The sequence below is a fragment of the Manis pentadactyla genome, chromosome 4, assembly GCF_030020395.1.
Source record: "Manis pentadactyla isolate mManPen7 chromosome 4, mManPen7.hap1, whole genome shotgun sequence".
Classification (NCBI taxonomy): Eukaryota; Metazoa; Chordata; class Mammalia; order Pholidota; family Manidae; genus Manis; species Manis pentadactyla.
The window spans coordinates 137629668-137700565 of NC_080022.1; the positions used below are offsets into that span (position 1 = coordinate 137629668).

Sequence of the window (70898 nt, forward strand, 5' to 3'; positions counted from 1 at the left end):
TCTTGGATGCAGGGCCCTGTGCGCCTGTGCAGGTCACGTGCCCATGAAAGTGGTCTGGAGTCCAGGCAACCACCACTGTTTCCTGCCTGGGGTTCGAAGAGTGCATGGTGGGTATTGTGGTCCCAGTGAGGGCAGGGTGGGCCTTTTGTACAAGACTAGAGGATTTGGACTTACTGCTGCAAGGATTGGGAGCCAATGAAACATTCTGAGAAACCAGTGGTTCTACATTTGGCTTATACCCAGCAGATCAGTGTAAGCTCTGAGAGGAGAGACTGGAGGTCATCATTTCTATAGGTAATTACAGCAGGGGTTTCCTAACAACCTTTCTGGGACCTCTTGACTTCTTGAAAGGATCCGGCCAAGAAAGGTCAGGGACCGAGGTAGAAAAATACTCATTTAGGGAATGTTGAATCCATTAACACAGTTTTTTTTTTTTTAAGTCTCAGCTGGAGGAAAATATTTAAATAGAAGTCATTAGTGAGCATATTTCTGAAGCCAACAGTGCCTAATAAGTCAAAATTGCTTTCCCGAAAAATGAAACCTATTGAAGGTTTTCAACCCCCCTTTCTGAAGTGCTCGATAAGAGTAGAAAAAATCCATAGCTCTCCCTGGATTGAAATTGCTGAAAACGGGAGTGCTTTCTGGTTAGGCATTGTCCAACCACAGTGATACAAATCAGCCCTTTAAGATAATTTATATCTAGGCGAGGAGTTCGGAAATGGGTCCACTTGGAGTTAAAAGCATCGTAAATAAGCTGAGTTGGGTGGCTGCGCTGGCCTCACCAGCTGCTGCGGGGAATTATAGACTGGCCTCCCAGCTTCCCCACATGGGCGCCGCTCCCACCTGGGCCCCGTGGGCCACGTCCCAGCCACTCCACTGCCATTGCCCTCCCTGGAGGCTGAGCCTCAGGCTGGGGCCGGGACCCATCCACAGTCCTACAGAAGGGCAGGGGCAGAGCCAGTCCCCCAGCCGTACCTCTCAACAGTTTGGTGAGCTCATTCATCTCTCCCTGGGGGCTTGGGACTGTTCACAGCCGGCGGGCCAGGAGCTAACAGTGTGGAAGAGGGACAGGCCAGTACGAGAGGACCCAAAGACACTGTGGTGAGACCAAGTCCCCATTTTACAATTAAAGCCAACACACAAACAAAAACCACTGGTGTGCATGTGTGTGTTGTGCATATATGTGTGCACGTGTGTGTGTATGCATGCCTGCATGTGTGTCTGGGATTGGGGGCACCTAATCCAGCCTGGGGAAGTCAGAGATTTTAATCCAGAGGCTGAAGGTCAAGTCATCAGCAGGGCTGACAAAATGTGGATGGCAGGTTTCACTTGGCCAGGCCTGATTGATAAAGGAGTTCCTGCTTTATCTTGTAAGATCTTAAAAGGTCATAAGTAACTTGGCCAGATCTGCTTTTTAGAGACTGTAAATGTCCACATAATAAGATGAGTATTTTTCTCCAATTTCTCCCTCAGAAAAGATACCTTCCCACACAACAAACAAATAGGACGCTGTCTAGATTGTTTTGAAAAGCAGGACTGTTTGGGGAAGACGTAGTAGCTTGAAACCCCTCAATCTATCAGTAAAAATAAAACAAGACAGAGCGACTGAACACAGATGGACTAATTAATTATTCCTGGGAGGCTGGCCCAAGAATTGTGGGGTGTTATTGTAAGCCAACCTTTAAGTTTATCTTTAAAAAGCACTGAGGGAAGTTGTTTCTTTTAAGGAGCCAGTCTTGCTGATGGGTACAAAAGTGCCCATGCTGGGTATGGAGAAGCCAGGTCTGTCTTTATAAAAGATGGTTCTGGGGTGCAGAGTGGGGCTGCAGGTGGACACAGGGATCCAGGGCCCAGGAAACACCAGCCAAGCCTGATCTGAGGGAAAGGAGGCAGGGCCAGGGGACGGATGGGGGTGTCAAGGGGCCTTAGAGGTAGAGGGGAGACTTGGGGCGAGGCCTCAGCTTGTCTCAGGTGGCTCCTGTGGGGACAGGGGAGCTCTGAGGCACCGCATTCACCAGAGCCAGCCTCATCTGCCTGGAAATCGAGGTGACAGAAACTTAGTGCCTCTTGGCACTTGCTGTCGCTTCCCATTTCCCTGCTCCCTTTTCCCTGGAGTTTGGTCAGAACCGAGGAGAGGTTGGTCAGAGAGCCTGACACACACCTGAGCCCTGTCATCCCACAGGGAGGTGGGTGGGGGTGCAGCAGGAGGTGCACTGGGCCCGCAAGCCAGGCTTCCCCTTGCTGGGATAGTGCTGAACATGCTGACCCCCCTGGGGACCCTAAAGGGAGTAGTTGGCTACAGCTATTTGTCTTAAACTCAGCCCCAGATTCTGAGGGTCAAATTCATACATATAGAAACAAAAAGCTCCCTCTTCATTCTCCCCACTGCTGGTAGCCATGGTAACAGGCAGGCCAGGTCTGTGGCCATGGTCAGGACCCGCCAGTCCTCTCCCCCGTACTGTTGGTTCCACCCACTGGTGAAAAACTTTCAGTGGCTCCAGGATAAAGGCCAAATCCTTAGATATTCCTCATGTGCTTCCAGCCTTCCACCCACCCACTTGCCGACCTCCCCCTGAGCATTTCAGGTGTGTTTGCTGCCCCAGACTTACGCCATCCCCCCCTCACCCCAGCATAGACCTCTCTCCTACCCCCAGCACTCCTCTTCAAGTGTTCTGCTCACCCTCTACTCCCTTTCCTCCGGAACATATTCCTTGATTGTCCTAGTGGCCAAAACCGTGAAAGCAGAACCAGCAGGGCTTCCCTGAAGTATGCAGACACCCTCTGTGTCCCCAGGTGCCCTCTGGCTCCCAGTCCTCACCCACTACCCTCCAGGTCCTCCCAGACACTGGACACATGCCCCTGCCTCATACCATCCCCGGGGTGCTGGACTCCCCGAGAGGGGGCCAGGTCACCACTCACTGAGAGTATCTTTACTGAGGACCCCTTCCCCACGGCAGGCACTCTCCTAGGTTCTGGGGAACCAATGTTCATGAATTTTATTTACCATGGCCCCTGTCTATGTGTTTCAGAGTCTAGTGTTAAAGGCACACATTGACCCAATCAATACCCAAACGGAAACTAACTGCAAATTGTAGTCGCACATCGAAGAAAAAGAAGAGAAAACATGTATGCAGGGGTGAGGCAAAGGGTTGAGGACCTGCAGGCCTTACCTCCTTTCATTCTCGTTACCCCATCTTTCAGATTAGAAAACTGAGACTCCGAGAGGTGGAGGGCCTTGCCCAAGGACACACAGTGCCATGATTAGCAAGTGACAGCCAGGCTGCTGTGCTGAGCTCCCAGAGACTGGCGAGTTCCTTGATCCACTACCTTTCCTCTCCTCCTTATCACCTCTCCCTGCTGCGATTCCCCATGGGGAACAGAAGGGACCGAAAGAAACAAGGATGAACACGTTGCTCATCCACATTACTTTGCCCTTCACTCCTCTGCATGTCCTATTACAGAACAGCTTTCTCCCAAGCGTGGCCCACATGCTGGGCATCTGGCGCTGAGGCACATGCCAGACAGGGCTGGACATTCCTTTCTCCAGCAGCTCCTTTCTCTCCCTCTTCCCAGGGGACCCCTCCATCCAGCTCGAGGACCTCCCAGAGAGTAGCAGCTCTCCCTCTCTGATTCCCTCGGCTCTGGCAGTGACATTGGCCACATCCTCTGTTAGTGACCATTCAGCAGCAGCCTGTCCATGACAGTCCTTCATAACCTGAGAAGGAAGACAAGCACACACGTGTTGTCCGTGAGACAACCTTGCAGAGGAAGGAGACCAGAGCTTCTCTGGATAGAGAAGGAGCAGCTGTCTGCGTGTGCCCCCTCAGGTGGGTGACAAGGTTAGAGCCCATAGGCATGGGGCCCTCTGAACCAAACAGACCTGAGCTCCACCCGCTTTCTCACTTTCTAGCTGTGTCTTTTGAGCTTAGTCACTTCACTCCTCTGAGCCTCAGTTTTCTCATCTGTAAAGTGGGACTAAAACAGTACATATTACAAAGGGTTGTGGGGAGGATTACATAAAACAACATATGTAAAATTCCTAGCATAGAACCAGGCAAACCATGGACTCTTCCTATGTGACAGCACCTTCTGCCATGCTCAGCCGGGGGCAGCTGGGTGATGACATAAGTACTTATGGGGCAGTAAAGCTCTAAACAGTTCTACACCACACACATGCACACACATGCGTGCACATACACACACACTCTCTCTCTCTCACTCACTGTCTCTGTCTCTCTTTCTCTCTGTTTTCCTTCTACACTGGCCCTTGTATGTCTCCACTCTGGCTTTTAGCCCTAGCACATGACTGTGAGAGCACCGTGGCAGGTGGAGAGATTAGATTCAGATGTGGAACCTGGGAAAACTTCAGGCAGGAGTCCCGGCACCTGAAAAATGGAAGCCTTTGGTGGCAGGTAGCAAAGAGAGGTATGTTCCAGGCAGAAGGAACAGAGCATGCAAAGTGCAGAGACTGACTGGGGAGATGACAAAGCTGCGGGGGAACTAGCCAAAGATGGGATAGGTAGTGAAAGACTGTGGACGCTGGCCCCTGAGTCTGAGCTGACCCTGTAGGCAGTGGGAACATGGGCCATGATCACAGCCATGGTCATTCGGGCCAGGGGTTGGGCGGGATGGGTAGGGCTGTGCAGTGGGTCTGGCCAAGCAAGCACAGGAGAGCCACTCAGATGGAATTTAAGAATGTGGAATAGGCAAAAGATGGCAATGAGAACAGAGTAGGGCGAGAGAGACAGAAATCCTGAGCTGATGCCCAGGTTTCTAGTTCAACTCCCTGGGTAGATGGCAGTACGATTAACCAAGGGAGGGAGACCAGGGGCGGAAGAAGCTCTGGAGGTGGGCAAGGGGGATGGTGCCTGGTGGGGGGCGACTGTGCTCGGCTGCCAGTGGGCCATCCACGCGGAGATGTAGGGCAGCATGCTGGGACTGAGGATGGATGTCTCAGGGAACAACGGTGGGCTCTAGGGGAGGAGAAGGAACAAAGAGGTCTGAGGACAGAACTTTCAGGACAACCTTTGTTGAAGGTGTGAGCAGGAGAAGAGGAGCCTATGGAGAAGAGGGAGAATGAGCTGGAGAGGACCGAGGGGAGACAAAGGGGGAACGGCAGCTTCGCTGGACTGCACCATCAGGGAACAGCACCATCAGAGGGGCGAGTGCAGCAATGGAGAGGCACCCCAGACTTGGCAGTCAGGAGGGTGTTGCTGGAATTTGGGGGAGCTCCTCTGGTGAGTGGTTGGAGTAGGTGAGAGCCCGGCTGCTAGGATCAGCAGGATGTGGCAGATATGGAGGCAATGGGAGCACTTGGAAAGAAGGATGGAGAGGGGTGGGTGGCAACCTGGGCAGGGCAGGGTCGGGAAGGGCTTCCCTGGCAATGCAGGGCAGGGGGAGAGGAGGGAGAGCCTGAGACAGAAGTGACTGGGCAGAAGAGGTGGGGGAGTTGGGTCTCTCCAAGGAATGGGAGGGAGCAGGAGAACCCCGGGATTCTCCTGGGAGAGGGGTTGGGCCCAGGAAGGTGGAGGAGTCAGACTCCATCTAGGAGGAGGGCAGAGGGAAGCTGTGGGTATCTTGGCATTTTCCATAAAGCTGGAGGGGTCTTCTCCTACGGGCAAGGCTGGGAAGGACAGGCAGACGGAGGAGGCAGGGTGGAGAGGTGCTTGGCCTGCGGGTGGACTGGCATGTGAACACACTCAGGCAGAATCGCTATAGAGCCCAGTGCGGCTGGATGGAGCATGGGGGCACCAGGAAGGCTGTGCTTGGGGCTGACTCCAGATGCCTGGCGGAGCAGCTGATGGCATTCTGGGCAGGCTAGACACTCAGTGCTGCTTGGGGCTCAAAGGTGAGGCAGGCTGAAGTGTGGGGACATGCCTCCTGTCACCTTCTTGGGTATGGTGACATCCTTATATGTTCTGCTCACACCTGTGAAGTAGGCGCCCAAGATGTGCAAGTGGGAACACCACTGCCTTGAGCTGCACTCCAGAAGCAGGTGGGCTCCAGACCCTAATGTCGCTGGCAGTGTCAGGCTAGCATTTCTTCAAAGCCTGGTGTGGACCTTTAAACCCTTTGTCTTACACACCCAAAGGTGGCCCCGAATGAGTTCATCTGTCTGTGATCCCTGCCCTAACCTTGGGTTCCAGTAGAACCCGTGACTGCTTCCAACCAACAGAATCTGGCAAAGATGATGGGATGTCACTACTGTGATAATTACATTACATAAGACTGTCTTAGCCAACTGGAGAGAGATTCTCCTGTGGCCTTGGAGAAGCAAGCTGCCCTGTTACAGGGAGCTGTGGTGAGCTCTAGGAACTGAAGGCATCCCCCAGTCAGCAGCTGGTAAGAAACTGGGGCCCTCAATCATTCAGCTGCAAGGAAACAAATTCTGCCAACAATCCAAATGAACGTGGAAGCAGATTCTTCCCCAGTGGAGCCTCCAGATGAGAACACAGCCCAGCTGACACCCTGATTATAGCCTGATGAGACCCTGAGCAGAAAACCCAGCCAAGCTGTGCTCAGAATTCTGATGTACAGAAACATCAGCTGTTTCTGCTGCTAAGATGGTAGTCATTTCTTATACAGTAACAAAGAACTAATATTCACCCCTTCATTCACTCACCAATCCACCAATCCATGACTATTTACCTCCTAATCCACCCACCCATTCACACTGCCCCCTTCTTAATTATCAACCCAAACAGTCATTAATTCAATCAACAGGCATTTAATGGCTACTGCATGCCAGAGTCTCTTCTAGGTGATGGGGTAACAACAATAAACATGCTTTCATGGTGCTTACAGTCTATGCATTCAAACCTTTCTGCTCATCACCTCCCACCTGTTTATCCACATCCCTTATGCCCATCTGCACCACCCCAGCACTGTCACCCCCTTCCCACTCCTTGGCTTGCTGGTACAACCAACCTACCAGTGGGCAGAAGACTCAAAAATATGGAAGCATGACTTTTAAAGTGTTCCACTCACCTGGCAGCAGACATTTATTAGGATTTTGCTGATCCTGTACTGAATATGTGGGCCTCACACTTTGGAAGAGAGAAACCACATAGTATGTATATATAAACCACATGAAATATATACATATGAAAATGTATATATAATCTTATATTTCTGACATGTGTCCAGACGGAAGATGTCCTCCATTGGCACCACAGCTCACCAGTACCACTGAGGCCCCAGGCTTCTCCTCTCTTCTGCTCTGTCCTCCTTAGAAGGTTGGCTTGTCACCTCATGGTCTCCAGATGGCCACTTCACTCCTAGGTGCAAAAGAGCCACCCAGCTGTGTTTAAGGTGCTGCAGTTGAAACCCTCAGAGGGGAGGGAGAGAAAAGAGATTGAAAAGAACAAAAGTGCTTCTCTTTCTTAAAAAATTTTCCATATCAAGATGTTTATGGAGGCTTGATTGTGCCCACTGCCATTGGTGTGGTCTTTTCTATCGGGTTGAGGTGAGGGGACGTGGCAGGCTGTGTACATGGATGAACCTGGGAACCACACCGGGAGGCAGAAGGAGCAGGGATGGACGTGAGGGCGGGGAGGGTGCCCTTCCTCCCCAGCAATCCTTCCTGTGAGCCCAGGACACCTGGGATGAGGAGGGTCCGAGAAATGGGCAGCCCTGCTTCCGCCCTGCATGGAGGTGTGCTTCCAGGAGTCGGCAGTGGTGTATTTGAAACTTGACACCATGTTTTCTCTAGAGTTTTATTTCAGCCACTAGCCATCTGCCAGCCCCTATTCTGCTGGAATTTCTTTCATGGCAGCCTCTCGTTTTCTTCTCCTTTTCTCAGGACACTGACTAGTTTTCTTGGAATGGAGCTTGGCCAATGACCCTCATGTGCTGAGAGATGGCATCAATAGTCACACTGCGCCAAGCTTCAAAAAACCCTTGTCTGAGACAACTAGTTTGAAATGAGCCCCCTGGACATCCTACAGCATATCTGGCCAGTACTTCTCAAGGCTGTCACGGTCACAAAAGGTAAAGAAAGAATGGAAACTGTCAACAGACCAGAAAAGACTGGGAGACACTGCAGCTAGATGCCATGTGTGCCCTAGGCTGGATCCTGGAACAGAAAGAGGACATAAATGGGAAAACTGGTGAAATTTAAATAAAGTCTGCAATGCACCTATGTGGGTGTCTCGGTTTTGACAAAGGTGCCCTGACAGTGTGAGGTGTTAGTAGTGGGAAAGCAGAGAGAAGGGGTGGGGGGCTGAGCACTCTCTGCTATCTTTGCAACCTTTCTGTAAACCTAAAATTATTTCAAAATAAGAAGTTTATTAAAATGAACCCACCTCTTCTTTGATCAGTGGTATGAGCTGGAGGTGCACTTAACTAAGAAGGTGACTTTCAAGTTCAAGGCCTTTGATGAGTGACTTAACAGGGAAGTTCATAAAAATGGAACAAAGAAGTGGTGCTCCCTCTGCTAAGCACATAAGTGTGCTCACTGGTGCACACTAGGCCAGCAGGAGCAACTGGGGGTGAGGCCACTCTGCCAGCCTCTTGCACCAGGGCCTCCTTGCCACCCAACACCCTTACACCTCCCAGCAAACGACTGATCCCTAAGTTCTGCATCTAACCCAACCATCTTCTGCACCTGGCAAGGGTCCTTCGAGGCTTTTTGTTCCTCAGCTCCCCACCTAGGTACCACCCTTTGCTGGGAGGAGGTGTTGGGGTCAGGCTGTTATAAAACCAATCTAACAAACCTCATTCTAGCACCTGCTACATGAGACCCCCTATGCCAGGGCCAGCTAGAGTTATCATCATAACTACCACCAGTTGGAAAACTCACCACTGTGTGTTATTGAATATATATATATACCCTTGCCAAGAACCATGCACTGGAATACTTTCCCCATTTTGCAGATTGAGAAGCTACATCTGAGAGAAGTGATGGAATTTGCCCAACTAGAGAAGCAGAACGGATCCCTAAAGACCCTCATTCATTTTCCCACCTCCCTTAAAGAAAGATCCTTCACTAGCAACTAGACAACCTGCCCATTTTACAGAAAGGCAAACCAGGGCACAGAAAGGCAAGTTTTGCATGAAGCCACACAGCCTATTCAGGTTTAACTGGGAAAGGGACTCAGGCTTCCTCCTCATTCTAAGCCCAGTGCTCTCTCTGCTGCCTCTACATCCCTGAAACTTTCAGGGCACTCTGGCCCATGCCCGGAAGTCCAGCTGCTCCCAGACCAGACCAGTCCTCAGGAAACTCCTCCCTTCTTGGGCAGGTACAGATTCCTGCCATCCCCCGCTCATCCTCCCTCTGGTGTCTGCAGGCACAGCTCGGCAGGGGGTATGATTACCATCTGTGTCTCTGGCATCTTTACAGAGGCATATTTGAGTTGCTGCGGCACTCACCGGAGAGACATGTGAATAAGCAGCCCAGCAAAGTGCTGAACCCAGCCTCCAGTCTGAGTGCACGGAGGGGGCACCAAACAGCTCGCAGCACTGCAGAAAAATGCAAAGGGAGAAGGAAGAGACTGCGTGCCCCTCCTCCTGAAATGTTGCCACCGTTCTCTGAATGATGTTCTCTCCAAGGATGATGCCCTGCTCTGCAGGAGCAAAGGGCAACCTTCAAGGCTACTCTGGGATGGGCAAGCCAGGTCCTCCTGTGGTCCAGGGTATTAATGGGGCAGCAGTCATGAGTTATATGTCAAAGGAGGAGGACTCTGGGTGCAGGTGCCCTGGGTGTTGGCAGTGTCTTGCCTGAGGGTTTCAGCCCTGGGCAAATTCACTATGGATTCGGTGAGACTGAAAAATGACAATGGACCATTCTTGGGGTAAAAGGGTTTATTGCCCGGCTTTATTCTCCCAGTGCAGGTTGAGCACTAGAGTCACATCTGCACCCAGCAGTCTGCAGGTCCGTAATTGTCCTCTGTCTGTGCTTCCACCCAGAGCACTGGACGGAGCTCTTTATATAGTGACTCAGTCAATAATACCTCATTGCTAATGGGTGTGGAAGCATTAGCCTCACAGTAGACCAATTACATCATAGTTTAGGGTCAGGTAAGGATCCTGGCCATAGGAACTTCCATTTTCCCCACCATGGTCACCACACAGGTCTGTGGCAGGGGGACACAGTGCAGGGAGCCATCCACACTCCTCCTCCGTGCCTCCCTGGTGGCCAGTAGAATCCAATGGACAGTTGGAAGATGGCGGGGCATAAAAAAGGATCAACTGTGACCTGAGCAAGAGGGAGCAGCCTCTCAGTTCTTGGGAAGAAACATGTTGACCACCAGGAACCCACTTGGGTTCATTAGAAATGTGTCAAGCTGGACACACTGCATTTTTAAAAATCAATGAATTATTTAATAAATATTTTGTGAACATGCCTATGTGCCAAGAATTAAGCTGGACACTAAAGATACAGATCTGAATGAGAAAGAAAGTTCCCTGGCTTTGGGGGTGCTGAAATTCTACATTGGGGGATGGCCGTGGGAGTAAGAGAGGAGCACAGAGACAATAAACAAACACACAAGGTCATGTTGGAGTAATGCATTTTATGCAGCCTGGGAACCAGACGGCTAGGTGGGTGCTTAGCTGGGACATTGGGGCAGGCCTCTTTGGGGATGTGGCATTTGGGGGATGAAAAAGTGCTACAAGCCTGGTAGGTCAAGAGAGCATTGCACATGCAGCATTTCTGGATTGCTCTGGCAGGAAGTTCTTCATGTAGTATTTACTAAAATGCATTCTATAACTTTTCTGTAGCAGAGAGGGTGCTAGGTACTCGTTAGGTATTTTCTTTGATCTTCACAAGAGCCCAATAACGGGTGCATTTCCGCTAATTTGCAGAAGATGTTGAGGCTCAGAGAGATTATGACTTGCTCAAGGTGAGAGGGGAATGAAGCTGGGATTGGACTCCCTGCCTGGGCTCGTCATCCTGATGCCTGTGACTACTCAGCTTCCTTTGTCAACACGATGCAGAAATGTGGGATGGATGATTCATACCTTATTGAATGACTATTTCCAAAGGCTGGTGACTAGGTGGCTAGCCAGTGGAGGGAGAATGCCGTGGGGTGGCTCAGGTTTGGTCTGTATCCCTGTCATGTCTATTGGTTTCAATGATCCAAGTGAGGGCTCAGGTGGTCAGTCACAGTCCACCCTACTCTCCAACCACCCCTGACCTTGCAGCAATTATGTCAAGTTCCTGACAACTATGTTTCCCATGTGTTTCTTGTTTCCTTGCCACCCCCCAGGATGCCTCCCTTGTCTGGAATGGCCCCTGACAACTCTCCACCTTACAACTCTCATTGCTCACAGGCACTTGCATACTATCTCCGTCCATATCCTGGAAGATATCCTAATATCACGGGCTTCTATGCAGGTCACATGCCAGTTACTGCTGAGTAAAGCACTTGCTCCTATCTCCTCTGCAAGGCAGAGAGTAGGACTGGGTTGGGAGTGGCTCTGTTATCAAGCCAAAGTCAAGATGGGCTCATACTCTCTTATCTGTCACTGTGGTTACAGAGGAGGGCCCTGTCCCAACTTGGAAATAGTCCTGCCACTTGAACACCCTAAAGGTGGCCTGAGCTGCACATCCCAAGCCCTTCTCAACTATGTCCAGGATTCTTTTACCTGCCTCCTCTCTCAACATCTCCACCCAGAGTCAGCAGGTGCCGCCTGTCTCCACCACAGAGGCTGTGTGTGTCTTTCCCAGAGGGCTTTGCAAATAGGTGCAGTGTGGCATCAGGCACAGAGATGGCACAGATGCCCAACAGCCTTTTCTTCTCTTTACTTGAAGCATCTCTTCTTCCTGATGGCAGCCACCACTGACCTTCCAGAGGAGCTGGGCATAAGTTCTCCTGGGTTCTACTTGCAGCGAGCCTTGGACATTCATCCACCTTTGGGTCTTGGAGCTTCATCTGTAAAGTGCTCACATGAAGGCACCCACAGACTCATTGTGAGTTTTAGGTGAGAAAATGGGCATGAGAGAGCCAAGGCCAGCTTCAGTGGCATGAGACCTGTGCAGGAGAGGGCCCAGCACTCAGAAGGGCTCCGTGCTTGGTTTAATGTTCTGCTCTTGTCTCTTAAAATTCTTAATAATTCTTGAATAAGGGACCACATTGTCATTTTGCATTGGGCCCTCCAAATCATGTAGTTGTCCAGGGGAGGGCTTGGAAAATCGGTGTGCCCTGTGAAATTGTACAGTGAGTTATTTTTGTTGATATTAGTAACAACACAAACAACCACATTCTATAGGAGGCTTTGCTGTGGGCCAGGAATGCCTGCTGCAGCACAGGAAGTGTCTCTCATTTCCCCCGAGGACTCCAGAACCCCTAATTCTGGGGCTTTGCTTGACTAGCTGTGAGAACTTTTTCCCTCCCGGAGCCACTGGGCTGACCCAAAGTGGGGATCCGACTGGTTCCCAGGCTAATTCTTTCCTTGCCGGTCCTGCACCTGTTGAAACCGGCTCATCTGATCCTTGCCAAACAGCTCTGCCCCTAGCGGGAGTGGGAGGCATGAAACTCCCTTTCAGGAAGACAGGGTTAGAGCCACACCGCACAGCCTTCTGCTCCTGCAGCCTCTGCTGGTACTCAGATTCCTGGAGCTTATCAGCAGCTAGCCCTCGGTGAGCACAGGGCCCACTGATGCACTGACACGCCTGGCGGGGCAGGGATAGCACTGCGGTTTGGAGACTTTTGAGTAGCAGGGACAGTGGTAGTGGGGGGAATCCTTAAGGTTGAATCCAGCCCTTATTTAAAGAGGGGGATTGTGGACAGCAGCGTGTTTGTGTACCTATGTCTCTGTATCAGCACCTGTCCGCCTTTGTGTGTGTGTGCGCGCGCATACGTGTATGCCTGAGGGTCAACACCCAGTGTGACTCTCTATACAAGAGTGTGCCTGTTAGTGGACTCCGGGATGTGGCACTGCTTCTGTGAGTGACTGTATCAAGCATGGGTCTGTCACTGTGTGTCAGTGTGGGGCAGTGTCGTAGCTGACGCCAGAGCCCTGAGTGTGTAGGCGTGAAAGATGGTGTCAATGTATTTCTCTGTGGGGTGGTAATTCTGTGTGTGACTGTCTCAGCAGTGTGTGTGTGTGTGTGCGCGTAAGCATGTGGATGTCAGTGTCTAGCTCTGCATGGGACAATGGTCCAGTGTGCATCTGACTGTGTGTTGCTATCATAGTGCTACAAACTGTGTGTGTGCCTGTCACACTGTCCCAGGTTGTTTTTGAGTGAGTAGGACAGAGCCCTGTGTGTGTGTGTGTGTGAGAGAGAGCGGGTGTCAGTGTGTCTGTGAAGCAATGAGTCAGTGTGTTGTATCCGACAGTGTGCGTCTGATCCTGTGTGTTTGTGTCTGAGTGAGTGCGGTGGCCAGATCCTCTGCGTGACAGTGCCCAGTGTGTTTCTGTATACGTGTGTCAGGGTGTGAGCTCCAAAGCATTCGTCCGGGGTATGTATTTAGCGAGGTGATGGTCGTGCGTGTGTATGTGTGCGTGCGTGTGTGTGTGTGTGTGTGTGAGAGAGAGAGAGAGAGAGAGAGAGAGAGCGCGAGCGGGTGCCGGCGTCTGTGTTCGGGGTGGGCTTGTGAGGCCGCCCGGGGCAGGGTGTGGGCCCCCACGCACCCCCCGCCGCGACCCCTCCCCCCGCCACGCCGGGCGGCCGGCATTGTGAGCGGACGCCTCTAGGACCCGGCGGCGGCCGGCCGCTGTCCCCGGGCCGCGCGAGTGAGCATGTGCAGAGCCGGGCGCCGGCTAGCCCGCCGCCCGCCCGCCCGCCGCCCCGCTCGGCGCCCGCTTGCTCTGCTGCTGCGCTCAGCCCGACGTCCGCAGCCCCAGGGAGCCAGGCGGCGGCGCCCTTTGCCCGGCCGCTTTGGGCCGCTGGCCGCGGGCGCCGAGTCGTGCGGGTGCCGGGGGCGCTCGGGCTCCAGGCACTGCAGGGCTGCGGACTCTGCGCCCGGGAGAGGCGGGCGGGTGGTCCCCGGAGCGGGCGCCCCAGCCGGCCGTGACCGCCGGGTAAGTCCTGTCTCCCCGGTGCCTCAGTCGGGACCCACGCGCGGGCGGCAGGCGGTGGGCAGGCTTTTCCCCGGCCGCCTGCAAACAAGTTTGTGCAGACGCCGCCGGGAGCGAGGAGGGGCTACACCTGCTCCGGCTTCGGGGCGGGCTTGCGGGGGCGCCCAGCGGGGCCAGGGAAGCGGCAGGGTGCGCGCCTGTGGGGAGCGCGTCGGTACGAGCGGGATGCGGCGGCGGTGCGCAAGGCAGTTTCCGAATTCGCGTTCCCCTCCTGGAATCCTGAGAGACCGTCCGTTTCTCCGGACGAAGTCGCGGATCTGGGCTCTGGAAGGGGCGAGGCCGGGATTTGGGGTGCGCACCGCCTCTCCCAGGAGGAGACGTTTACCCAGAAGCAGCTCCCTCTCGTTCTGCAACCAACCCAGGCTTCCGGTCAGCGGAGGATTTTCTCCGTCTCTTGGTGAACTTGAACAGAGGCAGAGGCAAAAGCGAAACGTACGTATTTTGTCCGGAAAATTATCCCAAGTAGAGCTTTGCATTTTCCTAGGTGTGGATGGAGACTTAAGACTGGAGACTGCTAATTGCGTTTTTCTTTTACCCCGAGAAGCCTCCGTGGGTCCCCTCCTCAGGGTAACCTCACCAGTAGTCTTGTTTTGCTGAGCATCTATGCCCGCGAATGATGCCTGTTCGGTGCTTGCTCTCCCTTGGGGCGGCAGGGGCGGAGAGTGGACCTCTGTCTCTTCTCTGAGCAGTGCGAAAGCTGGATGTAAGGTTTCCAGCCCCCACATCCCTGCTCTGGAATCCAGCTGCTTCCCACACTCACCCTTCCCCAGCTGTTCCCAAGATGGACAGACTCAGAACTCCACTGTACTTTTCTAACATTAGATGTCATCATCCTTTTTGTTGCTGGAACAAAGTACTTCAGGTTATGGGAGCACTTGAGCTGTCTGTCCCAGGTTGGGACCCCATAGTTTGTGGATACAGTTGGGGGCTTTTCTTTTCTCTGATCGGGTACATGGAGTGAGAGAGAGAAGGGGACAGGGGGCTTGTCCTGCTCTGTCTGCAGCAAGCCTCAGCCTGATTGTTCCAAGTGCTGGAGAGAGGAAAAGGGGGAGGCTTCCCTCAGGTGTGCCCCTCTCCCCCTCTCCCCCACCCATACACTTTGCTCTGGCCACAGATGTCCCTTGGAGAAGGTGCCTCATTGGGTTCCCCAATGAGGAACCCCAAGGGTTCTGGCAGGAGGATCAGCTGTGTTGGTCTGTGAGTGGGTGTGTCAATTTCCCAAGCACACTCACTAAGGAAAGCTTGGAGGGTAGTTGGGCTGGTGGGCTGAGCCTGGTAGCCTCATCTTCCCTAGGAGAAGACCCCCAGCCCTGTGGTTTCATCCTCCTGTCTCTAGCAGGACCGTTTGTGCAGCTTTTCCAGAAGAATGCCTTCTTTTGAGGTAAAGGGTTCCCTCTTTTCAGTGAGTGATGTAGCCCTGTGGGGTGCTGTCCTGTGCCCTGCAGCTTGTCTGGCTGAAAGTAAAGAGAAGCCTGGATTAGGCAGAAGGCCAGACCCCTGTCCCTTCCTCCTGTCTGCCTAATCAGGCAGAAGTGAATATTCTGGGCCACCAGTTGGTCTTCTGCTAATGTCTGAGTCTCCAGCCAGGTCAGTCAAGGCCTAGTCCTGGGGAGTGCGTCTCAGAGCTAGTCCCCTGTAGGGGCGGCCTGAATAGGTGGCACAGAGCCTCCAGGTCAGTATCAAATAGTGGGGCCTCCTGGGAAGGCATGTTTCTGTTTTAGACAATCCGGGCAGGCTTGTGCTCTCATCTGGCTCAGACCCCAGTCAGCCTTGGAGAGACCAGCTCCCCCAGCCCTCCCTCTGGGGCTGCACTGAGGTCAGAGCCAAGGACTTTGGGGCAGCTCAGTGTTCAGACTTTCCGTCTTTAACCACAACCCGTGTCTGATGATGGCACCCACCAGGAGGGGTGAGCAGGGCTGGAGGCAGGCCCTACTTGTCTGGGGACTGAGTGCGTGGACGTGGCCTTTGACTCCCTTCCCCTTGGACCTCAATGTCTTGTTTTCACACAGTTTCCTTCTGACCTCTCCTTGCTGTAGCTTACTTACCATGTTGACAGACTGCCTGCAAAATTATCAGACTCTTGCGCTTTTGGAGAATATGGTTAAGGAAGAATTCTGCCTCCCAGTGTGGACATGAGAAGTGGGTGGAAGAATGGGCTAGATGAATCTTATAAACTAGAAAATACAGTGCACCTAGTGGTAGCTATTAAGGCTTCTCCCCTCTACTTTGCCTTTCTTCTCTTGCTCCTGGACACCCTTGTGGATGCGACTCCCCTCCCAGTGGGTGGCTGTCTTGGCATGATAGGGGTGAGGAGGGCTCTGTGGACAGGAGTGCCCAAGGTGTCTTGGGCCTCCCCCCATGGCATGAGTTCCTCATCCCAGTGACTGCAGGCATGGTGGGCAGAGAGCCAGAGAAGAGCAAGGTGACTTCGGTTGGGTACTCCACTCACTTGCTCAGCTTTATCCAACCTTCAAAGGGATTCAACAATCAGTCCTCAAGGGTTTGCCACCGAGTGGGAGAAACATATGAACCAAATCGGGGTCTATAAAAGAGGTGGCCCAGAAATTACCCAGAAGAGGTTGGGATGGGCTATTTCAAGAGTGGGATTGACTCCAGATCAACCAATTAAACAGGAAAAATGCCAGCCCACATTGTGGGCTGGCGTTTTCTTGCAGCCTCAGTCCCTAGCATGGTGCCTAGAAGACACTTTCCATCCCTGGTGTTGAACAAATGAACACCATGTGACGGGTCAATGTTACCGTAGCCCAGGAACCCAGAAACTCGAGTTCAGTCGAGCAGTAGCTGCTTGTCTTCGGTCAGGTTAGTTGGTCGTTTCTCTGTCTCAAATTCTGCATCGACGGAATGGGGATGGTCACGGTTTGGACTTCACAGTTTACAGACTGATCACTCTTTCATGTGTCCATCTATTCATCCATTGAGCCCCTCTGGAGGTGTGCTGAAGTACCGTGTGGTCTCTAACGTGGTACAACATAATGATTTATTCTTGTTTCTATGAACCTCAGCAATGGATTTGGTGGAGGAACCCCCCTGCCACGCACCTTCGCAGTGTGTGGAGTTTTGACCTTACCATTTACATTTATACCATTTAAGCAGCATTTCTTATTTTGGACCTTTTAACTTAAGTTCTGAAGTTCAGGAGATCAAAAAATTGCCTCTCCAAAATCAGGGACCCCCACCTGATTCCCGGTTCCCAGACCTTTCCCACCCAAGGGTCCAGCAGATTTATATATAATGCATTCTTTGCTCTCTTTCTGAGCTTCCAAGGCCCAGATGCATGGGACTCTGGGGTGAGGGCGGCAGGGGCCTGAGCATTAGAGGATAGCCAGCTAGCACAGATTTCCTGGGGGTCTGTTGTGTGCTCCATCCAGACGTGGGCAGAGGTGCTGACTATCTGTGCCTACAGGGCACTCACAGGCTGGAAGGAGTGGCAGAGTAGCAGGGAGCCCTGACTCAAGGCAGAAAATGTCACGGGGCACAGTTCACAGAGCATCTGCGGTGGGGAGCAGTTTGACTCCAGGGATCAGGAAGGCTTTGTGGAAGATGTGGCACTGGAGCTGAAGTTTGATGGCCACAAAGTGATTCAGAACCAAGAGACAGGTCCCAGGCATCCCTGGCCAGTGGAAGAGCATGTATGAAGGGGCGTGAAGCATCTCATGCTGACTGGGGGACCATGATTGGCACCTCACATTCTGAAAGAAATGTTGGAAGGAACGGTCTAGGAGACTGAACTAAGGAGGGCCACTGAATGCCAGGCCGAGGAGCCTGAACCTGGCTGCCTGAGCCCTGGGTAGCCATTGTGGGCTGGAGTGCTACTGGTTCTTCATGTCAGAAGGATAACTTGCTTAGGCTGCTGCAGGGGTAGCCTCTTGGAGAGGGGGTAAAGTCTAGATTACAGGCATGGAGCCTGAGCAGGGGCTAGGGGATGGAAAAAGACAGGAAGGGGTAATTAGAGTGCTAAGCCTGGCTGGGGGCTCCTTGGTGTGGCTTGGCTGAGGTTCCAAGGCCGAGACACCTGCCACCCACTGCCAGCTGCCAGTCATGGAGGTTGGGGCTTTGAGCTGTTGGGACCATGAGTGCCCAGCTTCCTTCCAAAGAGCAACACGCTGGGCTCTGTTCCTTTCTCTTTAAGGCTCTCACTTCACTAAGAGTGCACAGCTCCGGATCCTTAGAGGGTTAAAGCCCTCCCTGCAGTGGCCACAGTGGCTGAGATGCTTCTGGGGGTGTATGATTGTTGCCCCCTCACCTGCCACTGACTGTCCTCTCTGTGATGGGTGGTGAGCGGCAGTCACATGACTGAACGTCAGTGGCCCAGGCCAGACCTCGGCTGCTCTGAGCTTTCTCCACTTCCAAGTCCCAGGGCCTGCCTCCTCCCCTCTCCCTGCTGCCAGTCCTCACCTGCTCAGTCCCTTGGAACCCCCAGCCAAGGGGCAGGTGCCATCTTCCCCAACCACCTCTCCTCCTTCAGGCTCAGCAGCTGCTGCCTCCTGGGGCCCAGGTGGGAACAAAGCAACAGGAAAGAACTCAGGTTTTCTGAGGTCCCATCTGCACTAGGCTTCTCCTTCCCTGAGACCCCCAGAAGCCCAGTATCCTATTATTCTCTCATTCCATCAGGATGTCCCTCCCCTAGGCCCAGTCCTTCTCTGCGAGGACACTCACTGGGTCCTCTAGGAGGCCACTGAGTGGGGCAGTGGGTGTCCACCTTTGTCCAGCTTGAGGCTCCATGCCCAGCCCTGGCCCCACTCCCAAAAAGGCAGAGCCTCAGGCCAGGATGGAGCCCCCTGGCAATGGTTCATAGATGGGAGGTGCCACAAGGGAAGCACAGCTTGGGGCAATATGCTCCAGACTTGCAGAGAGGAGAGGCCCCAGGAGGTGGGAACACTTACCCATGCAGCAGTGTCTGGAAGGTTTGGCTCGGAGGATGCCACGTGCTGTACCATCTCCAGCAGCTTTGGCCTGGCATATTTACAAAAAGGTGCTGATGGAGGCATGCTAAACTCCTTTCAAGAATAAATCCTGCCTCATGTGAAGCCGGAGCTGGTGGGGGCAGAGAGAGACAGGAAGCTTAGTGGGTATAGGATGGGCTCTGGAGCAGGCACATAGTTGCCACATTTGTCTGATCTCCACCTTAGCTTTAGCCTCGCGGCTCTCAAATGGGGGTAATCAGGGCATATCTGCCTTGGGTTGTATGGAGTACATGAAGTGGTGCAGGTAAAGGATGCAGTCCAGTGCAGCCTATTTACTAATGCCTCAAGAGCTTAATAAGTGGTGCTGTGGAAAGTTAAAGCAGAAGCTAACAGCCATCTTAGCAAAGGGTCACATTCCAGCAACGGGATACTGCACCCATCCCAGGGAGTGGAGGACTATGAGGGCAGGGAGGGGGGCCCTTGAAACTGCTTTCCCTGGGGGCATAGCTGCTGCAGGCCTCCCCTGTGGTGCATCCTCATTGGCCCTTTGGCATGCAGAGCAGTGAATGGTATGTTTTGTAGGTAACAAGTTTTATGCCCTGATTTGATCCCGTAGCAATGCAGTTTGCCCCCATTTAACAGATGAGGAGCCTGAGGCTCTGCCCGTGCAGTGGGTTGCCCAAGGTGGATTTACTGTAATGGAATGCCCTCTGGCTTTGGGGTATGGAAGTCTTAGTGGATAGGCTCCCAGGCCCAGTGCAGACGGGCAGAGGATAGATATCCCACCAGGTGTTGGCTGGTTCTGCTGTCTGACTGACCTTGCGGCTTGGCTAGGAGCCCTTGTGCGGATGCTCATGTCACCCAGCCTACTCCCAGGCCTCTCTCCGGTTCAGTCATGCAAACGTGAATTGTCACTGCCCTGCTGGCTGTGTGCTGGGATCTGGGCACATGGTGATAGATAAGGGGCTGTGCCTCGGAGGGGCATCCAGCCTTGAGGAGAGGTACACATGTCAGAGATATTGGGGGCAATTGGAAAATGTAATATTGGTAGGGAAGTGTGGCCGAAGTCCAGGGCAGGGGGACAAGTTTCTAATGCTTTGGCATGCAGGCTCCCTGCCCTGTCCACAGCAGGTGTTCTGGGCTGGGAATCAGCTTTGTGATTTTAAAAGTTTAGAATGGCAGGCTGCTTTACAGGAGGCCTGGAGGCCTGGTTCCCCACCTCTCCACCTAGTACACACTTCCCCAGACCAGGGGAGGCTCTTCTGTGGACGGACAGCTCCAAAGAGGACCGTGGGGGTCCTTGGGGAACCCGGGCATGATCAGTTGAATCCTAATTGATTAATCCTGACAGTGTTCCATTCTAGTACACCCTGTGTCTACTGGTAGCAGGATTCCAAGTCCTGTGTACAAAATATGTATAGAAATCATGCTACATCTTGCCTTTAGAGTTCAGAGCTGTGGGTCTACTGCCAACCCTGCTGTTGTTCCATCTCATCAGAACCTTTCTTTTCACAGCAGGGGTCCTTCCCTCTCCCCTTTCATTTCAGTTGTATAGGGATTTTCACTGATGGAATCCCAATCTTCTAAGCAGAAAGCCCTTTGTGAGCAGACTGGAAAACCCCTCTTCATAGAATTACAGCAGAGAAAAGCTCTCAGGTGCCCCTGTTAACATCCACGTGTCTGAATCAAGACCCGACTTGGTTAAGCTGTGTCCTTTGTGCTCACGCATCACTCCATCTCTTCTACGTGTCAGGCTAAGTTCACACATTGCTGGATAAATGAACTTGAGATTTCATTGCCCTAAGACCCCACAGGAGCAAGTCTCTGACATCAAGATTTACCTATCAATTCATTAGAAAAAATGTATTTGGAAATAAAGATCTCTGGGCATTCACACTACCAGGCTTTATGCTGGGGGCTGGAGTTAAAAATATGAATATGGTGTGGCCTCTGGCCTTGAGGTGATCACAGACCTGCATGGATGATTGGCAATTAGCGGACAACTGAAATCACCCAGGATGATGAGTGCCACCATGGCATCAGTGCAGGCTGTGAGAAGACTGGGGAATCTATACCAGTGGGTGGGTAGTAGTCAGAGAAAGCTTCTCGGAGCAGGTGACTCTGGGGCTGGGTGTTGGAGGAATACACACAGTTCACCAGGCAAAGAGGGAGGAAAGGATCTAAAAAGCCGGGTCTTTGCTAGACCTTGATGTGTGTGTGTGCGTGTGTGCATGTGGCATGTGGGCCTGTGCACACGAGACTGGGCAGCCGAAGGAACGCCTGGCAAGAGATGAGGCTGGGTGGATTATGAAGGGGGCTTTGTATGTCATGCTAAGGAGCTTGGAGTTTATCCCCAAAGCCCCGAGGAGCTATTGAAAGGGGTTTTAAGCAGGGGAGCACCATGATCAGATTTGTGTGTTAGGAGGATCATACCCTGGCCGCCTTGTGGAGGAGGGAACGGAGGGACCAAAGCTGGAGGCAGGGATATCAGTCAGGATTTCTTAGGATTTTCTCTGTGGTTTTACAAATCTGATGAATCTGGCTGGGGTGGGCCTGGCAAACACCAGCTTAGAGGGAAAATAAAAACTCTAGAGACCCATCTGAAATGGCTTCCAGCTCAGTCTAATGCTACCTTCATTTGCTGATTGCCAAGCCTGCCACCCCCACCCTAGCCTAAAGGACCCCCAAACTTATTCCAGATCCCTGCCCTCCCTAGAGGCTGCCAGGGTTTGATCAGAAAGGATCTTGCCGGTCTGGGCCCCTCTGGACCATTGCCCCTGGAATGCCAGGCCACAAGAGCCCAAACATTGTCTTTCCTCTCACACCCAGCTGGCTGGCCGCAGTGCACAGAGCAGCCATTGAGGGGCTTGTGGGTCTGGCCAGGGGCCCAGGCCATGTTAGTAACGGGCAGCAGCTTAGTCACGTTCATAGGAGCCTTTCTTCCTGGGACAAGCCTGTCCTTGTGCTACGGGCCATCCTCACACGGCAGCCCAGCCCCCAGCAGCTGCAGAACCCCCTGCCAGCTGCTGCCAGTGCACTCCAGAGGCACTACCAGGGGAACCAAAGCCCAGCATGAGAGCTGAGTGCTGGGGGCGGGCAGACACCCCCGGAAGGCCGCTCTGACAGCCCTGCGGCCTTCTCCACACCAGGTGCATGGCCTGGGCGTTATCTTCTTCATTCTGAATGGGCCTGCCAAATTCAGGAAGGCTGCGCAAGCCCACCTCCTCCCCTGTGCCCTCTCCCGTGTTAAAGCTGCCCCCACCCTGCAGAAGCAACTTCCAGAACACAGCTTGCACACCTGGGAGTCAGCAGATGGTACACATGTGTTGAACACCTGCTGTATACTCATGCCCTGGACTGGGTGCACTTGCCTGTGGTGGCATCCCATTCATCACAAGGTGGGCCATGGAGTTCAGAGTATACGCTCTGAATATAGATGGTTCCCAGCATTGGTGCCTGTTTGCCAGCTGTGTGACTTTAGGAAAGTTACTTTGCTTCCTTTTCCCAGTTTCCTCATCTGTGAAACAGGCTATTACTGTAACTACCTCCCTGGACTGGTGTGAGGATTAAATGAGATAATACGTAAAGACGTAGCTCAGTGTGTGGCACGTGGTAAGGATTCAGTACAAAGCTGCTCTGTCTGCTGCTCCTCACTGGGGCTTCACTCCTGCTCAATGGGAGGGTGTTATTCCCAGCTTACAGATGAGGAAGGTGAGGCCCAGCAAGATTAAGTAACCCACCCAGTGTTATGCAGCCAGCCTGTGGCAGAGCTGGGATTTGAACCCAGCTCTTTGTCCGATGCTCCTGCCCCACAGCAGGCCTCTTTGGTGTGACCCTGGCACAGTGGGAGTGGTAGACCCTACTACTGCCTCTAAGTGCTCTTTCTCTGCTCTTCCAGATTTCTGAGCCAGGAGGCGAGAGTCGGTAGAGCTCAGGGATGGCGAAGTTCGTGATACTCGGGCAGAAGCTGCAGCTACAGGGCCCAGCGGCTGGAGATAAGTGATGGTGCTGTTTGAGCACCTACTGGAAATGAGGCAGGAGGAACAATAACCCCAGGAGAGCCAGGCTGGTGCCAGGATGCAGAGATGAGGCTTCTGGAGGCCCCGGCCTCCCCCTCACCTGGGTGCTAGGGGCCATCCTGGGCTCCAGCCAGGGCCCTGCCGCCCAGGGGCATGGCCAAACCTTTCTTCCGACTCCAGAAGTTTCTCCGCCGAACACAGTTCCTGCTGTTCTTCCTCACAGCCGCCTACTTGATGACCGGCAGCCTGCTGCTCCTGCAGCGGGCCCGTGTGGCCCTCCCGCAGGGCCCCCCAAGGCCCAGCCCCCTGCAGGCCTTACCCGTGGCTGCCATGGCACTGGGTGTGGGCCTGCTGGACAGCAGAGCCCTGCACGACCCCCATGTCAGCCCAGAACTGCTGCTTGGCGTGGACGTGCTGCGGAGCCCCCTGGCCCAGCCCCGGCCAGGACCCCGCTGGCTCCGCAGCCGGAACTCGGAGCTGCGTCAGCTCCGGCGCCGCTGGTTCCATCACTTCATGGGTGACCCCCAGGGGCTGCCCGCCCAGGGCCCTGAGGCCCCCAGGCCAGTTGCCAGCAGCAGAGGTAGGTACTCAGCCCTGGTTCCCCTTGTCTGTTTGGGAGCTGCTCCGAGGAGCCCTGCTTGAGGGTCACAGGATGAGGCCACAGCGGGCCTCTTTCTCTGGCCCTTGCAGCAGCGTGAGAAGTAGACGCTTCAGGCCTGTGGCCTTCACAGATTGTCCCTTTCCTCCTGCTCTGCAGGATACAGGAGGGGCCTGTGATGGGAAGTCCCTTGGAGTTTTGCTTACTCACCAACAAGGCTTCCACATGGCTCAAGACCGAGATGCGCAAGTATATTAGAGCTCAGTCTTTGGGTTCAGACCGACCTTGGCCTGAATCCTGGCTCAGCCACAAATTGGTTGGGTGATCTTGGAATGTCACTTAACTTCTCTGGGTCCCTCGGAAATAGAGGGAAATAGAGATAGAGATACCTACCCCAGAGTCATTGTGAAGATTAAATGTGATAATAGGGAGCAGTGGTTCCTGAAGTAGGGTCCCAGACCAGCAGCCTCAGCCTCACCTAGGGGCTTGTTAACAAGTGCAGATTCTCAGGTTCTCTCCAATTTACCAAAGCCTGAACTCCGGGGCCAGGACCGGCAGCCTGTGTAAAGAGCAACACTGTCCGGGTGATCTGATGCATGCTTAAGCTGAGAAGCACTGGACTAGAGGACCTAGTGTATTATTTGGCACTCAGTAGCTGGCAGCTATTGTTACTTAATAAAAATAGCTAACTCATAGCATTTACTGTGCATCTGGAACTATGCTATTTACAGGTGCTATTATTATATCCCAGTTTTACAGGAGAAGAAACTGAGGCACGGAGAAGTATATACCCCGGGTCATTTTCTTAGTTGGGGTAATCTGGAAGCGAACCCTGAAACCAGGAGCCAAATGGATATGGTGTATTTGGGACGTGATCCCAGGAACACTGGTAGGAAGTGGAAAGTGAGACAGGGAAGAGAGGGTAGCCAGTAAAGGGTACATTATGGAGCAGGAGCTGGTGGGGACTCAGAACAAGGGTAGAACACGCATCCCAGAGTGCAGCCTGGAGGCAGCAAGGCCCAGAAACACTGGGGGGAGCACTGACGGCTCGTCACACCGCAGGGGTTCCAACATCAGGTAGCTGGGCCCCAGGTGGAGGCTCTTACACTGAGTTATTTATGCAGATCCCGAGCACAGCCCAGTAACTGAACCTGTGATGAGCACCTGGGAAGTGTCGTGGCTATTGTTAGGTGGTGACTGAGCTGAGTCATCGTCTCAACCTCCCCACCCCCACCCCCACCACCTCACTTGGTCCTGTACCACACATAAATCATGGGGGAACTGCTCTCTTGACTGAAAAGAGTGTGGTTGGAGCATAGAGAACTCAGCGGCAAGATAGGGAAATGGATGAGGCAGGAGGGGTGTCTTGGACCCAGATCAGGGCAGGATAGGAGTGCCGGGCCCAGGAGTTGGGCTTTATTCTGAAGATGATGAGAAGGTTCCTGGGAAGAGGGAGGAGCACAAGCTGGCCTTGCCTTGGGAGGATGACTCTGGTAGCCCAGTAGCTGGAGGACTGTGCATTCCTGTCTCCATGGAAAGAAGGTTCTTCAGAAATCATCTAGGTCACAGCCTTTTGTTACAGGATTCCTCAGACAGGAAAAATGAGGGAGATCCGAGGAACTGATTCCACAGCTCATTTTACATGGGTGTGATTTCTGTAAACTCTCCGCAGAACACCACGAAGCTGGGTCTCTGCGCAGGCTACACCAGTGCCACTCATTTAGACTAAAATGTGAAGCATTGGCAAAATTCGACCTGGATTTCTTGAGAAGAAGCCATAGAAAGTGCACAACTTTCAAAAGCAGTTCTGGGTTTTTCTCTTGGTATTGCAGCTATGGGTTCTGTGACTTGGGGAAAATTTCCCATGATTCCTCTATTTCTTATTGAGGATCCATGCATGAGTCTCAGTGTATGCTCTTCACTGTGCACTTGAGGAGCTCAGTCCGGTGGCAGAAGCAGATATGCACCCAAATGATTACTGCACAGCATGACTGAGGCACAATAGAGGCACGTGCAGGGGGCCTTGGACCTACCAGACCAAAGTGACAAGCTCCTTATAACCTGGCTTCTGGGCCACTGGCCAGCAGAGGGGAGGGCTCAGGGTGACCTAGTTATAGCTCTGGGTGTAGAGTAAGTTTGTTCAAGAGAACCAGTGGGCACCCCTTTACTTTAAGTTATCTCCAGTGACTTGAAGAAATGATGGAAGGGCCTGCAGTGAAGGCGGATGAGACCGTGGTTGGGTGTAGGCAGGACTGAGAGGCGGCTGTCACACACCAGTATGCCTTAGCAGTTGTTGAACGATTGGAACGGTTACTGTCCTGAGCTCCTGGACAGAGGTTGTTTAATATTTGGAATATCCCCCAGGCTTTAAGGAAGAATTTGCACTCTGGGCGAGGCTGTGATGTCCCGCAGCTGGAGATCAGAGAAAGGGGGTGAGGCAGGGCACTGGCCTGAGAGCCTTCTGGGAGCCCCCATTCAGGCCCTGCACAACCAGGCAGGCCTCACTGGGGGAGAGCAGTCCACGGGCCAACCCTCGGGACAGCTGCCGGGGCTGCAGACAAAGAGGGCATCTCTTTGCGGCCCTGGGCAGCCCGCCATCCTCCTGAAAGGGGATCCTGCTGCCACGGAAGCTGCAGGAGGCTCCATCAATCACTGAGCATTTCATTATACCTTGGACAACATCCATAATGGAATAAAATGTCAGTAAGTTTACTAGGGGAAAAATAGTAACTTCTCCATAGCCAGTTTGTTTTTATTGATAGTAATTTCCAAAGACATTCCAATATCTCCAAAGCCATCGTTAATAGCCTCACGGCATGTCCATTTTGATGTGCAAATGAACAGATGCGGAGTCACAGACAATAATGTATTGTCTCCATTTCAGCCGAAAGTAATAAATCCGCCTCAGAATGTGTCCCAGTGTATCCCTCCTCGGAAGTCCTTTCTTTTCTACACATTCTTGCCTCCGCCAGGGAGTTAGAAAAGCCTCTTGTTATTTTTCCAGAGAGAAGGACTCACCTCCTCACAAACAGAGCGAGGCAGGGAGGGGCGTCTGCCTCCCGGGCCCGTCAGCAGTGGGGGCCAGCCAGGCGTGGGCTTGCCCTCCACTCAGCCGGTCACTGGTCAGCCACTCCTGGTTTTCCAAAGAACTCTATCCTGACGATTAGAAAACATTTCTTTCTCTCTCTTATTAATGGGCCAGTTATTCAGCTGATATTTACTGATCCATCATCACATGAGGTCCCAGGTTATAGTATAGGATCAGAATAATAGCTGTTACTTATTCGAACATCTATTACATGCCAAGCATTGTTCTGTATAGATGTATGTGTGTTATCTCATCTGATTTAATCTCAAACACCCTTATAATGTAAGTGGTGCTATCAGCTATCACCATTTTAATGTTGAAGGAATTGAGTTTCAGGAAAGTAATTTAAAAATGTTTCTTATTATCAACAATCTAGTAACAATAAAAACAATCACTATTGAGCACATATCACATGCCCGCCTTGCGTGAGATACTTTCCACATGTTACCCCATGGTATTCTTACAACTGCCCCGTGAATCCCCATTTTACAGATGGGGAAACCGAGGCTCAGGGAGGGGAAGATGCGCGTGCCAGGTGACACAACCAACCAAACAGCGGTGGGGCCTAGAGCTAAATCTAAGTCAGTCCCTTCCCAAAGTTCTTTCTTCCCACTTCCCCAAAAATGCATATGTGTCGGTCTCAGCCTTCAGGAGTCTTCAGCTCAGGCACCTTTAGAACCTTTTGGTTAATTTCCCATCAACAGTGATAAATGTTTAACAACCCCTGAGCTTGTGTTTGGGATTTTTAATTGAAAGCTGTAATAGAATTTCTTCTTTACTGAGCAACACATCAGAAATTTCTCAAATATTAGTTTTCTTTTTTACAAAGTAGGCAGGCTGAGGAGAACAGTTTGTTCTCACTGACCTGAGTAAATGCTCTCTGCAGTGGTTCATTCTGGTGTCAGTAGTTCTGAGACTTATATAAAGACAGAAAGAGAAGCTTGCAGGGCCTGGGTGTCTGGGAGTCCCAAGCAGAGGGGTGTAGCCCGTTTGTGCCTAGGGACAGACACTGGGTGTGGCCATGTGTGTGTGACCTCAGGAGGTTCATTGCCTGGAAGGGGGCGAGACCCTATGGCAGACTCCAAAGGGGCTGTTGCTCCCTCTGTATCCCCAGCATTCTCTCATCTGAGTCTGGTCTTTCACTTACTCCTGACGTGGCGAAGATCCATTCCACTACCGTCTTGGCCATCTTTCTCTGCTTTGCCTCTGTTAAGCTGGGGCCCCGGAGTTGCACCTGTGTCGGTAGAACCATCCCCTCCTTGCGTTTGGGTGCTCTGCTCCTCCTCTTGTGTCCTCAGAGGGTATCAGCCTGGTGCTTTGGAGCTCTAACCCCCGGTTAATAAGTAGTGTCCATGTCGGCATTGTGCCTCCCCCTGATGAGCTTGGGTGAAGGTGTATCCCCTGCCCTCCGTGGGCCTTAAGTCACCTTGCAGAGATAGGACACACAGACGTAAAAGATTTTTAGCAACAGTTAATGATAGGGATTTGGGTGATGACAAGTTTTTCAGGTACAAAATACTAGAATCCAGAGAAGAGAGAGGCCATAGTGGGCTGGAGTGGCCAGCAATAGAAGCCATTGAGGAAGGTGGGAAGCAAAGGGTGGACACGAGGGAGGGAGCAGGGACAGGTCTAAACATGGAGCAGGAGAAGGGAGCTTGGCAGGGTGAGGCAGGTGAGAGGGCCCTTAGCCATTGCCAGTTGATGAAACCAAGGCACAGAATGTTGACATGACTTATCCAAGGTCAAAAGCGGAAGTAGTATGGTGTTCACAGACAGAAAAACCACTCTGCCTGATTCAGACTCCAGGAATGAAGGCTGACAGACCCACTCCTGCCAACCACTCAGCTAGAGGCCCTGAGCTCCTGCTCTGGGCCATGTTCCTGGCAGGAATTAGATGGGTTTGCCTGTCCTCAGGGAGCCCCCGAACTGCGAGACCAGGACATCACTCCTCACAAGTCATCTGGGAACCAGCAGGCCATTGGGAGGTCTTGGGCATGTTATTTTGCAGGAACAAGCTAATTTCTGTAGGCCGCGATGGCCAGGAGCTGAGTGCAGGCACTCTCGGACGGGACGGGTGACATCTTTGTCACAGATCTTGGCACAGCTATTGTGGCTGAGCTTTTGCAGTTTGGGACCATGCAGAGACCAAAGTGGCATTCCTCGAGGCGCTCCAGTGCATTTACATGCCTGACACACCTGCTTCGTGCTTGAGTTCTCCGGGCTTCTCCGTGCATCGGGAGACACTGCCCTCTCTAGGGGTGATGGGGCAGGGCTGCTACAGACTCCCACTGATGTGTGGTGTGTGGTTGGGTCAACGCCGCCACTGCTTTGTGGAGTCACATTCCCCCAGCGTCTCCTTCCAGGAATGTGCCAGAAAGGCCCAGAGCGGTGCAGGCCCAGCAGTCCCTTGGTCCTATCGATCCCCACACAGGGCAGCTCTCTCACAAACAGACGCTGTTCACACACCTCCAGTGATGGGGGCTACTTCCCCCTGGGATGGTAGATTTTTTCCTTGAAATTGCTCTCCCTGTTTGCAATATCTTCTTTATCTTATCTAAGATCAGACTTCCCCTAATTAATTCCTTCCCCCTGGATCACAAGGAGGTGACAGAACCTGCCCTCCCTGAGCCAGGAAAGATAGAGATGGAGAGGAGGGCCATCCGGGGGAGGTTATTAAACCAGCCAGACTTGGAATGCTGGCGTTGATGGCAGAAAGTGGTATTCAGGCTGATGCTGGCTGATGGCAGGGTGTCTGTGGGGACAGTGGGCCACTGACTAAGAAAAGAGGCAGGAAGGGAACAAAGTGGAAGTGTCCAGAAGCACTGCAGGGAGGGCTGGAGTGCCCCATCCCCTGGGCTTCTCTGGGGATCTCCTTGGCCAGGAAGGACAATCCTAAGGGCAGACCCGCAATCAGGACCCCTCTCTCTCAGGGCCTCTGAGTCTCTGCCGTGCTTCCCTGCCTGCAGGCACATACGTCGGATGCTTCAGTGATGATGGCCGGCAGAGAACTCTGAAGGGTGCTGTGTTTTTTGACTTGAGAAAGATGACTGTCTCCCACTGCCAGGATGCATGTGCTGAGCGGTAAGTGGGGGGGCCCCTGTTCACTCCCCTGAAAATAAGGTTAAGAGACAGTTCCAGAGCCAGGTGATACTTGGATAGTTAGAGCTCAATCAATCAGGTCCCAGAATAAAAAAGCATATTGAGATGACACAGGGTTATGGAAAGAGCCCTGGGCTTGGCATTAAGAGTCTGGGGTTCTAGTCCAGCTCTGTGACTTCAGTGAGTTCTTTTCCTTCCCTGGTCCTCAGTTTACACATAAAGTAAAATAAAGGTCTTTAGCCCAGATTTCTCTGAGGTCCTTTCTAGCTCTATAGGAAAAGTATATTTCTATCTTGTATTCATAACAATTGTCTTTTTCTGGTCCTTCCAGCTCACCCTATAGTTACCAGACACTAGTCACGTGCCAAAGAATGGTCCCGCCCTCAGGGCGCTCACAAGTCACTGTGCGTGTGGGGTGCACATGGGTTGGCTCTCTAGTTAAAGCCCTGGGTGGTCCGTTAGAGGTTCCATCTGTGATCTTTCTTTACTGACAGTGTTTCCACTGGGTGCAGGTGGTGAGGTACAGTCTTACAGGCAGGAGGGTCTGCAGCAACACCCGTTTGTCACATGGGGGCAGCACTTCACATCACGTGGTGAGGGCAGACTGTGACATTTTTAGAATGTTGTAAGCCCATTCCTAAGCCAGTGGTAGCTTGCAGTCATCTGTGATAGGAGTATTTATACCAGAGAAATTGACAAATGCCACAAACTAGGGCTCCCATCCTCCCATTCTGAGAACCAGTTACCAGCCCACCACTACTTTAGATCGAGTGTAAACCTTTTACCATGGATGGCACCTCAGGGGCAAAGCTCAAGGCTGACGGGAGGGACCAGTGGGGCTTATCAGTTTATCACAAAGGACAGACTGTTCTCTCTCTAAACTTAGCCAGGTGACCCTTAAATCTGGCTGAAGACTGACCCCTAAGACCAGCCACATGCTGATGGCTGTGGCCCCTGTCTCCTCGCCCAGACCTAACCTCAGCTTCAGACCCAGCCTTTATCTCAGCCCCAGACCCAGCTGCCATTCCTTGTTCCAGACCTCAATAGTATGAGGACCCCAGCCCTAGCTCTGGGCCAAGGTTGGGACTCACCCCAGGCCCTACTCTCCCTGCAGATCCTACGTCTACGCTGGCTTGGAGGCCGGGGCAGAGTGCTACTGTGGGAACCGGCTCCCGGTGATGAGCGTCGGGCTGGAGGAATGTAACCATGAGTGCAAAGGGGAGAAGGGTTCCGTGTGCGGGGGTGTTGGCCGGCTCTCTGTGTACCGGGTGGAGGAGCTGCAGCCGGGCTCCAGGAAGCGTGAGTGTGCCAGCCTCTCCCCAAGTTTCTGTCCCCTGCTCGCCAATGTCCCTCCACTGCCGCCCGGTCCACAGCCCCTCATCCTTACTACATGGGAAAGAGCCTGTGCCCTCCCTTCCTTTCCACCTTCACTAGACAGGCTATGGCAGGAGACAGTGGGGTTAGGACCTGCCAAAGGTTGCTTAAGTTCATCACCAAGGCACATCTTTCCTGTCTGCTGCAAGGGAAGCAACTGACCAGGAGGCCTCAGGCAGATTGGGTTCCAATCTATTTTGTAAAGTGCAGAGGCAGACCTAGATTTCTAGCAGGGGGCAGACCAGATACTTTGAATGTTTCCTAGCTAAAACACCTAGCAATGCTGGACAGAATTGAACAAACATTTTTTTAAAATATGTAGCTGAACTAGCAAGAAAATAAGGAAATCCCTGGCTCCAGAAATGAGGAGGGAACCAAAAATCACAGTGGTGAGATGAGAGCAGAAGATAACTATGTGACTCTAGGTCTCTGCAGAGGGAAATTACTGGTCTTCATGGCCACATGGGTTAGGTTTTAGTGTCCAAATAGGACAGAAAAGGAGGCTTTTGGACCATCAGGAGAAGAAATTGGGTATAAACCTCTGCATAAAGTGGGATTCAATTTCACTGAAGTATAATCCACTGAAATTTTAGATTAAAAAAAATACCACCTACCAGTTGAGACAGAAAAACATATATTTTGAGATAAGCTTCACTTGAAAAAAGGAAATTCTTCTTAAGAATTTATAATTATTACAGGTCTGAGTTTTGAGGTTCAAATTTATACTGTCTGCTGAGTCCTAAAAAACTCCAACATGAAAATTGGCTCTGAACCATTAGGAGGTACTGAGAAAGGCAAATGCAAAGTCTTTCTTGACAGCCATGCTGCCAGCCCAGGTGTAAAGAGTTCCCATAGATGAATTATCACTGAAGATGAGCTTACAATTCAAAATTACACAACTCAGGAGGAAATACTCAACCAAGAGGGGAGAGTGAGCTGATGCATCAGACAGCAATACTAAAGTCCCGAGAATTTCAATGCAAAGTGCTGTCAAATAGAGATAGCACCTGGTGGGGCCAACTAGATGCAGTTGAAGCTCAGGTTTGTCCTCATTGCAAGAGCCACAGATCCATTTAACGTAACTTGAAGGAGTTTGTTAAAAATAGTATGGTTGCACATATCAAGGGCCATCTTTTTCATGATTAGGAGGGACTGGACTGGGAAGAAGTCAGAGCAGGAGACTAGCAAGGGTGGGGTAGCAGATGATGGAGGCCTAGCCCAACATCCAGGCACACTGACTCAACAGACACAACCACCTCTGGCCATGGATCTAGTAACAGGACTCCAGGGGACCTGTTAGTTCATGGGTGGGGCAGAGCTCAGAGACAGGGATGTCAGGTCAGAAGCTAAGACTGCAGAGGGCTTTCTGGAAGAGTTCTCCTAGCAACACATGAGTTTTCCAAGCAGTACAGAAACCCAGCTGTGAGACTGGTGGGTGAGCTTAAAAGCAAACTCTGGCTACTGTATATGGGGTCAGTGACAGGAAGTGACTTAGAGCTCAGACCTGGCCAACTGAGGCTGTTGAGATGCTTCTAGTATTCAGACAAATGTGTCCGGGAACAAGGGCCGTAGATAGGGAAATGGGATGGAGTAAAGATCCTGACAACATGTTTTATGGATTCATTAAGGAGACCATTAATGCAACAGATGCTCATTGACACCTATTCTGTTCCAGGCTACCTGGCACAGGGGTTTGACACAGTGTATGAGTAGATTGATAGATGGTGCATGGATAGATACTGCCCTATCACCTGGCATCCACATGGACGTCCTGGGGACCAAACTACCAACTCCAAGCTGTCTTCTTGGACCTTTGATTTTCTTAGTTTCACATAACATTAATCCCCTGACCACTCACCCCTGTCCCCCAGGCAGGACCAGGTCTGTATGTGGGCTCTAGGCTGATCTGCCAGCTCCTCCTGCCTGCTTAGCCACTGACTCTTGGAGATAATTGTTTGGCTTCAGGTTGCCCATTGGTTAAGGGTCAGATGGCCCAGCTGAAGATCTTGAGCCAGCTAGACCTGATTTCATAGTTAATGTTGAAAACACTGAGAAACCACCCCTTCTGGCAGGCTGTGGAGCCCGTGTGGTTAACCTTTGCCTGTCTACTCCCCTCTCAGGGATGAGCCAACAGGATCTTTCCCAAGAGGTGACCAGATGACCACCCATCTTAAATTTCAGCTTCTCACTAGCAAGGATCACTCACAAGGAGTAAGACCCAGGGACATGTCCCCTGGGTTGGGATGAGAGATGAGATGGGTGCTGAGCAGTTCGTCAAGGTTGCACGCAGAGGTACCCTCCCACCCTAAGTGGCCCGTGGGCTCTCACCGGGAGAGTGAGGGGGAAGGCTGTGGAGCAGACTGCTCTCGATGACAGCCTCTTTGCCACGTCATGTCAGTGAAGTCAGCGCAGTCCAGAGGCAGCTGATGCCGCCTGCATGCCTCGCATTACTCAGCTGTTGCAGCTATGCTATGCCTTCCTGTGATCTTCATTCACTCAGCACTTACTGGGCCCCTGCCTTGTGTCCAGGCTGGGTGTGGGGAGCACAGGGGTGACCCAGATGCAGCCTCTCCCCAGGAGCAGCCTCTGCCCAGGAGCTGCTTTGTACTTCCTGTGTCCTGGGGCTCAGTGGGACTCTGATTCCCCTGCTCTCCCTGTGCCCTGCCTGTCCTGCTCACCCTCCCTTGCCATGTAGCCTGGAGCCTGTCTGCCCAGGGTCTGTCTCACCCCAGTGCAGTTGGCTGAGGACCACAGCCCAATCCTTCTAGATACCTTGTTCTTTGGGGGCCCAGTCATGCCACAGGACAGGAAGGAGTTCTGTAATCCCAGCACAAGCCCTCACCCTAGGCCCTTTACCTAGGGTAGGGCAGGGCACGAAGGTGGGAGATGGGGCCCATCACAGGCTGGCATGCAGGTGCACACTGCTCCGCAAAACAGCGCTTGCTACTGGGTGTTATATAGGTAAGGAAATGGAGAATCCCTGAGTCCATGACACACTCAGGTTTCAGAGTGAGTCACAGCAGTGCCAAGCCTAGACTGTTTCCCTGGCACCGGGCTGCTTTCTGTCATCCATGCCCTAACAGATTCATGCCCTGACATCTAGATCATTGGTACATTGGTTGATTGGATGTGTTTCCAGGCCCAGGGTTTGGTCCTCCTCTGTAGTTTTGCCTGGAGAGAGAATTTCTGCTGCTGGCCAAAGAGGTGTGGCAGGCAAAGAGAGCTGGAAGAGATACTGAGCCCCGGGAGACCTGGGTTTAAAAAGAGCATAGGGTGAGAGTCAGGATGCCATTTAGAGAAACTCTGATGAGTCTAGAAGAAATATGAGCAATTGGTGCTGGAACATTCCAGGTTTGTTCAGCACTGCAGAAGCCAGCTAAGGAGCTGAACTTTTCCACCAGAAGGTATGGAGAACAACTTGGCAGAAGGCACTTGTAGATTTGTGGAAGAAGGGAAGGCCGGAAGGACAGATGATGGGACGTGAGAGCTGGTGGGAGAAGGGAACCTGATGCGGCGGCTGCAGCCACGTGGTCCCTTGGTGGCCCCGGGTGACTGGGGCTCTGCTGCCTGGTTTCCAGAGCTTGGCTCGACCGCCCGCTGTGTCCAGGGTGGCTGCCCTCTCTGACTTCAAACCTGCTCCTCCTGAGTATTTACACCCGTTTCAGGATCTGAAGCCACCGTTTTCCCTTGTGACAGATACCAACAACCGCAGGCATTATTTCTCACCAGAAACCCATTTCCTTCCCCACAGGGAGGACTGTCATGTACCGCGGGTGCTTCAAGCTGCCAGAGAACATCACATATGCCTTCCCCGACTCCCTGGTCCAGGCCAACGTGACAGTGGACATGTGCTCAGGATTTTGTTCCCAGAAAGTAAGGCCAATGATAATCTCACAGCCTTGTCCTTTCACCAGTCCGCGTGTGCGGTGGTCTCCGGGAGGAGGCAGATGCCGGTGCTGGGCTGTGGCTGTGCACTCTTCAAGCCCCAGGTGTGGCTGAATAAGAGGCATGGGAGGGCGGCAAGCACTGCAGCCGACCATGTCCTGGGGCTGGCAGGGAGCCTGTTGCTAACAGGTGATCCAGGGCTGGGTGGGAAGTTGTCAGTGAAGGTTGTAAGGCTGAAAGGTTGGTGCCTTACTGGATGTGAGTTCTTGGTATGAGTGTCAGGTATTAAATTGACTTGGTTTGGAAGCAAGAAGATGCTGGCTCGGGATTTGGGGAGTGCTGATGGATTGTCTGTTATTGGCGCTGACAGTGTGAGGCCATGAATCTGACTCCAGGGGCCATGGTTGCACGTGCACATTTGGTTCAGCCTGGGCTGCGGAATGGGGTGTGGCTCTCTGCAAGGGCTACCATTGTGTCATAGCTCTGGGCTGGGAAAGTTGGTCGAGGCCAGATGAGGCTTGCAAAAGGCAGGACCTGGTATATGAAGAAAGGCTGGTGAGACCTGCAGGCTGGCCAAAGAACATTGAGATCTGGGGCTGGAGTCCAGTGGTCTCCAAGTTGGGCTGGGTGCTGCAGCCCTGGAATGGCCGTGGGCTTGGGGTCTGGAGCTGCTCCTGTAGGCTAGGGTTCAGTAGCCTTGATGGGACTGTGATACCTGGAGGCATAATAGAACAGGGCTGGGAGAGAGGAGGGCTTTGGCAATGATAATGATGGTCACCAACAGTAGCTGACAGGTACTGATCTTTCATTCTATGCCGTGTACTGTCCCGAGCTCTGCACATGTGTTAATCCATTTAATCCTCATAATAACCCTAGGGATGGGTGATGCAGTGATCTGCATTTTGCAGGTGAGGAACCAGGCAGAGAGAGCTTGAGTATTCTGCCTGAGGTCTCACAGCCAAGGGAGCCAGGATCTGAAGTCAGTCTAGTTCCACAGTCTGCTTAGATTTGAAGGGTGCAGGGAGCAGGTGTCAGTGAAAGCAAATGTGGTTGGACATAAAGAACACGCCCTGCACTGTGCCCCCAACCCACCCTGGGAGTGGCCCTTCCTCTCCTTCCACTTCTCAGCCTTCTCCAGATGCTTCCCTTGGAAGTGAGTGGAGACAAAGCCTTTGGTCTGTGCTTTCCTCTTGCGCAAGCGCACCCTTTGAAGTGGCTGTCTCGCATCTCCAGCATTTCCGAAGCCCCTTGCACTGCCAAGGATATCTTGGGCATCAGGGCTCACAAGACACAGTGCAGTAAGCTGAGAAGACAGTTTGTTGATTTGCAGACATCTGGCCTGGGGACCTCGTCCCCCACCCTGTGGGAGTGGAGCTGTGGGCAGACACAGTGGGACACCTGCTTGTGCACACAAGGAAACAAGCCACTCTGTCGGGGCTTCCTGCACACCTGCAGCTCAGAGCAGTTCCCTGGGCAGCCCCTGCATTGCAATCAGAGGAACCCAGCTGGTCCTGATCCAGCTGAAGGCAGGCCTCCTGGGCCGACAAACTTGGCGATGTCTTCCTTTGTGCTGGGCGCTGTGCTGGGGCCTTCCCACCTGCAAGCTGCTTTAATCCTCCTCGCTCCCCCGGGGGAGCCCTTCTGATCCCTGCTGGCTGCAGAGCCAGTGCAGGTATGCAGACCTGAGAGCACTCACACAACTGGCGTCACAGCCCACCCTCAACACCACACCACTGCTTTTTCTGCTGCTCCCGTGGTGTGACGTGGCAGGGCAGGCGACAGGCAGGTGGGTGTGGCGAGGACGAGGCAGGTGAGATGAGAAGAAACGAGGAAAGGGAACAGAAGAAACACGGCTGTGTGTCCTTTGTGCTTTAAATGATTTCTTAATAGGGAGTATGCTGTCAGGGAGTGTGGTGGAAACCCACCGGAGGGCACAGAGGGGAAAGTCCCTTTCACTCGGTCTCGCCTGCCTCTTGTGTTTCCTCGGAGGCCACTGACGGTCCTGACTTCCTGTGTCCACTTTCAGAGCCTATGACTACTCAAGCAGTTGTTCCTTTACCAAGTCATTATTCCTCTACAAGCCCCGCAGATGGTAATGAGCTCCGCAGTGCCCTGCACTGTGATCGCTTCCCTTGATAGTCTGTCTTAGAGATGGCTCCATATTGGCACAGAATGGCTTTTCCATTCTTTTATTCCATTACCCGGATGTCCTATCATTTATTTAGCCACCCCCTGCTGTTAAGCATGTAGGTTGTTCCCAGGGGTTTGCTTTTACTAACAAGGCTGCGATAGCTATCCTTGCTGGTGGGTCGTTTTGCGTCAGTGAATCTGTAAGCTAAAATTCCTAGGAAATGCAGGGTCAGAGGCAGTGGGTCTAGTCATGTTAATGGTTAACCTGCCATATTGCCCTTGGCAAGAGTTCTAGTAATTTTACACGCCCACCAGCGGTGCATAGGAGGGAAAGTAGGCACCCCCTGACTCTTCTTCTGGGGAGAGTGCCTTCAGAGCAGCATCCTCTTGGACAGCCCACGAGGTCCCAGAGAACTCTGCCTGTGCTTACAGATACAGATTTTAAAGGTGTAAAAACTCTTCAACTTCTGTTTTCAGCCCTTCTTCACATTTACTGGCATACTGGCACAAACCAGGTCGCCGAAATGTCACATTAGCGCACGTGCCAAAGACACCGCAGGCTCTTGGTGTCTTCTGCCGTCTTGCACCTTGTATGTTTCCCTTTGTGACATGTGTCAAGGAGGGGTTACCTGCTCAGCTCTGGCTTGTGGTGCTGTGAATGGTTCAGGTCAAGGGTGAAGGGCATGGGCATACATGGTTCTCAGCCCCGGTCTCCCCCTCAGGGCGTGCAGACCTTGGAATCTGCGCTCATCTCTCCTATAGGCCTCCCTTGCTTTGCGGCCTGAGGCTGGGAGGGGAGGGTGGGTGTTTCCTGAGCCCCACTGTTTACATCCACAGGCTTTTGCAGCTGTGGGGAGCAGAGTCACCATTTCCAGCTTTAAACTTGAAAGCTGGTCTTGGCAGGACACTTTTAGTGGGAAGTGGACAAACGCATATGCTGACGCTTTTGGGGGATGCCTGCAGAGCCCAGAGGTGGGTGGGGTATCTGGCCCCTACTCACGAGGTAGAGCTCACAGCCGGGGACGAGCTGAGACAGGAGCTGGGCCACTCTGACCCTCAGCAGGCAATGTAGGGTCAGTGTTAGGGACCGAGGAGGCTTAGAGGGGAACACTGTAAGTTTTTGGAAGGGCTGAAGCTGGACATTTCGGATGTCGAGCAGTGTCAACAAGCAGATGAGGGGTGTGAGGGCACATGCAAGGCTAGGCTGCTGCTGAGCAGGACTGAGGTGGGGTGGGGGGAGGCAGCCCAGCTAGTCCAGAGTAGAGGACTGTGTGGTGTGGTGTGAAAGGTATGGTGGGCCCTGGATGCCTGCCTCAAAGTCCAGGCATTTCTCAGTGGGTAAGAGGGAGCTACTGACAGCCTGTCCAGGAAGGGGTGATGTGACTGGTGTGGCACCTGATGGTGTAGGTAGGAAGCGCTGGAGTGGGGCTGGGGGTGTTCTCGGTGGATCCCTTTGGGGATCCCTCAGAGGTGCCTCAGCAAAGCTGTGACTTAAGTCCGCCTGTGACCTGGCTTTGGAGTTAGGAGGGATTCCAGGGAGGACAAAGATGATGCTCAGTCATGCATCCAGGTAACCCACCATCTACCCAACAGAGTGAGCCTCTGGTCCTCAGACTGCCTGTCCCTTCTCCATCCTCTTGTCCTGTGGAAGCCAGTGTGACTTGGACTGCAGCCTTCTGGACACCCCACCCCATCGGCTCTCAGCTCTGCAGTCTCCTGGTGGGAGCTTTGCAGGGACTGACTGCAGTCTAGGGCGGGCTTCTCAGCCTTGTAGCTGCTGGCATTTCAGGGCAGGTAATTGTTTTAGGAACTGTCTGTGCCTTGCAGGATATGCAGCAGCATCCCTACCCTTCAGCTGTGACAATCCAGATCTCCTCCAGACATGGCTAGGTGTCCTCTGCAGGGCAAAATCACCCCATCAAGATCACAGTCCTGGAGGGCCACCTTGAATGTGGCCTGCAATGCTCAGGCATGGCCCGCATTTCCACGGATCTGAATCCTCGTGAACCATTGTTTTTTCCAACTATTTGGTGAGGACAAAGAAGCAAAGCCTGCATCCAACACTGAGGTCTGATGGGCAAGGTCAGTCAGAGGCATGGCTCAGACTGCTGAGGCCAGGGACCTATTTGCAGGAATGGATTTCTCTCTCCTCTCCTGGATGTTGGGGGTGGGTGAGAGGTGAATGCAGAGATATCTGGCTGTACTCTCCTGTTTCAAAAGCCAAGTTCTTCCTCTCCTGAAAGGCTGGTGGCACCGAGGCCACAGGGCTGTCACAGTGGCAGCTTCATCCCATCCTGATTTGGCTGCAAGACAAGCTTAAGTGTCCTATCACGTGGGAATGGTTGCCTTGTGCCAGGGCCACACTGGACTGTGATACAGCCACTGAAAATGTTTGCAAAGACTATTCTAGTGGCTAATGCTCACAGCAGAGTGTTAACTGGGGCAGTGCTAAATCTGGAGGTGGGGTGCTAGGGGCTTAGTTAGGGCTGGCTGGTCAGTGGGGCCAGGAGCAGCAGATGCGAGAGGTGGGGCTCAGAAGCAGTAAACAAGGGGGAGCCCTCCTTGCAGTGCTTCAAGTTGAGGCACCACCTGACTTATTTGTGACCCCAGATAAACATCTCTACTGGTTTTTGCTAGTTAGTTAAAATGGATTTGGGGAGTCTGCATGTTTAGTTTGACGGAAAAAGAACATTTGGGGCAATCTCAGCATCTTAATGATCTGTCTGCCAGCAAGAGGGACTTGACCAATGTAATGTGTTTTTAAACACAGTAAAATGATCTCATCTAATTTTCCATGATTGTATTAGAGATGGAAGGAAACCTGCTCATTCTCAGTACTCAAGATCCTATCACCTCCTTCATTTGAACAGAAGGTGAGAAGAGCCGGGCAGGGAGCTTAGCTATTTGCATTGCTGCCCATTCAGTAATTAATTTTGAAGGCTGATATTTTTGCACATTTAGGTGGACCATTTGTGGGAGCCTGTGCTCCTACAGTGGGGCTGGAGGGTGAAATCTAACACCATCTGCAAATAGGTTTCTAACGTGTGAAGCTTCGCCAGCTATTATGCCTTGAGATCAGAGGTTTGCTCTTGCAGCAACTGCTAGCGGTTCTCCTGAGAAAGGAATCGGAGGCAGAGGACGAAGAGGGTCTCTTAGCCTCTTCGGGATGTGTACATGCTTCATAAAGAATTTGAATGGCCTGGATGTTTTCCCACTGACATTTATTCTAAGCTATTTTCTTTGGCCATGTAATGGTAGTGCTAACCCAGCTGCCTGTGAAGTGGAAAGGCATGTGTTAATGTGAAGCCTGCTTGTTCTCTGCTGGGCAGCTGCTCCAGCTAAATCCACTGAGACCCCGGTAGTTGCAGTCTATCCTGGGTAGACTCATTCCCTTCTTGGTGCATGCAATTTCCTGTCTTTGCCAGGGGTTAGGTTCTGTAAGAGTCTGCCTTTTGTGAATTACTACCTTGATATTAAGAATTTTTCCCTTTGCTGAAATTCTGTACAGTCATTCCAATGGGTGACTGGTCTTGGATTTCCATAAGAATTCTGTCGACGTTAACCTGTGTGCATGTTTTTAACGAACACTTAGTGTTTTTGGAGGGGAGGAGTTCCAGGGTAACACATGTCTATTTTAGGAAATTTTGAAAATTTGATAATTCAAAAATAAAATAAAAATTCACCTGTCACTTGACCGTGTCAGAAGAAACAACTAATAGCAGTTTACGTCTTTTGGTCCTTTATTCTAGGTGTATGTAAATGGCATTTGTTTTTAAAAAATTAAATCTCTCCTACCATCTGTTCCCTGTTCTCATTTAACATGTTGTGGACTTTTCTTTTGTTGTGCTCTACCCTTCACAGTTAACAAGGCATTCCATCCTCTACTGTTGGCCATTTTGGCGGTTTCTTTTTTTCTTTCTTTCTGCTGTTATAAACAATACTACCATGAACATCCTGGAAAGCAAACCTTTGGGCATGTTCATAATTATTTTCTTTGGCTATGTTATCAGATACAGAATTGCTGGGGCAAAGGAGATGTACATTTCATATTTCACTTTTGAGTCTTTTGGTACATTTTGAGAAGTGAGTCACCTAGCTTTATCACTGAAGATGGTAGGAAGGTGGCTTTAGTGTCATGGTCAAGGGGGTTTGTACCCCTGCTCCGCCACTTTTTCGTTTTGTGATCCTGGCCAGATCACATGACCCTTTGCCACTTCTGCTGAGTGGGCTTGGCAGCTGTGGAAAGGCCTGTCCAGGCTGGGAGGAGGATGTGGTGGCTTTGTGGACATGAAAGAGTTTTGCGATTTCAGTGTCTCTTGAGAACCGAGTGTTCCAGATGATGGGCAGGATGATCATTACTGTCCAGCCTCCCCTGGTTCCTTTGCTGTATGGGGGATGCTTGGGAACCTGCCCGAGATGGGGAGCTGCTTCGCTCCCAAGTCAGTGGAAATGTAGGTGCCTTGGGATCCTGAGCGTTTGTGGTTCTGAGCTTCCCAGGGTTTCCCGGACTGTCCTTTTTGATGGATATTTGGCTTTGATGGGGCTCTGGCGGGGCAGGGGCTTGATGGTTCTGCTGTCTGGGGACTCCAGTCTGTGGAGAGGCATCACCCAAGGGGACATCCCATAGAGGCCCCTGGGGACACACTCACACTTACCCCAATCTTGAGGCAGAACCTTTGAGGTTAGACACATGGAAGCAGGTTGGTGCTCAGCCCTCCCCAGGGAGAAGAGTCCTGGACTTGGACCAGCCGCACCGCTGAGTGCATGCAGCAAGGCTAACTCGCATTTCATGCCATCCTCAAATCCCCTTACAGGTAGAGAGGTCAAGACTCAATCCATCTAAATTCAAACTCATACCTGCTGACCTCAGAGCCCTTAATCACTAAGCTGTGTGCCCTTTACAGATGATCAAACCAGAGCTCGGAGATGCCCAGTAGCTTGTGGACAGTCACACAAATGTGTTTCAAAGTCAGGGATTCCTGATGACAAGTCTTGGGCAAGTTCCACCTTCCTATAGCTGCTTCTGTAAACCACCCAGCACCCCTCTGCAGTCAGACTCCAGGGACAGCAGGGCAGAGGGAAACGTGCTCAGTTATAGTATCAGCAGACGGGTTTTCATTCCTACATGTGCCCAAAAGCAGGAGTCAACCCTTCATGCCCCTCCCTGCAGCCACCTTGGCTGGCATCTTTCCTTTGTGTGTTCTTCGCTGTCCAGAGCTGCCTCCAGGGTGAGGGGACCTGCCCTGCAGGCAAGAGGCTGGTCAAAGCTAAGCTCTTTGCTTGTCTGCAGATTTAACTGAAAATGCACCACGTTCATGTATTTCCTGCAAGGTCAAGTGTGGTGTATGGGAAAGCCCTGAACTGACAGCCCAGAAGGCTGGCTTCTGTTCCCATTCGCCCTGATGGTCTGAGGTCTCGGGCTGCTCACCACCTGCCTGTAAGCCTCAGTTTCCCCTTCTGAAACCTGAAGTTCTGATCTCTGAAGTTTTTGGAATTCTGTGGAATCTCAGAGATTGCGATAAAGGTGCTCAGGAATGGAAATGGAGATGAGACCCAGAGAGGCCAGTTGGTTAGAGGTGTCCTTGGGACCTTGCCCCTTGCCTGTGGGAATTTCCACTCCTTGACCTCTTAGCCATGACCAAGCCTTTGCACATGGATCTCTGCCACCTAGAAAGCCAGCCCTTGCTGCGTCAGGCCTATGATGCCCACCCACACTGTAGCCCTGACCCCAGTCCCCGCATGAGGCCCCATCAGGGACCCCCAGGCTCAGCCGGATGAAGTAGCAGGATGAGGGTGTGTATCTGCCCTGCCCTGGGACACAGGCTGAGCCAGCTCCCTCTTTAACCCCTCAACTATTTGACTGAAACAGTCCTGCATCTGTGTGCTTGCTTTCTTTTTCTGCCTGCCTTTCTCTGATCATGTTCTCCTCTCTCTCTCTCACTGAAGCTTGGGGTGGGGGTGGAGGGAACAGGGAAGCTGGCAGAGGGTTAAGATTCATCAATATTTAATTTTTATGGAAATCATGCCCTAGAAATCCCCCAGGGACTGAAAATTGTTCTGTGTTTTCAGAATCCAGTGATGTTGCTGAAGCGGTTATGTTGTAAATAAAACCACATTACTGTCTGCAGCTCCCCCGTTGCTCTGCAAACACCCGGAAATTTGACAGTTTAATCCACTCAAGGAAGCAAAAAGGTTCGGGTCACTGGTGGGGGCAGCCCATCCCCAGCCCTGGGATATAGGATTGCAAAGCATCAATGTCAGCAGCACTGTTAAAGCCAGGGCGGGAGACGGAGCCAGCCTGCCCTGAGCCGAGCTACCATGTTGGTGAAATTGTCTTCTCTTAACAGGAATCCCAGGCCAGCAGGGGCCCGCTGGGGTCCCTGATGTTGGGAGGGTTTGCTTACATGTAGTAGGCTTTCTTCTTCCTTATGCTCAGGGCGCAAGTGACCAACAGAAAGCTCGTGCCCAAGTTCATTGCCAGTGAGCTTGGGGAGAACTGGGATTGGGAAAGGGCATCCACTCAGTCGTTCATCAGGCCCTCCATCAGATACCCACTAGGCATCCACCATATTAGACCCTGCTAGGTACCGAGATGCCGCAAAGCACAGCAGACACCCAGAAACCCCTGCATACATCCTCATGGATGGAGGCAGACACAAACCAGAAAAGTAAGTAAAAGAGATAGTATGACCAATGGTGATAAGCACTGTGGAGAAAAGAGGCAGGAATCACAGATCCTTGCCTGTGAGAAATGAAAATATTTATCTGCTGAAAGTCTCGTACAAGAATGTTCACAGCAGCTTTATTCACAAAAGCAAAAGTAGCTAAAAGCCAGAAACAGCTTCACTTGTCCATCAAGTGAATAAATCAATAAATTGGTAAGGCCACATGTGGAACACTACTCAGCAGTGAAAAGGGACAATCTGTTAGCCTATAAAATGACATGGGCAGATACAACAAATATTTTTCTGAATGAAAGAAACCAGACACAGAAATATGTACCAACTGATTCTGTTTATAGGACATTCTGGAAGAGACAAAACCCATCTGTGGGGATAGAAATCAGAATAGTGGTCACTTTGAGGTAGGGTGCATTCATCAAAACTGGCTGGGCCGTACACACAGGGTCAGAGCTCTTTGTCACAGTAAGGGGCACCTCAGTGAAACAGAACTGGAAGGCTCACCAAGGGAATGGGGTGTGTCAGTGAAGGGAGGAGGGCTTTTGCAACTTGAAATGGGGTGACCAATGAAGGCCTCATGAAGGCAGCTTGCAGACAGTGAGGGAGAAGGCCTCAAGGGTGTCTGGGGGAGGAATGCTGCAGGCGGAGGGAGCCACAGCTGCAAAGGCCCTGTGCTGGAAGTGTGCCTGCCGCGGCCGAGGACCAGTAAGAACACCAGCTTAGTAGTTGACCCAGGCTGCCAGTACATAGTGCCACAGGCTGCCGGGGGCGTGACAACATATACTTATTTACTTACGGTCCTGGAGGCCAGAAGGCCAAGATGAAGGTGTCAGATTTGGTTTCTCCTGAGGCCTGTCCCTTTGGGTCACAGGTTGCTGTCTTTTCCCCATGTCTTCACATGGTTGTCCCTCAGTCTGAGTGTTTTTGTGTCCTAATCTCCTTTTCTTATAATAACACTAGTCAGATTGGTCTGGGGCCCACCCTGTGGCCCCCTTTTAACATAATCACCTCTTTAAAAACCCATCTCTTAATATACTCACATTCTGACATAGGGGGCTTAGGACTTCAACCCATGAACTTTAGGGGACACAGTTCTGCCCATGACAGCCAGCAAGGACGGAAGGGCCAGGGACACAGACGGGTCTCTGCGTGCCCTCTGCTGTCACAGTGGGCTCTGGGGCTGCTCGTCTCCACTGCTGCCGTGATGAATGTGTTGGTCTGGGATGAAGCTGAATGAGGGCTTTGTGGGGAAGGATGGATGGCTGGGGTAGAGGCCAGAAGTTGCAGTTCCTGTGATGGCTTTTCACCAATTCACATCAGCAGGGGGATGTGCTTCCAGAAAATCAGAGACGCTCTGATTGAGGGTCAGGACACAGATTTGCTTTCCACTGGGAAATGGCACTGAGGCCTCAGGCGACGGGAGTCTGACGGGACGCACTGATGGCCTTGTCAGCCTTTGCGCTGCCCGAGTGCAGGTACTGGGCTCTGCACCGGCGACGGGGCCCCGGGCTGGCAGTGCCGGATCGGCACCACAGTGCTGGTGGCGATGGCGGCTGTGGCTGGGGAGTGGCTGGTCCCAGGGTCAGGGCTCCACTGTGGCCACTGAGACATCAATGCAATCCTTTCCTCTACATGTCTGATCAAGACCAAGAACCATGAGTGCTGGGTCAGGGAGGGGCTTCCAACCTTTGCTGGATCTTGAGCTTCTGGGGCTCTGGAGGGGTAACTGAAGTGAAGGATTTTAGGAATCAAACTCAGGTACTCTTAGGGTCAGGCGGGTGGTCTGGGGCCTGCTGCTAGTACAACTAAAGGTCTTAGAAGAGAGGAGTAGGGGAGCACCTTCTGCGTGCTGGCCACAGGCTGGGCCCTCGCCGTGCATCCTCTTCCTATCATTCTCCCAACACTCTGGGGGGCAGATTATTATTGCCCCCACGTTACAGAGGAGAAAACTGAGGCTCCGAGGGGGTGATTCCTGGCCCAGGGTCACACAGATACTCAACTATGGCACTGGGGTGCGAGCCCGGGTCTGCTGGATTAGAACCTGGTGCTTCCTCCCCGGTCCCCCTGGACGTGAGAGCCACAGACAGGAGAGCACTCCTACCCGCTCCATCCTCGGGGTGATCCATGTCTCGGGCCGCTTCCTGGAAAACGGGGGGGTAGATGTCCTAGTCTCATCTTCACAGCAGACCAGGGGAAGCTAGAGAGAAATGAGCATCTCCGACGGACTCTTCCTGGCAGGACAACCCACAGAATTCACCTGTTTTACAGGTGGCCGACTTCTCCCTGTGTCCTCACGTGGTCACCCTTCAGCCTGGGGGGGTCTGTGTCCGGATCTCCTCTTCTTACAACAACACTAGTCAGATTGGGTCTTTGGGCTTTGGCCTGCCCTCACGGCCCCCTTTTATCATAATCACCCAAAAGGGCAGGTGATCTGCTCACGTTCCCATAGAATGCTTAAGAATTTTCCCAGCGCAAAAGGCAGCTCTGAGCAACAGAACAGATAGTGTAGGTGTGTGTAAGGTGAGGACAGGGAAAGCATCTCCTCTCCTGCCCCCATGCGGCTCTGAGGGAGGGAAGTGGGTCTGGACCCTGGGGGGGTTCCTGGCAGAGGCGAAGCTGCCCCTAAGCCTTGAAGGCCGAGGGAGGTAGAGAGGGGCTCTCTTGGGGGCCGCAAGGCATCTGGGAGAGAATAAGTCTGTGCTAGCAAGCACAGCCCTGTGTTGGGGGGCAGCACGTCCTCCCACTCCCTCCTAACACACCTCCCTGCCCAGGCTCCTCATCACCCTCCCTTGCCTGGGACACCGCCTATTGTCTTTTCTGAGCACTGGTGGCTCTGCCAAGCCACGCTCAGAAAACGCTATTGATTTTCCTTTATTTATTTATTTATGAGATTTGCTGTGGGCAAAAAATAAAAAGGTTTGTGAAGCGTTCCCTGTAGCAGGGCGAAATCTCCACCCACAGCCTTCCCCCCTCCCCCCGTGCACACACTAATAGGCTGCGCTCTAATCTGTATGCTCCAGGCAGCTTCTGTTTGCAAGATGCAGGACTAGGAAGTCCTACCTAGTACCCGGTGCATAGTAGGTGCTCAAAAATATCTGTGTGGGAGAGGTAGGTGAGGGCATTTTTAAATGAGCTGTGGCTGGTGCCCATAGGGGTAAGGAGGCTGAGGGTGGCCCGTTCCTCTGTGAAAACACCTTTCTTGTGCTGGACCCAGTGCTGAGCAATTTGGCCCTTTTTCATCTAGTTCTCATCATGCATGTGCAAGGCAGATTTTATTACCTTTGTCAAATGGTGAAATTCAGAGAGGTTCAGCACCTCACCCGAGGTTACCCAGCCTGTGAACCTGAATTCATGTTGGACTTTCCAGATGCTGGCACCCCTGCTCTCCCCACTGCACAGTGCAGCCCAAGGGGAGCAAGAAACCACTTAGGAGACTGCCAGGCACTGGCTTGGCCCACCTGGCGGGGCACCTCCCCTATCCTAACCTGGCAGGGTGCCTGCATTTTCAGGAAGCCCCACCTTGGGCTAAGCACCTTGGGGAGGTCAAGGTCTGCTCTTAGAGAAATGGCTATGTGGGACTGTCACCAGCCTGTACCCCATCCTGCAGTAAGACTAAGGGCACAAAAATTGGGGCAGTGCTCTCAGGGAGGGCCAGCAGGCATTCCAGCCATCACTCAGGGCTCGCAGTCTGTTGGTTAAAGATGGGACACACTGAGCTCTGCACTGCCCTGGGTGGGCTTTGTGTCCCATTCTGACCCCTACACACTCATGCTCACGTGGGCCCTCTGGAGTGCCTGTTCCCTTCCCCGCCCTCCTAACAGCCTTCTGGACGGCTGGAAGATCCAGCTCTAGGCCCTCTACACTCAGCTCACCCCTCTCAGAGCACCGCTCCCACTGTGCTGTGACCATTGGCCTGTGCCCGGCCAGCTCTGAGCTGCTGGAGGGCAGAAATCACGTCCCCCTGAGCTTGGTCTCCCATCTGGACCCAGAGGCCCATGCTGGAAGGACAGCCATCATCTGTGGATCCCACGCAGCCGGCTGTGCATCTGCTTGTACGTCCTGGTAGCCAAGCTGTGGGAGGCGTGGCCTTGTATTCACCTGAGTTGCCTCTGTCCCTCTCCTTCCCTGGCAGGAGTTCCCCTTGGCCATCCTCAGGGGCTGGGAGTGCTACTGTGCCTACCCCACCCCCGAGTTCAACCTGCGGGATGCCGTGGATGGCTCACTGTGTGGCCAGGGGCCTGAGGTACAGAGGCTGGCGGAGTACTGTGAGGTCTACCAGACACCCGTGCAGGGTGAGTGCTGCCCCGGTGTGGGCAAGGTCTGCAGGGCCCGTCTCCCTGCGTCTGCCACCGGTTGTGGCATTTGGTCTGTTGAGTGTTCAGTCCTGGACTGGGGAAGGCACCTTTGTAAAAACCTTGACATCTTGGTAGGCAGTCCCATCTTGGAATAAGGGGGTGGGAGAGGTCTCCACTGTTCCTGGAGGCTGGATACGGGATGCAGGCCTCAAAGAGCACCTGACCTTTACCTGGGTCTGTCTGGGGATGATGGTGATTTGAGGAAGAGAGGAAGAGCAGAGACAGGGTCCCGAGGGAGAGCAACTGCCAAGGGGTTGGGTGGCACGGGAGCCCAGTGACCACAGGGGCCTCAGAGGCCTCCCTGAGCCAGCCCAGGACTGAGGAGCCTGTGAGGCCCTGGCATCTATCTCATGTGAACTTCAGATCTGTTCTGCCCTCACTGACCTCAGGGACTGAAGAGAGGGATGGCAGGTGGGGAGGGATGTTACCACCTCATCAAGCAGCTGCTGTGACCCAGCCCTGGGGTCTTGGAGGCTTCCACATGGTGATGTCATGGGCACCTTACAGCAGCCTATGGGGGAAGGAAGATGGGATGTGGAGACCTTACTTGCCTGAAATCAGCCTGGGCCTGGTTCACTGATGGCTGTACCTGGGTGTGTGCCATTGGTCAGCCCCGCCACGAGCCCCAGCCACCTGCCCTGCAGGATCGGCAGTTATCTGTGCCGTGCTGGAGGCCACGGTTCAGCTGTGACCCTGGAGACCAGGCAGGGGCAGAGGGTCCCTGAGATGCTGACTCCCCCGATTCTTGCCCTGGGGTATGGGAGGCCTGGCCATCCCTGGGCTTCCTCTGGCCAGGTGGCAAACCCCCTCCCCTCTTTGGGTCTCAGTCACCCGACTCATAAAGTGAGAGTCTTGGATCAGTAGTTGTGGCCTAGGGGAGTCTGGTGATGAGTCTGTGAGCCACAGTGGAGGTGCGTGACCCTCAGACAACTTCTGGACTTGCAGACACCCGATGCACAGACAGGAAGTTCCTGCCCACCAAGTCCAGGGTGTTCGTGGCTTTGTCAAGCTTCCCAGGAGCAGGGAACACGTGGGCACGGCACCTCATCGAGCACGCCACGGGCTTCTACACCGGGAGCTACTACTTTGACGGGACGCTCTACAACAAGGGTGAGTGACGGTGGGGGGGCGGGCAGGGCACAGCCCCAAGACCAGGCCCTAGCCAGTCCTGGGAGCAGAGCTTCCCCAACTTGAGCTGCATTAAGGACATCCTGGGGGGCTGTTAAATTCAACAGATTCCTGGGCCCCACCCCCCGAGAGACTCAGTGGGTCCGCAGTGGGGCCTGGGAATTGGCATCATTTCTTACCAGCTCCCAGGTGGTGCTGCTGGAGCCAGCCCTAGGACCGCACTTTGAGTGAGAATTCACGAGTGGTTTTTTTAATACTGAAGAAAGGCACAGGGAGGTGTATTTAGCACAAGTCTTGGAAATCAGAAACGACCACATATCCCTTCCTTTGACATGTAATAGTCATCACAGTTTTGCTCTTCTGAATCCCTGAATCTTTTGAATCCCTTTTGGATTCAAGGGAAAAGTCTAATAGCTTAGATTCCTTCTCTATAAACATTTCTTGAATTTTCCTTAATTTTTGGAACCCTCAATAATTAGGTGAGACTGACTTCATCTCTCTCATTCTTTTTGGGGTCGGGGGGTAAGGGGGTAGCTTATTGAAATACCACGTTTAAAAAAAATAGATCCCAGAATCTTCCAGAGTTTTATGATTTCTAATCTTTCCCCTGTAGAAATAAGAGGCCTCATTATGCCAAGTAAATGAACTTAAATGGCTCAAGTCTGTGCTCTGTTTAAGACTAAGAACCTCAGATAAGTTCAGGCAGGATCTAATTTGGTGACGTGTATTTCTCTGTTGTCAAGTTTTACAATTTCTCTGGGTTTTTTTTAACTTGAGTTTGGTTTAGGAGAAGAGGATAGTATCAGTAAGAGAAAACAAAAACTTTCTGAGTTTAGCAGTGGGTTCTGGGATTAGCCACAGCAATCTTGGTCAGTTGGGGAAAAGCCAAGGGTGTCCTTATAACTCAGCCCCATTACCCTTGGAGTCTTGAAACTTATAGGCATTTATAGGTGAAGTGGACAGATGAAGCACATGGCCTAATCCCCAGGGAATCACCCAGTATGTACAGGCTGCAGTTATGCACCTTGTTTATCTAGAAGGCCTTTACCTTGTTCAAATAGCTGGCTGTCTTGGTCTGCATATGGCTAGGTGGCCCATTGGTTCAAATAGTCAGGTAAGGGTTAGGATGACATTGCCTTACAATGGCTTTAGAGATAGAGGTGCACCTTTGCTCTAATAGAGCAATGACACACACAGATGGGAAATGCGCAGGTTAGCTTCAATACCAAAACGCCAGAGCTGTCATAGGTTAACGTGGTCTGAGTTATAGGGAAAAGTGACCATGGTTGAAATAGACTGAGGAAGTACAAAAAAATACCATGGGTGCCAGGCTTGTCAAACACCAGCTCTTAGGTTTACTCTGATTCTCCCTTTCCTGGAAATTCCCGGATGTTTGACAGAATCAGTCAAAGACTTTTGGTGTCTGGCCCATGGCAGAGATGAGCTTAAGACACATTGTGTCTCAGTAGGTGAATCCAGACTATCAAATTCCAAAGAGACTGGCAAATTTCCAGACATTGGTAGATACAAATGCTTCCCGGCCATTCATGAAGGAGGGTGGGATTCATTTATGTTTCAAGGAGCCCAAGATAAGCTCATATGGAATATGGAGCATGACCCCAGAGCTGGCTGGCATGGGCTGTGTTGGGGTGTGGCCAGTAAACTAGGGCCAGGTGACTAGGGTCAGTAAGCCTTCTATGACATCCCACTACACCCCTCTACTCTTTGTGCCCATAAGTCGCTATGCTCTGTATTATGCTTGGGACATTCCAGTGCTAGATTGTAAGCTTAAGATAAGAGTCTTTATCCCCGACACAGAAAGAGCACACAATAATAATATGTGAAAATAAATACATAAAAATAAATAAAATAAAGTAAATAAATAAAAATAACAATGACTGTGTGATTCTGTGTGTGGATGGGTCGAGTCTGGCCTACTCTGGTGGAAGTCAGAAGTGTTCTGAGTACCCAGTACTGGCCCAGGGGCCCAGGAAGGAGTTGGGCCCACAGGGAGGCTGGTCAATGGGCAGAGCTCTGTTCTTACAAACGGGGGCCCTGGGTTCCACAGGGCAGGGTGCAAACATTGTGGATGAGCCATTGGCCCCAGGTGGAAAATCTCTGTAGATGCGAGGCTAGGGCCCTGTTACAGGACCACATCGTGAGGTCGGGGCTGCCCACTGTGGGGAGGTGGGTAGAAGCTGGCACCTCACAGGGACACCCATAGCCATGTGGGGAGAGCCTTGGCTCGGTGGCCATGGCACTGTGTGTTCTTGGGCAAGTCATGTACCCACGCTGAGCCTCAATCTCTTCATCTAGCTGGGCCTGTACCTGTGGTTAACTTACAGGCTTATTTTCGATACCTGTGTGAAATCTCCATGAACATGTTTGAACATTTGCAACTCCAGTGTCTAGAGGGGGCATGGTCAGGCCCTCTGCCTCCTGACTTCTGGAGGTGCTCTATCCCCTTTCTCTTGCACATGCCATCTTTCCCTACTGTTAGATGTGTCCTGCTCTCACTTAGTTCTGGGCAGGGTCAGGCCTGTGGAGGCCACTCCTGCCCGCTCTCCATAAGCCTTCCCGGTGCCCCTGCCATGACATCTGCAAGCCTCTCCCATACCTCTAATATCGGCTTCCCCTCAGGGATGCGGTTCCCCTTCAGATCTGTTTACACACAGCGGGGTGTCCCCACCATGCCTTCCTCCAAAGGGGCCCTCTCCTTTCTCCCTGGCAGGGTTTAAGGGCGAGAAGGACCATTGGCGGAGCCGGCGCACCATCTGTGTGAAGACCCACGAGAGTGGCAGGAGGGAGATTGAGATGTTTGACTCAGCCATCCTGCTGATCCGGAACCCATATAGGTCCCTGGTGGCTGAATTCAACAGGAAATGTGCCGGGCACCTGGGCTACGCGGCTGACCGCAACTGGAAGAGCAAAGGTAAACGGAGAGGGCCCGTGGGGCAGGGGACCCGCTGCAGGTTTATTCAGGGAGGGAGTCCATCTGCGGACACACACTTCCTAAAGTCCAGTGGTGTGCCAGGCACAGGGCAGGCACCAGGGGCCCAGGCTAAAGGGGTCACAGTTTCTGCCCTCAAGGCACACACACAGTCTAGCCTTTAGGCAATGAAGTGAAGAGATGCATGTCAGGTTAGTGAGTGATGCAAAATTAAGCTGTCAGAAACACAGCTGTGTCCACCAGGGTCCGTGGCTTGATGAGGTGGGGGGAGGGGCCCGTGGATGGGGCCCTTAGGCCAGGCAGGCTTGTGTGTCCGTCCCTGTGTGACAGGATCAACAGAGTCTGGCTGGTGTCCTCCTCCTTCTCCGTCCTGCCCCTTGCTGGCCCCCCTTCAGGACACAGGCAGGCTAAACTCTGATTTGTCCTCGGTCCCTTATAAGCCCAGTGAGCCTGCGCAAGCTGTGTGCTTGTCTTCTGAACATCAGTTTTCTCATTTAAAAAACAAAGGGCTGTTGTGAAGATGAGGGAAAGCAAATGCTTTCCACAGCATTTGAGGTGTATTAATAACCCAATTATGGGAACTATTTTTGTTGGGATGATTTTTGACATTTTCATCCTTCCCCTGCCAGAAGACAAACTGCCTCATTTCTTAATTTGCTGGGAAAAAAAGCTCATGGAGTAGATCATCTGCAAAAGTTTGCAGCTGCCCCACCCATGACTTCACTGTATGTCCTGCCACCCAGCAGTGTCACCGTGTCACAAGCAGTCACACCCACGAGACGCAGTAGGTGTTGAGTAGGCACCACATTCACTCAGCTGTCAAAGGGGGACCCAGAGCAGAAAATCAGGCCTGCACAGCAGCCTCGTCTCACCCAGCAGCCGCCCCTCCCTTCACTGCTCGACCCCATTGCCCACCTGGAATGTGCATGGGACAAGATGCCAGGGACAAGATTAAAGGGAAAGAGGGTCATCTCCACAGAGATGCCCTGCCTGGGTTTCCGGCCTGTGTTTACCACCACTGTGTCACACAGGCCCCAGACCTGTGGGCTTCCCCCACCCAGGCATGGTCCCAAAGGGCGAGGCATTCTCCAGGGAGAGAACCAGTTCTCCTTGTTTGTCTTAACGTGGTGTGCTTCCAAGGAAACAGTCCCAAGGTCATACGTCCCAGGCTGGCTCAGGACTCTGCAGAGCCCAGACTGAGGGGAACCCTCGCTCACCCCAGGGTGTCCAGAGGGTCTTTCTCTGAGGGGGATTCGGGCAGGTTAGCCCTGGGCAGTGGGCCATGGAAAATCCTGGCTGCTTCCCTGTTCTGAGTCTCCAGAAGGGCCAGCAGTCCTTCCAGGCCAGGCCCCCACAGGACGTCCCTTGTGTCCCCTCCCCAGAGTGGCCGGACTTCGTCCACAGCTATGCGTCCTGGTGGTCCTCGCACGTCCTGGACTGGCTCAAGTACGGCAAGCGGCTGCTGGTCGTGCACTACGAGGAGCTGCGGCGCAGCCTGGTGCCCACGCTGCGGGAGATGGTGGCCTTCCTCAACGTGTCTGTGAGCGAGGAGCGGCTGCTCTGCGTGGAGAACAACAAGGAAGGCAGCTTCCGGCGGCATGGTCGGCGCCCCCACGACGCCGAGCCCTTCACCCCGGAGATGAAGGACTTGATCGATGGCTACATCCAGACAGTGGACAAGGCCCTGCGTGACCACAACTGGGCTGGGCTGCCCAGGGAGTATGTGCCCAGATGATAGGCCCCGGCTGTCTCTGCCCGCCTCCTGAGTGCCGGCCGCCCCCGTAGGGCTGCATTGCTCTCCGATGCTACACAGCCGTCTCGCTTGCACCGCCAGCAGGGAGGCCCGCTGGGTGCTATCTGCCTCACGCAGGGAGACCCGGACACAAGCCCTTTGCCCACCCAGGCAGACACGATGTCACAGGATGAACACAAACGGGCACATGGGCCTCGCCATGCTCAGACATGCCATCGTATGCTCACAGCCCCCGTTCGGAGTTGCCCGAGCCACCACGCAGGGTGCACCAGCCCCTCCCAGACTTGCAGATGCAGTCACACACAGATGGCAGGTTATCCACTCCCAGAGGCTGTCTGTCGTCTTTCTTACACACAGACACCATTTGCACCCTGGGTTCTCAGAGGCCCAAGGCTTCCTGTTTCCAGCCCAGCGCAAACTGGCTTGTCAGGGTTCCTGACTCCAGGATGCTGGGCTGTGTGGGCATCAGTGCTGTGAGCCACAAGGACTTGGCTTGGGGAGGGCTCACGGACTGTTGCTGCTGAGCCTTGGGGCCCTGACTGCATGTCTGACGTCCTGTAAATGTGTGTGGTGTGACAGTCAGGCACCACAAATACTTAAGCGCTGCCTCTCCCTTCTCTGCAGATGGGCTGGTGGCACTGTGGACAGTGCAGAGTCCCCAGACACACACCGACCTAAGGATCTGCCCCAAATGCTATGTATCCCCTACCCCCTTCCAACGTCAGCCCTCCTTAGAGTGGGGCCTCCTTGCCTGGACTCTTCCCTGAATGACCCCTGGGGAAGCCAGGGATTCACACCAGGCCCCAGAAGTAGGGTGTAAGGGAAAGAAGACAGTGAGACAGGGTGAGGGTGGGCCCCCAGGGGAGCCCTAGACCTGAGGGGCCCCTACGCCAGCAGGAGGGGCCTTGGTGGGCATGGGGAGACCCAGGAGGGATGGGTCTTGGGATTCAATGTACGGTCACCCCACCCATCTTGACAGGTAGGTGCCTGCAGTCTGTGGAGTCCCGCCCTGGAGTCATGAGGAAGGGGGGCTGCATGACCAGCAGCACAGCCCTGAGGAAGGGGCTGTAGTTGCAGCTTCTGTCTGACCCCCCACCCTGGTGGCCAAGGCCTCTCTGTCTCCCTGTTATTCACCTACCACTTCCTGTCACCGGGCCTCTTCCACACCCTTTGTCTCTATTTCTGCAAGGCTGACATCTTTCCCACTTGTTCATCCGTTTCCTCAACAAAAGGGGCAGGATGCTCACTGGTGCCCACTGTGTCCTGGCCTGGGGAGAGGGGAGAGGACAGATAATAAAGGCCCCACTTGCCACCCCCTGCTGGGCAGAGGAAGGGTTGTCACAAATGGGAGTAAGAGACCCAATAACACAGGGGCATGTGCGCTGGGCAGGCTCACGGGGGGTCAGCCTTTGTGCCTCGGGTCTTCGGGGAATGCATCACAGTGCCTTTGCATGGGTCATGAGGACTCTGTAGGAATCTTCCCAGCAAAGTTAGAGGGGACAGATAATTGTAGCAGAGAGAACAGCATGTGCAAAGGCTCAGAGGCTGGAAAACCCTGGAGTGTTTTACAAAACAGGTTGATTGGGTGTGGGGGCATATGTGTCTCCCTGAGTCAGTGGAAGGACAGGAGTGGGTAGGTGAGGACAGAGGTGGGGACCCAGAAGGGGACTGTCCTTACAGTCACGACTATAAGGACTCCCACAGCAGCCCTTGGGTCAGCTCAAAGCTGGAGACAGCAGCGGGGCCTCACTGGGGCTGCATGGCTCTCATCCAGGCTGAGCAGAGGTGCTGATGCTGATTAGCTTCTCAGGTCACCCTTCAGTATTGGGTACAAGAATAAGGCTGTGGGGAGCAGGGGGCTCAGGTCTAGACATGGGGGTGGACTGAATGCACAGCACAGGGCAGCCAAGACACAGGGAGGGTCATGGGGAGTTTGGTTGCCCGCTGACCCCTGTGGGAGGGAGGAAGGTGGGTGGGCCTGAACTTGGGCAGCCCTGAGCCCCTCTGCAGCTTCTCCAGTTCTGGGGCAACCCCTCCAGGCCCCTTGGTCTGACCTCCCCTCAATCTGAGCCAGGCTGCCCTGGGAAGAGATAATGGGGTGAGGGGTTTAGGAAAAGTGGGCATCAAATGCTCAGATCCTCTACCCCCTGGTCAGCAATGAGGAGCTGAGGGTCACCCCTAGTGAGGACAGGCAGGTTGGAGGGCCGTGCAGGGCCACCCCCTCCTCAGAGGGAAGCCTCCCTAGCCCTCGGCCTTGCCAGTGAGTGGGCCTGAGCACCTGTGCTCCTGGGTGCCTCCAAGTCCTTCTGGAGTTTCCTCCAAACCCACAGTGACCCCCAGGCCGTTCCAACTCCCACAGCAGCCCTCCAGGAGCCCACCAGGAGTTTCCACCCTGCCATGGAAGGGGCCCAAGGGATACCCACATTCCCGAGCAGACCTAGAGTCTCAGTGGAGGCAGCCGCACTGGCAGGTGGAGAAGAGGGAAGCGACCTCCCCCTGAGACGGGCTCCACAGCTCAGGTCCTCGCTCTTCCTGGCCTCCCAGATGATCTTCAGGGGAGAGGACTCAGAGGCCGTGGAGGACCAACTGTGTCCTCAGCCAGGGCATGGACTCCTCCCACCCCACCGTAGGGGTCAGTCCTCTCCTCCTGGTGGGTGGCTCAGGATGTCCCCTGTGCCCAGGACCCAGAGACTTCCTCTCCTTCCCAGCAGACTGCCACCTGCTCAGATGGCACCTTGGCCAGGCATGCAGATGACTAGAATCATGAGGTCGGGGTACATCCAGGCTGCGCTACATCAGACAACTTGGCCAGACACTGACCCTTGGCTAGTACTCCCAGATGTGGGATGAGCAAGAGGTAGAAGGGCCTGCTTCTGCTGCTGGTTGTTGGCAGCCGTCACCCTAGGCCTGCCTCTGTGGGAGAGCTCAGAAACACAGGGAGACGGATCTGTCTGTCCTCTGGGGCAAGTCCGTTTGTCTCTCTCTGAATGAGGTCTCATCTGTTGCTCTCAGCTTCTCCATAAAGAGGAAACGGTCCCAGCCAGCCAAGGAGGAAAAACGGGTCTGTAGGGGAGACATGTTGCAGATGCATCAGGAGCCAATCAGAACAGAACAGCAAAACCACGACTGTCTATAGACCCCAACTTTACTGGCAAGGCTGTGGAGTTACACAAACCTGTGTTAAAACGTAATTTTCATGGATTTCATTTCCCGTTGTGGATCAATTTAGAAAAACCAAAATGTATAATTTTAAAAAACTAAAACACATTCTGATAAACCCAGTGATGTGTAAATGAGAGAGAATAGACAGGCTTCCAAACCCTGGGAAGCAAGTTGCTTCATTATGTGAGCATCTTAAAATGAAGCCTCTCACAGCTAAAATTAGATTTTGAGTCCATGAATATGCAGTAATGTTTGTATACCAGAATGCATTTCCACCCCCCTTCAAAGTAGCAGGAGCTTCTTAGTTCTTAGGGGACCCCACGAAGAGAGATGGAAGTGCTGGGTTGACATTTGTGGCTGCAAGAATTCTTGGGGCATAGGTTTGTTTTCTTCAGACTGGAAACTCATTGGAGGTGTTTGAAATGTGACACCGCCAAAGTGGTTTGTTCAGATTTAGGGAGAAATTGGTCTGAACCCATTTTGATCACCATTCAGTATTGGGTGAGTTGGCCTGATCAAGGCCGAAGTAGAATGTAAATTATAAAGGGTCTGCAGATTGAAGGGCTGGGTTGTGGTCCCAGCTCTTCTTGGCTGTGATCTTGGACAAGCCTGTTTCCCTCTCTAGTCCCAGTGTTCCATCCATAAAGTAAAGGTATGGTGGATGCTGTTGGCTGTCGGTTGCATCTCCAATGTTTAGTCCTCCATTTCCTTTCCCAGCAGTCCCCGATTTCTGTTTGGGAACTTTATGATCTGGTAACTGACTCTGTCATCAACTTCCAGGGGTGGGACGCATGACCTGGGCTAAGCCATCTGTCAGGCTACAGTGATTGGTTCAGGGGTGGTCATGTGACCTAAGGCAATGCAGCCAGAGGGAATTTCAAGGCTTTTTCTGGGAATGCTGGGTAGAGCCTCTGTGTATTCACCCTGGATGTGAGAGAGGAAGCAGATTAATCCTGGGTCTTGATGATGGCCCTCCTGGGACCATGGAGGGGAACCACTCTCAGTATGAAGCTGACACCGCTGAAGAGAGATTCAGGAGGCAGAAGGAAAACAGGTCCTTGGTGACATTGTTAAGAACAAGCTCTGCCTGTGATTGGCCCTACCTCGGGGTGGTTTTGTTACATAAGCCAATAAATTTTCTTTATTGTTTAAGTTGGGTTGACTTGGGTTTTTGCTTCTTACAGCCCAGAGCAGGGCTTGGATTGGAGGCCCTGGGGCTCTGGCAGTATCTGTGTCTATGGCTGATGTGGATAAAGACTGAAACTCAGACCAATATGAACTGGTAGGATTAGGGAAGCTGCTTTTTATAGGAATGGGGCTAGGTGTGAAATGCTCAATAGGAGGCTGTGTTCAGTCAGCCAGGATAAGTAGTATTTTTAACTCAGTACATCCGTACATGGTGAGGTCACTCATATATCCTTAGAAAATAATTCCTCTTGATTGCCCAGCCCAAACCATCAATTGTGTGATGGTTTAACCAATGCTCTGTTATAATCTCTACTTGACAGATGAGAATACTGGGATAACCAATCTGTAAAGAGTGTAAAAGCATGGTCCTGTTGTGCTTATCATAACTCCTTTCACAGAGAATTAGACATGGTATTGGAAGGAGTACATTGATAAGCTATTTGGACTAAGGGTGAGACCCCCCTTTGAGGGACATGTTTGAATAACAGCTGATGGTAGTAAACTGCCTTCTGAGGAGGAGGTATGATTAGCCATACAGCTTTGGTTTTGCTGAGTTGGACATGCAAGCTTGGGGCCAAGCAGAATTGCTGCCCCTGGAGGAGAGGTAGGATGATGCCACTGGGAGCTCCCCTCCTCTGTCCTTCCCTCTTCAACCCTGCTAAGCACTGCTAAGAAATTAGAGGGGCAAAGGGAGTCATATATGACCCATATCTTCAAACTCCCCTTGGAAAGTCTGACTATAATACTGGATGCCAGGATGGAGGTCTAGACAGTATGTAGAGAAAGCCAAGGATCCCAGAAAATTAATGTGAGTACATTTGTCCTTAGCACTCCCTTTTGTGATGGAAGATATATATTAGCTCTTCCTGAGACCTACTGTGCAAAAACATTGCAGAAATCTGCATCCCTGCCATGGGAAATATGAACAGATCTACTGTAAATAACAACATAATTGCTTGTATTTAAATGAAGAATCTTTCTAGTCAACAAAAATAACTCCAATTGATGCTATAAGCATAAGCATAAACATGCTTTCCAAGGTGTCTTCAGTCCTTGAGATATCTCTTCAGGTTTAGACATTAGCAGTGACAGATACGTGGCTTGATGGGGTGGCCCATGATGATCAGGAACAGAAAACAGTGTCCTTACCCATCACAAAGGTCCATAGATGTCATCCCACATGTGCCTCAGTGAGGTGGACACTATTATTTCCACTTCAGGGAAAGAAAAATTCAGTTTCTGAGACCGAGTTGCCCAAAATTTAAACCCTTTATTTCACAGTTGAGAAAAGTTCAGTCACAGAATGGGGACAGGTTTCCTATGAGGTCATGCTGTGAGAACGGGTGTTGGGGCCAGGGCCAGGATGTGGGCTTGTTCCATGAAACCACCTGATTTCCCTTGCACTGCATCCCTATAACTCTTCAAGACGTTGCTGGAAATGAGGCAAGTGTGCACATTCAGCTTGTTTGGAAGTGACCCCATTAATATCACTGCTAATTCTTTGCCAATATATTTTTGGTGGGCACATGAGTTCAATTTTAAAAACCATTTTATCACATATCTCCAGTACTTTAAAACCTGCTCAGAGGAAGCAGGCCTTTTCAAAGGAGTGAAGCTAACGAGAGGTGCCACAACTTGACCTGATAAGAGTCCAGAGTTTTCATCCTAAGTCACAAACATCTCAGGCAGCAGAAGGGCCCTACTCCTCCAAGATATTAATACACAAATGTCTTCGGTGGGCCTGAGCCCAGTAGTGTGTGCATTTATGAGTACCTGTACATGTAGGTAGGTATGAATTCCAGCTGCTGACAGACAACTGGTCATTCGAACCATATGCCAGCCATCCTGACCACTACAAGTGACAGAGTCTGGTCACTTGGACTGTGGCATCAACTCACTTGGATAACTCTCTTCCCCCACAGTCAGAGCTACCACATCCAGATAACGCAGTGATCCACTCCCACTTTGGAAGCAGGGTTTGTGTCTGATAGGAGTCTGGGATAGCAGTAGTGCTAAGCATAGCTACTCACCTCCCTACCCAGCTTTCAGCCATCCAAATTATACCACAGGGCTTACCAAAGGTGAGATCACCTGGATTCGTTTCCTATTGCTTTTTAACAGATTACAACAAACTGAGCAGCTTTAACCAACACACATATATTATCTCACAGCTCCTGTAGGTCAGGAGTCTGAGTCCTCTGTTTTAGAATCTCACTGGACTGCCATCAATGTGTTAACCAGGCTGTGTTCTCATCTGATGGCTCAACTGGGGAAGTGTCCATATCCCAGCTCTCTCAGATTACTGGAAGAGTTGTTTGTGGTTATAGAACTGAGGCTCATCCACAATTCTTGGCATGTAGGCCTCTCATAGGAATTTCACAACACAGCTATCGGCTTCTTCATGGCTGGCAGGAGAGTGAGACAAAGTCTCACATAAACACAGAAATTCCATCCCTTCACATTTGCCCCATTCTACTGTATAGAAACAAGTCACATGCCCTACTCACACTCAGAGATAGAGGATCACACAAAGACATGAACATCAGGAGTTGGGGATCATTGGGGGCCATCTTTGGGTCTGTCTATCATGACATCAATATGGAGAAAGTCTTGAAGTCTGTACATTCTTTGTGGTTTATAGAGTACCACTGACCACCTTGCATTGAATGTATCATCCAAGGAGATAAGGTTATATCCATATCATTAGTTCAGGGCTAATGTTCCCACTCTACTGCCTTTACACTAACAGAATCATTATGAACACCACCAACTCATATTGATCACCTGTATAGTCTTTAAATTTTTTTCTTTCTCAGCACACAGTGGGTCTTTGAATATTTAGACTTCTTTCTTCAATTTCAAGACATTATTAACCATTTTTATTTGATTATTGCCACCTCTTTTGCTCTCTAATCCCTCATTCAGGTATTCTTTCACATTGACTTTGGAACTTGAGAATCCAGTTTCCACATCTCAGCTCTTTTCCCATACTTTCCATCTTTCAATCCCATTGTGCTGGGTTCTGGGAAAATTCTCCACTTTGATAGTCAAAGATTATAATTTTCTCTTCATTGCATGCATTCTTCTCTTTAACCCACCTGTTGATTTCTAGAATTATGTTTTTTATTCCTGAGACCTCTAATTGATTTTTATAACAATCTGAACTTGTTTCATGGTTGATACCCCTTCATAGCTCTCTGAGGATATTAAATGTGCTTATGTAAATGTTCTCTACGGATGGCCCTATTAACTCTGTTTCCTTGGGTGTGAGTTTTTCCATTTGTCAATTTTGCTTTTTCTTTCATGGTTGAAATTTTCCTCAAAATTTTGGTGATTGTGCATTGATGAAAAGAGAGGAGAATTGTGCAGAAATCAACCATCCTGACAGTCCCAGGTTTGATATCTTAACTAATGATCCCGTTAATTACTCCTAGGCTACTTCCTGCTCACCAATCCCACCAACTCTCAGTGGAAAACATCTGCATTTCTGAGAACCATGCTCAGCCATGTCCTTGGTGATGAGTTGCTTCTTATCTTCCTATTTGCTATCTTCCAGAGTCTGTTAAATTTTGGTGCACTCTAGGTCTCCTTGTTTTCAAGCATAGCTATGTTATTGTATAGATTTATTTCAGGGAGGGAAAAAACTACAGAAGTGCTTGTTTAATCTACCATAATGAGAAGCAGATCCTTGGACATGACAACCAGAGGTTTGATGCTCTCAGATGACCTAGGGCATCACAAAAACCTGCTGGTTGGCACTGAGAAGACCTGAATTCTATTCTGGAAGTGTAGTTTACCTGCTATGTGACCTTAGACAAATGTCTTCCCCTCTCTTAATCTTAATTAATTCATAAAAAACATTAAAGTTTTAAATAAGATTTGTCTAAGACCTCATCCAGTTTGGAGCCCTCTACCCCTCAGCAGCATCATGGAGTCTAAAGCTCACTATATTAGTTATTTATCATCAAGTAATAACAGGCATAACTTAAAATCACATCTTTAAACAACTATTTGTTAACTCAGAGTTTCTGTGGGTCAGAAATCCAAGCACAGCTTAACTGGGTCCTCCAGCTCAAGGCCTCTCATGAGGCTGCAACCAAGAAGTTGACCCAGGCTGCATCTCATCTGAAGGCTCAACTGGGAGAGAACTCATTTCCAAGCTTGCTCACATCATCACTGGCAGAATTCAATGAGCTGTTGGACTGAGGACCTCAGTTCTATAAGGTATCTCTAAGCATGGTGGCTTGCTCCATCAGGATGAGAAAGAAGGGAGAGTGTAAACAAGATGGAAGTCACAGTTTTGTATAACCTATTCTAGTAAGTCATGTCCCATCACTTTTACTATATTACATTCGTTAGAAGCAGTTCATTAGGTCCAGGCCACACCCCGGGGGAGGGTATTATACTAGGGTATGAATGCCAGAAGGTGGGACCTTTGGGCACCATTTTTGTAGCTGCCTCCCACACTCCAGCTGAGAATCTCCCCTGCTGCCTCAGTTCCTCACAGCCCACTCTGTTGCTGCACGGAGGGCCTGCCCAGAGCCACATCACAGACTTGGGCAATCTCAGCAGTGTTTCTCCAGATTGCAGGCTGGCTGGGCTCCTGCCTACATCCTTGTTGAAGGCTTTCTGCCTTCAGTCTCCTCCCCTACAACTGTGGCCATATTGCATAACTTCTTTATACCCAGGAGAACTGTCCTAGTCCCCACATTCAGCCTGGTAGGGAATCAACAAGTCAGGAAAAGTGGCCAGCCGTGCTGGTGGGATGGACCACTCCACAGGTTCACCCAGTAAGAGCAGCCCTTAGCATAATCCATTATCCCCTGTTACACCCGGGCTTCCCTCTCCCGTAACCACATTAACCTCCATCAGATAATTAAGGGCTTGGCTTTCCGTGAGAGACCTTAAATGTCACCTTTCTGCTACCCAATACATCTTTGAATGACACAGACTCTAATGAGATGTTCAAATATAGAAAATTGAACAACTCCTTGCTTTTGTTCTGACATTTATTCAACCGGAGTGATCTGACTACACCACTACATTACTTATAATTTCCACCTGACCTTGGGTGGTGGTGTGTAATCTTTAAGGAAACTATCCATTTAATCCCCTTTGCCTTATTAGCATTTAATTACTATGACAAATATCCAGATGTGCAAAGGATGTTAGGATTATAATTCAATTTTCCCCTCAGATGGCTCAGTATCCACAGGCACAATCGAGTTCTGATGGAGCAAGTGTCCCAGGCCTGCACTGACTTCCTGCCCCTCAGAGCACTGAGCAGCTTGTCCCACCCATGGCTCCCCAGGGTCCAGCAGAACCCTCTGCCAGGACCTCCTCCTTCTCTCATCAGTGGGCTGAGCCTTGCGACACTGCTCAGGGTCAGGCCAAGTCAGGGGGCCGGGAGGAGGATAGCCAGTGGATGTTCAACAGGATGGCAGCAGACCCTCAGCCCTAGAGTTACATGACACAGTGAGTGGATCCCACAAGCAAACTGTTATGTAGATCTTTGATTGCAGAGGAACAACAGATGGAAAGAATCCAGAGACACCCTCACCAATTGCACTCCTTTAATAAGCCACATTTTGCTCTGTGAATTTCACTCTGCCATTTTCCCACAGAAATGCCCCATTTGGGCACCTCTTGCCTGTCTGCACCCCACAAATCACTGAGCAGGCCTTGCCCAGGGTCACCAGTCCTTGGCTATGGTGAGTGAGACAACTCTGAGGAGTGGGAAGATCACCAGACCTAGGAACTGGGGGACTTGGACTCTAGGACTTGCTCTGGCACTCCTTGTCCATGCATCTGTAACATGTGGTCCCCTTCTCCATCGCCCAAGTGTGGTGGTGGAGCTGACACCTGGGTTTGACCACATGACCTTGTCTCCCTGGCCAGAGTTTGCTGGGGCCCCCTGACTTCAGCTGGGGCAATTGGATTCCCTCTTTTGAGGTCTTGGACTTGGGCTAGAAAGACACCAGTCTGTCTGCTTAGTATGTGAAATGAAGACACATGAACGTGGGGCCCATGGAGCGTGGACTCCAGCATGCAGAAGGTCTCTGCAAAGCAGCCAATGAATAGCATCTCTGTGCCAAGAGAAGGACACCCTAGAAGTAAATACCCCAGAAGAAGACTGAGCTGGTAACTGTTCATATTAATGGTAAGATGACAACCAAAACCCAAGACAAAATAGTGACCTAATCACATTGATACTTTCATTCGTCCCTATTGTTTTCTAGCACCTGCTCATATGCCACTTTACTTTTTCTCTATGTGAACTAATGCAATATAGACTTTTGCTTTCTTCTTTTCTATTTAGCATCATATCATGAATATTTTCCCATTTTGTTACAGTCTTTTCTATATCTTATTATCCCCCAATCCCTCTCCTTTTCCCACTTTCATGTCCAGCCCCTGCTATAGCACAAATAGTGACAGCCTGGTATAATCCATCAGAACACTCTTTATACCCATATAAATATATAAAAGCACATGTATGTGTGAGCATATATATATATAATATATATATATATATGTATATGGTGTCTGTAGATATAGATATAGGAATATAAGAATTTGGGAGCTGTAATTTATTGTTGCAAAAATGTGATCATACAGCACACAGACTTTTCTGTCTTTTTATTTTCCACTGAATTATATGCTATATCCATACTTCAGGAAGGTAGCATAATATTCTCTTCTAGGGATTTCCAAAACAGGGCACATGCACCTCACTGGCACAAGGAAAAGAAGTATCCAAAGTTTTAGCTCTATTTTTGTCTCATCTTTTTAAAATTTCCATGTTGTGTATTCATCCTATACTTAAGATATTTAGAGAGAAGGAGCCAAGATGGCAGCATTGAGTAGAGCAGCAGAAATCTCCTCCCAAAACCACATATATCTAAGAAAATATAACAAAGAGAACTCTTCCTAAAATAGAGACCAGAGGACACAGGACAACATCCAGACCACATCCACACCCGCTAGAACCCAGCGCCTCGAGAAGGGGGTAAGATACAAGCCCCGGCCCGGCGGGAGCCGAGCACCCCTCCCCCCAGCTCCTGGCGGGAGGAGAGGAGTCGGAGCGGGAGGGAGAGGGAGCCCAGGACTGCTGAACACCCAGCCCCAGCGATCTGGACCAGAGCACAGACACAGTGCATGCGTGGGGTCCTGGATACTAGGGAAACAGGGGAGCAGGACCGGTGAGCGGGTGCCTGAGGCCGGCACCGGAGAACAAAGAAACGTAAGTGGCCATCTTTTTTGGCTAGTGCTTTTTCGAAGTCTTAAAGGGACAGGGACCCCAATACTAGGGAAACAGGGCAGCAAGACCAATGAGCGGGTGCCTGAGGCCAATGCCTGAGGACAAAGAAAATCGTGCATTTTTAAAAAAATTATTTATTTAATTTTTGTTGTTGTTGTTGTTGTTGTTTTGGTTTGGTGAGTGCTTTTGGAAGTCTTAAAGGGGCAGGGTGGGACACTTAGTCCAGAGGTAGGGAATCCGGGGATCTCTGGGCACCCTAACCCCTGGGCAGCAGGGAGCACGGAGTCCCCCTATGGAGATAAATAGCCTCCCAGCCGCTCCCCCTCCAACGAGGCCCCACCATTTTGGAGCAGAAGCCCGAGCCAGGCCACGCCCACAGCAACAGCGGAGATAAACTCCATAGCAGCTGGGCAGGAAGCAGAAGCCCTGTCTGCGTGCAGCTACCCAGCACAAGCCACTAGAGGTCGCTGTTCTCCCAGGAGAGGAGGGCCACAAACCAACAAGAAGGGAAGTTCTTCCAGCCGTCACTCGACCCAGCTCTGCAAACTATCTCTATCACCATGAAAAGGCAAAGCTACAGGCAGACAAAGATCACAGAGTCAACACCTGAGAAGGAGACAGACCTAACCAGTCTTCCTGAAAAAGAATTCAAAATAAAAATCATGAACATGCTGACAGAGATGCAGAGAAAAATGCAAGAGAAATGGGATGAAGTCCGGAGGGAGATCACAGATGCCAGGAAGGAGATTACAGAAGTGAAACAAACCCTGGAAGGATTTATAAGCAGAATGGATAAGATGCAAGAGGCCATTGATGGAATAGAAACCAGAGAACAGGAACGCATAGAAGCTGACATAGAGAGAGATAAAAGGATCTCCAGGAACAAAACAATACTAAGAGAACTGTGTGACCAATCCAAAAGGAACAATATCCATATTATAGGGGTACCAGAAGAAGAAGAGAGAGGAAAAGAGATGGAAAGTATCTTGGAAGAAATAATTGCTGAAAACTTCCCCACACTGGGGGAGGAAATAATCGAACAGACCACAGAAATACACAGAACCCCCAACAGAAAGAATCCAAGGAGGACAACACCAAGGCACATAATAATTAAAATGGCAAGGATCAAGGACAAGGAAAGAGTTTTAAGGAAGCTAGAGAGAAAAAGGTCACCTATAAAAGAAAACCCATCAGGCTATCATCAGACTTCTTGACAGAAACCCTACAGGCCAGAAGAGAATGGCATGATATATTTAATACAATGAAACAGAAGGGCCTTGAACCAAGGTTACTGTATCCAGCACGACTATCATTTAAATATGATGGCAGGATTAAACAATTCCCAGACAAGCAAAAGCTGAGGGAATTTGCTTCCCACAAACCACCTCTACAGGGCATCTTACAGGGACTGCTCTAGATGGGAGCACCCCTAAAAAGAGCACAGAACAAAATACCCAACATATGAAGAAAGGAGGAGGAGGAATAAGAAGGGAGAGAAGAAAAGAATCTCCAGAGAGTGTATATAACAGCTCAATAAGCAACCTAAGTTAGGCAGTAAGATACTAAAGAGGCTAACCTTGAACCTTTGGTAACCACAAATTTAAAGCCTGCAATGGCAATAAGTACATATCTCTCAATAGTCACCCTAAATGTAAATGGACTTAATGCACCAATCAAAAGACACAGAGTAATAGAATGGATAAAAAAGCAAGACCCATCTATATGCTGCTTACAAGAAACTCACCTCAAACCCAAAGACATGCACAGACTAAAAGTCAAGGGATGGAAAACATATTTCAGGCAAACAACAGCGAGAAGAAAGCAGGGGTTGCAGTACTAATATCAGACAAAATAGACTTCAAAACAAAGAAAGTAACAAGAGATAAAGAAGGACACTACATAATGACAAAGGGCTCAGTCCAACAAGAGGATATAACCATTCTAAATATATATGCACACAACACAGGTGCACCAGCATATGTGAAACAAATACTAACAGAACTAAAGGGGGAAATAGACTGCAATGCATTCATTTTAGGAGACTTCAACACACCACTCACCCCAAAGGATAGATCCACTGGGCAGAAAATAAGTAAGGACACAGAGGCACTGAACAACACACTAGAACAGATGGACCTAATAGACATCTATAGAACTCTACATCCAAAAGCAACAGGATATACATTCTTCTCAAGTGCACATGGAACATTCTCCAGAATGGACCACATACTAGCCCACAAAAAGAGCCTCAGTAAATTCCAAAAGATTGAAATTCTACCAACCAATTTTTCAGACCACAAAGGTATAAAACTAGAAATAAATTCTACAAAGAAAACAAAAAGGCTTACAAACACTTGGAGGCTTAACAACATGCTTCTAAATAATCAATGGATCAACGAACAAATCAAAATAGAGATCAAGGAATATATAGAAACAAATGACAACAACAACACAAAGCCCCAACTTCTGTGGGACACAGCGAAAGCAGTCTTAAGAGGAAAGTATATAGTGATCCAGGCACACTTGAAGAAGGAAGAACAATCCCAAATGAATAGTCTAACATCACAATTATCGAAACTGGAAAAAGAAGAACAAATGAGGCCTAAAGTCAGCAGAAGGAGGGACATAGTAAAGATCAGAGAAGAAATAAACAAAATTGAGAAGAATAAAACAATAGCAAAAATCAACAAAACCAAGAGCCGGTTCTTTGAGAAAATAAACAAAATAGATAAGCCTCTAGCCAAATTTATTAAGAGAAAAAGAGAATCAACACAAATCAACAGAATCAGAAATGAGAATGGAAAAATCACGAAAGACTCCTTAGAAATATAAATAATTATTCAATACTACTATGAAAACCTATATGTCAACAAGCTGGAAAACCTAGAAGAAATGGACAACTTCCTAGAAAAATGCAACCTTCCAAGACTTACCAAGGAAGAAACACAAAAGTTAAACAAACCAATTACAAGCAAAGAAATTGAAACGGTAATCAAAAAACTACCCAAGAACAAAACCCCCGGGGGAGACAGATTTACCTCGGAATTTTATCAGACACACAGAGAAAACATAATACCCATTCTCCTTAAAGTTTTCCAAAAAATAGAAGAGGAGGGAATACTCCCAAACTCATTCTATGAAGCCAACATCACCCTAATACCAAAACCAGGCAAAGACCCCACCAAAAAAGAAAATTACAGACCAATATCCCTGATGAATGTAGATGCAAAAATACTCAATAAAATATTAGCAAACCGAATTCAACAGTATATCAAAAGGATCATACACCATGACCAAGTGGGATTCATCCCAGGGATGCAAGGATGGTACAACATTCGAAAATCCATCAACATCATCCACCACATCAACAAAAAGAAAGACAAAAACCACATGATCATCTCCATAGATGCTGAAAAAGCATTTGACAAAATTCAACATCCATTCATGATAAAAACTCTCAGCAAAAATGGGAATAGAGGGCAAGTACCTCAACATAATAAAGGTCATATATGATAAACCCACAGCCATCATCATACTGAAAAGCAAGAAGCTGAAAGCTTTTCCTCTGAGATCGGGAACTAGACAGGGATGCCCACTCTCCCCACTGCTATTTAACATAGTACTGGAGGTCCTAGCCATGGCAATCAGACAAAACAAAGAAATACAAGGAATCCAGATTGGTAAAGAAGAAGTTAAACTGTCACTATTTGCAGATGATATGATATTGTACAAAAAAACCCTAAAGACTCCACTCCAAAACTACTAGAACTGACATTGGAATACAGCAAAGTTGCAGGATACAAAATTAACACACAGAAATCTGTAGCTTTCCTATACACTAACAATGAACCAATAGAAAGAGAAATCAGGAAAACAATTCCATTTACAATTGCATCAAAAAGAATAAAATACCTAGGAATAAACCTAACCAAAGAAGTGAAAGACCTATACCCTGAAAACTACAAGTCACTCTTAAGAGAAATTAAAGGGGACACTAACAGATGGAAACTCATCCCATGCTCCTGGCTAGGAAGAATTAATATAGTCAAAATGGCCATCCTGCCCAAAGCAATATACAGATTTGATGCAATCCCTATCAAATTACCAGCAACATTCTTCAATGAACTGGAACAAATAATTCAAAAATTCATATGGAAACACCAAAGACCCCAAATAGCCAAAGCAATCCTGAGAAAGAAGAATAAAGTAGGGGGATCTCACTCCCCAACTTCAAGCTCTACTACAAAGCCATAGTAATCAAGACATGGATGGAGCTAGAGGGTATTATGCTCAGTGAAATAAGCCAAGCGGAGAAAGAGAAATACCAAATGATTTCACTCATCTGCGGAGTATAAGAACAAAGGAAAAACTGAAAGAAGAAAACAGCAGCAGAATCACAGAACCCAAGAATGGACTAACAGGTACCAAAGGGAAAGGGACTGGGGAGGATAGGTGGGTAGGGAGGGATAAGGGGGGAGGAAGACGAAGGGGGGTATTAAGATTAGCATGCATAATGGGGAGGGTGGGAGAAAGGGGAGGGCTGTACAACACAGAGAAGACAAGTAGTGATTCTACAGCATTTTGCTATGCTGATGGACAGTGACTGTAAAGGGGTTTATAGGGGGGACCTGGTATAGGGGAGAGCCTAGTAAACATAATGTTCTGCATGTAATTATAGATTAATGATAACAAAAAAAAAAAAGAAAGGGGGATTACTCCCTGATAGGATAAAACTAACTGTAAATCAATGATTAATGCATGCTTTAAGTATCCTTAATTTTGATAATTTAAAGGGTGTCAGATGATCAGCTATGGAAGTACATTTTTCTGATAATATTCCTTTCTCTTAAAAAAAAAAAAGCAGTTTCTGTGTGGTGACCTCCAATAAGTTCTTCACAATGGTATAAAGGGCATATCAAAGTGTGGGCAAAGGGTTTGTTTGCGTTTATACAGAGGATCAAAGCCTAATTTGGCTACCCAGAAAACGAAATAAGATATGATATGAAGAAGAAGTTCCAACATCAACATACTCTGGAAGAGTCATTCCAGAAGATGATCATCAAAAAATGTCAACAAAGATCCTGGCGCTGTTGCAGTTGTAGCTGCATTCATCCCACTGGTTCCTGGAATTGCCACTGGAATGAAGGGGGAGATATCTAAGCTGGCCTGTGCATACAGTAAAATAACAAATTTGACTGGATCTATACTTTTGGAACTCAACCAAGAATTAGGAGAAGTGCAAGTTGCAGCGCTCCAAAATCTTGAGACTATAGACTATCTA

The 70898-nt window shown here is 50.9% G+C and overlaps 1 protein-coding gene across 5 annotated transcripts; it reads left to right on the forward strand.

Annotated features, from left to right (window-relative positions):
- Positions 1-12503: 12503 nt before the first annotated feature.
- WSCD1 (WSC domain containing 1) lies at positions 12504-58466 on the forward strand. Of its 5 annotated transcripts, XM_036895929.2 has the most exons (10): positions 13542-13965; positions 14385-14454; positions 22846-23546; positions 29619-29733; positions 30866-31050; positions 34877-34998; positions 47953-48112; positions 49121-49285; positions 52035-52235; positions 53636-58466. In XM_036895929.2, exons 3-10 carry the CDS (start codon positions 23120-23122, stop codon positions 53986-53988), a joined length of 1728 nt encoding a protein of 575 aa, XP_036751824.2. In that variant the 5' UTR covers positions 13542-13965; positions 14385-14454; positions 22846-23119; the 3' UTR covers positions 53989-58466. The 5 variants fall into 5 exon arrangements, with proteins under 5 accessions (XP_036751826.2, XP_036751824.2, XP_036751822.2 ...); XM_036895931.2 differs by lacking the exons at positions 13542-13965; positions 14385-14454 and adding an exon at positions 12504-12580; XM_036895927.2 differs by lacking the exon at positions 14385-14454.
- Positions 58467-70898: the final 12432 nt, after the last annotated feature.

What these genes read in the sequence shown, in the direction of transcription:
- WSCD1 (XM_036895931.2), top strand. Translation starts at nt 23,120, where the DNA reads ATGGCCAAACCTTTCTTCCGACTCCAGAAGTTTCTCCGCCGAACACAG. An exon ending in CAGGATTTTGTTCCCAGAAA is followed by an intron (nt 34,999 to 47,952) that starts GTAAGGCCAATG and finishes CTTCCCTGGCAG; the next exon opens with GAGTTCCCCTTGGCCATCCT. An exon ending in CTACCAGACACCCGTGCAGG is followed by an intron (nt 48,113 to 49,120) that starts GTGAGTGCTGCC and finishes CTGGACTTGCAG; the next exon opens with ACACCCGATGCACAGACAGG.